This window comes from Hyla sarda, chromosome 5 (genome assembly GCF_029499605.1).
Source record: "Hyla sarda isolate aHylSar1 chromosome 5, aHylSar1.hap1, whole genome shotgun sequence".
Lineage (NCBI taxonomy): Eukaryota > Metazoa > Chordata > Amphibia > Anura > Hylidae > Hyla > Hyla sarda.
The window spans coordinates 351,008,100-351,080,188 of NC_079193.1; positions in this window are offsets into that span (position 1 = coordinate 351,008,100).

Below are 72,089 nucleotides of genomic sequence, written 5' to 3' on the forward strand. Positions count from 1 at the left end.
GGATTTTTCCTCCAGGTATGAGCCCTGAGCTCACAGCTGTCAATCAAGGAAGAGTGTCCATGACAAGGGTGATGATGCATGGACACAGCAGGACTAGTATGTGACCAAGCAGGCAGGGGGGGGGGGGCAGTTGTTTGTCTGGCTTTTTCAGTATGAAATACTAAAAATTTTCTAATGAAAGCAATTGCAAAACCTATTGGTTATACATGCTTTACAACATATCAAAAGTTTTAGTATCTGACAGTGCCCATTTAAGACTGTACAATCTATTGGTGCATATATACAGTATTTCTAATTCTAAATATCCAGGAAATTGTATGAGGCCGATGACGGTAATAGTGGAAGAACTGTCAAGATGACATTGTATACTTTATATGCTTTGATTAAACCGACAAATTAAGGAAAATGCTTTGCCAGAGCTTTAGCCATAAAACCTGTCAGAAACCAAAGGAGAGGTGATTGATCAATGGCTCAGATACACCCAGAGGTCTGCCAGAGCCCGGAGATATGACACCAGATAAGATGATGAACCAGACGCTCAGTTTATTCCTTTTCATTTTATGTTATCAGGGTGTTGTGTAATTTCACTTATCTGCCTACAAAGAGTGGTGTAAACTGAAAACGTCATAAGTCTTGTCTCTAAGGGTGCATTCACACCATGTTTTGGGGATGTGGCAGTCGGCTCCGGTGGGAGGATTTAAAAAACAGCTGCTGCTGTACCCCTGCCAGGCCCATGCCACACCCCAGCTAAACCTGCATGTGGTGGTGTTGGTGGAAATACCTGATCACTTCGTGAAGCCAAGGCACTGTTATCCTATACACGGTCCGAGGTTGGAGACAGCTTTACCTGGGCCAGACACGGGGAGTAAATGAGCACACTGATGTCAGGTTAAGGATAACTGTCTTTACTGAGCTGGGTGCAGATGGTGATATGCAAACAGCTGGCCTTGGTGTGAGAATGCAGTGTAATCCCTTCGGAGCCCTGTTGGCTTGCTGAGACATGTGGTGCTTTCATCGAACAGAATTATACTGACTTGCCTGGTTGCTAGGATCCTGCGAAGGTACTGAAGACTGTTCGGCTGAGGCATGAATTTCCTCATTGCGAATAATACTTGCAGGATGACCAGTTGAGAGATTAGATTTGAAGAAGGTCTCTCCTCAGAGCACACGACACCCAGCAACCTGAGCCAAGCAGTTGCTAAGGAGCCACTTGGCTAGAAACTAATTCCTCCCCTGCACCTCACTATACAGGGGAGATTTTGGGGTTCTTATTGGTAGGCAGGGTCACATGGATTCACATGGATGCTCACAATTAAAGGCACAGTAACAAGAAAACATATGTACATACAAAATTAATTTATAAAAAATATATTATCTAGCATTATAACTCTTACATAATCATTGTTACAACAAAACTCTGGTGGGTCCAACACCCTGTGCGGCCAAGCTGCACGAGACAGTCCAAAGCCATGGGACAGCCATTGGTGCTAGAATACCACATTCAGAATGGAGAGAGGTGAGTAAGCCACTGCCAGATTCCTTTGGTGGCAGCTTCTCTCACTTCAGAACAAAAGAAATGGGCATAGTGAAATCCAAAAGATGTAACTGAAGAGTTGGAAGGCCACTATAGTCACTTAGTCCTGGGGAAGACTGGAGTAAGATAAAAATGCCAGAGACTGGGGGTCTTTGAGGCAATATCCACCCTAACAGTGTTCATGGTAGAATAAGGTGACCCCGCTCCGGGACACCATATGAATGTTTATGGGGAGGACTGGAATAATAACTGGGCTGAGTAGCACATTGACATATTGGGTCCAGCACCAGGAAGTGGAGCACAGCAGACATAGAAATAACAACTGCATAAGAGCTTAGTATAGTTTTTTTTTGTGTGTGTGTGTGGGGGGGGGGGGGGGGGTTAAAGGAAGTCTGGCCATGTTTAAAAAAACTAAACTTTTTGCCAGATAAGCCCTTTAAAAGGGACAGTGTTCAACTCTCCACTTATCTGCTCAAAAGTTGTAACTTTGCAACCATGTGACAAAGTGACTTGGATTTGCACATGAACTTTAAATGGGCACTGTCAAATACAAAAACTTTTGATATGTTGTAAAGCATGTATAACCAATAGGTTTTGCAATTCCTTTCATTAGAACATTTTCAGTGTTTCATTCTGAAAAAGCTAGTCAAACAACTGCCCCCCCTGCCTGCTTGGACACATACTAGTCCTGCTGTGTCCATGCATCATCACCTATGTCATGGACACACTTCCTTGATTGACAGCTGTGAGCGCAGGGCTCAGAGCTGGAGGAAAAATCCTTCCACTGTCAGCTTGTGTCCCGCTACTGTCAGTGAGGACAAGCTGGGAGTTGTAGTTTTGCTAATGCTAGGGGAGATGTGAGCAGACAGCATAGTGAGGGAGGGGGCGGAGACCTGCATAGTGAGGCCACGCCCCCTCCTTTTGAGAGGAATTCAGATTAGTGATCTGAATTAAAAGTGTAATAAAAAAAATAAATAAAGTTGCTAGACACCTAAAAATTAGATGTACATGGTCAGGATTAAGTACTGAATGATAGATTTAAAAAAAAAAAGTTTTTTTTGGATCTGACGGGTACACTTTAAGTAAAGGTCCACAATGTTTGTAAGAGACTTTCCGGAGAGACTGCTTTGTTAGCAAGCCTATACTACAACACCTGTTCTCCTTTTGGGTCCCATAAATATAGCACTGGTTCTTTAAAGGGGTACTCCTCTGCCCCAGCATTCTGAACATTTTGTTCCGAACGCTGGGTGTGGGGGTTGTGACGTCACCGCCACCACACCCCCTCAATGCAAGTCTATGGGAGGAGGCGTGATGGCCGACAGCCCCTGACGCCCGCACCCAGCATTTTAAATGAATGTTGGGTGCTGCACAGAGATTGGCAGGATCCCCATGATCAGACACCTTATCCTCTGTCCTTTGGAGGGCGGAGTACCCCTTTATCTGTTATCCAAACCTGTAATCCCCTTTAGATTATATCTGTTATGTGAGCTTGTATATTGACTTGTTTTCACACTTATTTGTTTGTTTTATATTCCACCATGGTATGGGTCTTGATCCATTGCTTCTCTTGGTTAGCCCCTATGCCGGGTGTGTGTAATATTTCTGTTTATTCCTGTTATAACCTAAATCTGTATCCAGACCAGTATGTTGATATGTTTGTGTTTTTTGTACTTCTCTTTGGTATAGGTTTTGATTCATTGCTTCTCTTGCTTTGCCCCTATTATTGAGTCTGGTGTTGTTTCTGTATCTAGTCTTTGTTATCCTGTATCTGTGGATAATGGGCTGTATAGTGTCCTGGCTTCAGTAAACCTGTTCACCATCTTCATTCTTGCCATTATATTTTATCCTGGATCCCTGTCTGTTTGTTCTAGCTTGTTAACCCTTTGTATCCTGACCTGTTTCTCCAACCTCTGTACAGTTTTGTTTATTGTTTTGACTTGACGCTCCTGCACTTTATTCCAGCGGACTGTCTCCCAATCCTAGGACCAAATGAGCCTGGAAATGACAAACACCTAAGCAATCTGCACCATACATTCACTGCCAATCACTCATTTACTTTAGAAGAGTTATCTCCTGAAAACTCTTGGATTTTTCTACTAATAACTACACAACATGTTTTCTTTTTGGATCCTCCACTTACTTTATCTTACAAATCACTTGCTCCATTTGACACTCTGGCATTTAAGATAATGAAGAGCTAAAATCCCTACAGTAAAGTTTGAAACAATGGATTTGTCTGTCTGCCCACCCGATAGCCTGAAACCATTTCAAACTGCAATAACCATGCTACGAAATGAGCTTTTAAGTCATGTCTCCTCAGTGAGAATAACTTTTATGTCCGCACATAAAAAATACACTTCTCTCTGAATACTTCCTGTAGAGGTAAAGATTAATGGGAATTAAACATGGTCATTCTGTGAAAGGATAATGTTAACCAATCAAGAGGGGAATCACTGCGGTAACAATATGGAAAATCCAAATTAACACAGAAGGCCGAACGTGTCCTGAATTTCTGCTGTATTTTGAGACAGACGTGGCAAAAACTTTTGCTTAAAGTAAACTTACGCTGGTCTGCCCCAGCAACATTTTTCCATTCATCAACGCTTGGTGGCTTAAGGGGGTCCAACTCCTAAGAGCGAATAGACCAGCAGTATGAATTTAGAAGTGCTTTTTGCAGCTCCACGACCCCATCAGTGTCTGTCCAGGCTCAGCAGTGCATCCAGACATATTACCGTTCTCGAACTGCTATACCTACTTGCTCTCTGGAGGCGGGCCTGCCGGCTGGATTTAAATATTCATAAGCATTGGTCACGTGCCTCTAGAGCGCAAGTCAGCGCTGAAAGAGAGGGACCTTCGGAGGATCGGGGCTCCGGACTGCAGGTAGGTATAGCAGTCTGAGACCCCATATCGGTATTCCGTTCACCCGCACTATAATCTGGTGTATCTGGTTATAGTGCGGGTGAACGGACGACCGTTTTCCTGTAAACACAGAATATCCCATAGACACAGAAACAGCTTCACTAGGATGCTAATGTCATGTTCCTGAGCAGTAACATCTTCGCTACTTGAACTCTGTTAACTTCTGTTAACATCTTCGCTACTTGAACTGGGTTAACAGTCAGTAAGTCACATGTTCTCTGCAGTCAATCAGTTTCCTTGTTGCCACCCTACCCCTGTGGGATGGGGAAGAAATCCTTACAGGCAGTGTTGAGTCTGGGTCTGGCTCCTGCTTCCCTCTCCTCTTGTATTTCCTCACCCTATTCTCATGGATAAAATGAGGACAGGCCCTAAATAACACTGTGGCGGCCACTGGGTGTTATTAGGACGTACCTTGTTTACTTTGTGACACCAGGGCACCATTCATCCGAACCATAGTCCGAAGGTGGGAAGCAGTCTTCCTGGGCCAGACACAATGGGTCAATAAACACACCAACGTAAGGTTACCGTTAACTGCCTTTACTGAACTTGTGAAGTTGGTATAACACAAACAGCTGGGCTTAGTGTGAGAGTGCAGCTTACCCCTTGCGAGCCTTGTTGCCATTCTGAGACTTGTGGTGTTTTTCACCGGACGGAATTGTAGGTTTGGTGGTTCTAGTAGCAAGGGTCCTTCCAAGCCACTGTAACTGATTCTGCAGGGGCATGCAGTCCACCCGCGAGTGACACTTGTAGGATGACCGGTAGTAAACCGAGGTAGGCCTCTGCTTAGGACACACGACTCAGCACACCTAAGCTAGGCTGTTGCTCATGAGTCTGGATGGTACTTTACTGAACAATATCCAGCACTAGACTAACTAACTCCTCCCCTGTACCTCACTAAACAGAGGGGACTTTTGGGGTCTCATTGGCTCACATGGTCATGTGGGGTATGGGGCACAGTAATACATTAAACTTACATACATAGAAAAATAATCAAATTCATTTAAGAAAAATATGTCCTTTTATATTACACTATACACATCATTTATAATACTAAGGAACTCCAGTGAGCCCAACACGCTGTGCTGCCAGGCTGCCCGAGTCACTCCTCAAACACGGGACAGCCACTTGTGCTGATGCAGACCAAGCTGAAGTCCTCTCTGTCGGATCCCGCTGCTGAAATAGTACCACGACTCAAGGGACGTTTAAGGGACAAATAGCAAAGCTGATGAGCCCTATAGATTTTGGATGAAGGTACGGGTTATCCTCGTACTAGTATCTGGGGTCTCTTTGTCGGATGCTGTGCAGTCGGTGGCGTCTTGACCATACTTAAGAAAATGTATATTAGGGAGAGGAACTTTTTTTTGTTGCCACGGACTGCCCCCGTAAGGATCTCTGCAGTGCGCACTTAAATTGGAACCCCACCAGATAGAACCAAGTCTGAAGTCTAAAGTTACCAGTAATCATTAATATGTCAGTCAAGTCAAAAACCAGTCTTAAGTCTTCAGTCAGTCTCAGTCTCAACTTCCGCATAAGACAAGTCAAGTCAGCATCGAAGTCAGTCTCAAGTCTAAAGTAAAGTAACAAGCGTACTACACCTCCCACAACTGCCTTAAAAGGGGTACTCCACCTCCAAAGGATAGGGGATAAGATGGGGTCACAGATCTCTGCACAACACCTGGCATTCTGAACAAATGCTGGGTTGCTGTGGCAGTGGTTGTGACATCACACCACGCCCCCTCCATGCATGTCTATGGGAGGGGGCGTGACAGCCATCACGCCCCCTCCCATAGAAGTGCATGGAGGAGGTGTGGCGTGACATCACGACCACTGCCTCCAAAACCCAGTGTTCGTTCAGAACCGTGGGTGCTGAGCAGAGATCACAGGGGATCCAGTGGCGGGACCCATGAGATCAGACATCTTATCCCCTATCCTTTGGATAAGGGATAAGACGTCTAGCGGCGGAGTACCCCTTTAAAGTCTGCAACAGTGGCTGCTCACCAAGCTCACCTGCTCCTATGTTACTTTTACCTCATGCTTGTACCAAGTGATTTGTCTATTGTATGTTACAGATCTGCAACCAGTTTAGTAAAGTTTAAGCGGATATCCAAAGTCTTGGCATTTGAGGATTTATTCTTCCGCCTCCCTGATACAGATGATGGCTTCATTGCAGTCATGGTAAGTGAAGTTCACACAGTACTACAACTACCAGCATCACTGGAGGCCCAAACCACCACCACTCTCCTGATGTAATGAACAAAATCACTGTCAGCCTAATATCCCACACAAAGGGAATGTTCATATTCAACCTCTGCTCAAATACAACTTTGGCGCCTCACTACACTAAGATTCCTTTTGCTAATGCAAGATGAGAAGGGTGGAACTGCCTCTTATGGATGGCATTAAGAAGAGATTGGCCGGGGACTTGATTTTGGGTGCAAGCACTGGATCTAGAAGAAAACACATGGATGCCCCTTACAGGGAGCTGACAAACCTCTAGGATCGTCATGCATTCTTACAGGCAGGAATAGGAGCATAGAAAATCTCTCCAACTCTGGACAGTTCCTGACACGGACAGAGGTGGCAGCAAAGAGCACATTGGTCAGACTGGAAAGTACTACACAACCTCTTTTGGAGCATACAGCTGTTGATAAGTACTGGAAGGATTAAGATTTTGAAATTTTGAAGTAATTTACAAATCTGTATAGCATTTTGCCACTAGTTGATTTGAATTTGTTTTCCCTCTGAAGCCCCCCTTTAAAGGGGTATTCCAGGGTTAACTAACTTTTAACTATCCTTCACATGAATAATTATGCTAGTTTTCCATTTACTTGCTATACCGCTCTGCCGTGGATCGTTTTCTTTTTCTTCATTATATGGTCCCCCCAGGTCCAGCGTTTCTTTTCAGGTCCTGATGACGTTCGTCTCACAATCTTTTGCAGCTCGAGGTGGCAGCTGGTATACGGGGGGGCTTGGCTATTTCTTGTATTTCTTCACAAGCCAGCCTTGATAACGTTTGGGGTCCGTCTGTACGTCCTGATGTGTCGGCGTTCCCTATGCAGATTGCTGAGTTCACGGGTCGCTGGCATGTCAGGACGTACAGATGGACCCCATATGTCATCAGGACCTGAAAGGAAACGCTAGACCTGGGGGGACCATATAGTGAAGAAAAAGAAGATGATGCACGGCAGAGCGGTATAGCAAGAAAATGTAAAACTAGAATAATTATTCCTAATGGGCAGGATAGTTAAAAGTTAGTTAACCCTGGAATACCCCTTTAAGTTTAACTGGACTTTGACTATTAAATATCACGCCTCTGTTCATCATGAATTTCTACAACATGTCAGTCTTATATTAGCAGGAAGCCATACTGTAAGAAGATCAGCACCATCAAACGCTTCTGGCACCGGCAAATACGGGAAAATGACAAAATACGTCAAAGTGATCAATGCATGAGAAGGAATGAAAGTGTTCCGAGCCAGTAACAAGAGCCGCACTGGATGGGAGAAGCCAGATCCATATTTATTAAAATTAGAGGCGTTTTTTGTTGAGTCGATTTGGTAAATTTCTAAAGTGAATTTTTTTTTGCTGTCACTTTTCTACTGACGACCTCTGCGAGCTGACAGCGTCGCCGCTTTATATTGTTGATGTTACGTGATTAATTATTATAACTTTCCCGGAATTGGGGAAAAGATGTGATTGATTAGGTCACCGGGATAACAAATGTAATTAGTGCTCTACTACTCTGTAAGAAATAGGATGATGAAGGTAAATGTACCGGCGCATTTATCAAATACCAGAATATACAACAGAAACATAAAGAGGGCATATAGCAGGATGTTAAAGTGGAATATAAAACAAATATTTCCCTGATGTATACAGAGCTGTACACAGAGATAGGCTACGGCTGTGATTTGGCTCTGTACTGTGCCTTTTATGGTGGACTATTAAAGGGGTACTCCGCTGCTCAGCGTTTGGAGCAAACTGTTCCGAACGCTGGAGCTGGCGCTGGGAGCTCGTGATATCATAGCCCCGCCCCCTCATGCTGTCACGCCACGCCCCCTCAATGCAAGTCTATGGGAGGAGGCATGACAGCTGTATTTGTCCTTCTGTAGTTTCCCATAGCAGTAACAATTCTGCTACTTAAACTCTGTTCGGGTGGTTAGAGTCTCTCTTAAGCAAAGCAAAATGACGGCTCTCCTCGGCTGAATGCTTACACCTGCGCCTGGATTAGCCGGCAGTGTTCCCGGTTCAAGCAATGCAGAAAGAAGAGATTTCCAGGGCAGGATAAATGCAACAGGTTCTTTATTACAGATCACATAGAATGCACAGGTAACACCAACGCGTTTCGGGTCAAGCTGGACCCTTAGTCATGACTAAGGGTCCAGCTTGACCCGAAACGCGTTGGTGTTACCTGTGCATTCCATGTGATCCGTAATAAAGAACCTGTTGCATTTATCCTGCCCTGGAAATCTCTTCTTTCTCTAGAGTCTCTCTTAAGGTTCCTGTCTCTATTTTAGGTCTGAGTCTGATATAACATGTATTTTATTTCACAATGTATTCAGTAGTGTTGAGCGGCATAGGCCATATTGAAATTTGCGATATTTTGCGAATATATGAACGAATATTCGTCATATATTCGCTAAATTCACATATTCGTAATATTCGCATTTTATTTTCGCATATGCGAAAATTCTCATATGTGAAAATTTGCATATGCAAAAATTAGCATAAACAAAAATCCGCATATGCGAAAATTTGCATATGCGAAAATTCGTACGCCAGTCTCACACAGTAGTATTAGAGCCTTCTTTACACCACACAAGCTGGAAGCAGAGAGGAATGATCACTGTGATGTGTACTATGAAAAAAAAAATATATATATATATATATATATACGAATATATACGAATATATAGTGCTATAATCGTGAATTTGCGAATATGCGATATTTGCGAATTCGCGAATATGCGATATTCGTGAATAAAATTCGCATTGCGAATGTTCGCGAGCAACACTAGTGTTCAGTATCTTGTCATTTAAAATTTTGTGCAAGGGTTAACTGTTTACAATTGTAAGAGTTGGTGGATAGTCACATGTCCCTTGTTGCTACCCTACCACTTCGGGATGTGGAAGAATATCTTAATTGTAAGGTAGTTAGGAGTTCCCTGCAGCCAATCAGAGAGACCCAACCTGTTTCCGTCCTGTCTACCTGAGAAAGGGAAGATTTTCCTAACGGTAAGTTAGTGTGGCCTCTGGCCAGGGAAGGAGGTAACCCATATATTGTACCCTCATACCGTTGACGGGGATAGAAACAGTCACCTGTTCTAGACTTAGCCGATGCTCTCTGTCGGATCCCGATGCTGAGATAGTACTACAACTCAAGAGGCGCTTATGTGACAAATAACATAGCTGACAGGCCCTTTAGCTTTTGGATGAAGGTATGGCTATCTTTGGGGCCATATCTATCCCTGTGACAGACTAGCGTCTGAGGTCCCTCTGTCAGATGCTCTCAAGAGAGTGGCATCTTGACTATACCCTATGAAACATAAATGAGGGAGAGGGGCTTTTCTTATTGCCACGGACTGCCCACGTGAAGATCTCGGCAGTAAGCACTTAACCGGTTGCAGTAAGGACGAGCCGGCTCGTCCCGAGACGGCAAGCAGTGTATGGCGCGGGCCGCAGCCAGCTATTAACCCTTTAGATCGCCACTGTCAAAGTTGACAGCGTCATCTAAAGGGACCTTTAAACCATCCCTGGTGGTCCAGTGGGGTGGATCACCCCCCTGCAGCGCGATCGCGAAGGGGCGATCCCCTGTGGAGGTAGCCGGATAGCTTACCTCTGCTCCTATGCTGGTCCCGGCTCTGTGATTGATAGAACCTGGCTGAACCAGGCTTTATCAATCAAGCGTTGAACAAAAAGTAAAAAAAAAAAAAAAAGATTAATTCCTTCCATATTAAAAGTTTGAATCACCGCCCTTTTCCCAAATTCCATATAAAAATATGTAAACGTAATAAAAATAAACATATGCGGCATCGCCACGAGCATAAATGTCCAAAATATAAAAATATAACGTTAATTAAACCGCACGGTCAATTGTTGTACACGTAAAAAAATTCAAGGGTTTGGATTTTTAGGGTTTGCATACCCTAAAAAAATTTATTAAAAAAAATGAAAATAAACGATCAAAAAATGGTACTGATAAAAACTTCAGATCACGGCGCAAAAAATTTGCCCTGAAACAACCCCATATATATGGAAAATTAAAAAAAAGTTATAGGGGTCAGAAGATGACAATTTTACACATACTAATTTTGATGCATGGAGTTATAATTTTTTTTAGGTAGTAAAATAAAATAAAACCTATATAAATTAGGTATCATTGTAACCGTATGGACCTGCAGAATACAGATATGGAGGGAGATTTATCAGAACCTGTCCAGAGGAGAAGTTGTCCAGTTGCCCATAGCAACTAATCAGATTGCCTCTTTCATTTTTCAAAGGCCTCTTTAAAAATGAAAGAAGAGATCTGATTGGTTGCTATGGGCAACTCAGCAACTTTTCCTCTGGACAGGTTTTGATAAATCTCCCCCATGGTGTCATTTTTACTGAAAAGTGCATTGCATAGAATCGGAATCCCCCAAAAGTTACAAAAGGGCATTTTTTTAATCCAATTTTGCCCCACAAATATTTTTTTTTCTGGTTTTGCCATAAATTTTGTGGTGAAATGATTGATGTAATTATAAAGTATGACCTCATATGGGTCTGTAGCATTACAACCACCATCATCACTGCAGTTCCTTTCCACTGTCACACTCCTGGCGTCGTGAACAAAACTACCGCCAGCCTAATATTCCATTCATAGTGACTGTTCAACATCCATCTCGGCTCCTATTCAATGGCTCCTATGTCACCACAGCTTTGGCATAATTACAATTCAGATATAGAAAACAACATCAAAATCTCCCAAGGAGGATTGTTTGTTCTAACAATGATGCCTAAGAGTGTCCACAAATTGCTATACAACGCCCCTAGTAGCCTACGTTGTCCATAGTATCCGCCACTTAGTGTACAAAAAGGAAAAGAGCCAACTCTCTAGAACAGAGGTCAATTCAACCCAGTCCTCAAGGCCAACAGTCCAGGATCTGTATTATTTCCTGTTCTATTCCAATGGACTAACTGGAAAACGTGGAATGTTTATAGCCCTTAAAGGGGTACTCCATCCACAGATATCGCATCCTCTATTCAAAGGATAGGGGATAAGATGTCTGATGGTGGGTGTCCCGCTGCTTGGACCCCCTGCGATCTCCATGCAGCACCCGGCACTCTAAACAGTATGTTTAGAACGTCGGGTTTGGGCGGCTGGAGACGTTACGTCACGCCATACATTTCTATGGGAGGGGACGTGACACAATGTCTGTGGGCAGAGTACCCCTTTAAGGACTGGGTAGGTCGCTTTCAAGAAAGTCAATGCTGAATCTGCTTTAGAGCCCTGAAACATGACTAGGAGTTATCAGCTCAACCGTAATCTCATCCAAAAGGAAGAGGACCTATCTGTAGACAACTATTTCAGAGTTTGTGTCCTTCATCAGCACAAAGCAAAGTGCAGCTTGGTTGCCAGAGAGGCCTTTGATGTGGGTCTCACGATGTGTCTTCTTGGAGCACAGGAAGTCTCATTGGCCAGGCAATGCTCCTTGGGAATAAGTAGTTCTGCTCCACAGGTATAGTGCCCCACTAATGTAAGGCCTGAGGCTTTTAGAGTCAGAATCATGACCCACACTGGCATGATGACAAGGAAATGGCATAATATGGACATATTTTAGCCAGTGCGCTTGGGCAGTAAATGGTTTTATGTTACTATGTTTTCCTATAAGTAGCTTTAGGGATCTACTATCAAAGCATTTCATATCTTGCCTAACAGTGTCTTTTTTTATGCAGTACAGACCCCAAACACCAGAACCCAGGTGCGACCCCCACCTCTCCACCCTGGTCCATACTTATATATCAGTTTTTAGCTTAAAGGGGTATTCCGGGCAAAAACATTTTATCCCCTATCCAAAGGATAGGGAATAAGATGTCTGATCGTGGGGGGCCCACTGCTGAGACCCCCCGCGATCTCACGCATTCTATGCGGGTGCTGAATCTCCAGTTTCGGAAACCTCCGGGTTTCTGGGACTGGGGACGTGACGTGACGCCACGCCCCCTCCATTCATGTCTATGGGAGGGGGCGTGATGACCGTCATGCCCCCTCCCATAGACATGAATGGAGGGGGCGTGGTGTGACGTCATGTCCCCAGTCCCGGAAACCCGGAGGTTTCTGAAACTGGAGATTCAGCACCCGCATAGAGGCCTTCATTTACTATTGCAAACCTGACATGTTTTGTCGGGATGTGCGCCACAAATTCTGTCTGCACCAGAATTTGCGCCAGAATTGAAAAAACCCCAACTAACTCTCCATTTTGCTTGGAAAACCCCAAAAGGGGCGTGGCCGTCTGAAAAATGGGGTGTGGTCACCAAAAACGGTCGTGTTCCTGACATTTTCACAAAATCCCAACATATTTACTAAGGTTTCCACAGAAAATTTGGTGGATTTGAGCTGAGGAAAACCAGACAGATCAGAGCATGTGTAAAAAAAGCAAAATATAGAGAAAAGTGAAAAATGTAAGGAAACCTTAGTAAATACCGTGGAAAATAAATTGTAGGGAATTAAAACCCACAAAGAAACCTACACAACACTCTTAGTAAATAAGGACCAGAATGCGGGTGCTGCAAAGAGATCGCAGGGGGTCTCAGCAGCGGGTCCCCCCACGATCAGACATCTTATCCCCTATCCTTTGGGTAGAGGATTAAATGTTTTTGCCCGGAATACCCCTTTAATTGCCTAATATACCCTATAAACTGGCTGAAAAGGAAGGAATGTCCGGCACCAGGTATGCTCTAAAAGATCACTTTTTATTCATGCCATAGCAAGGAAACAGACATCACAGGACTGTAGTAAGCTGACGCGTTTCGCTCTCTCTTGAGCTTAAACGTAGACTAAATTTAACAGTCAAACACGCAGTTAAAATAGAGACTCAATGGTCACATGATAAAATATACCTGACATAGGTAGCAATTGTAAAAACCCGGCATGGATATCATCTGTTAGTATTACAAAATGGACTGGATCCCTCCACTATTGCGTTTTTTACTCGCTTACTGGGTGATTACCCTATGAGTGTGAATGGACTCTAAACATTGTGTGCAAAGACAGGCAGGTGTATACATACAACTACATGCACATAATAGATTACGATATGTTGATATCGTACATGCACAGGTCAATAATAGAATAGAATAATCAACCTCATTATCTATACTTATAGCTCGGAGACCTGCGTGCATGTATCTACTAAAAGATGATATACATGCTATAAATTAATAGATATACATGACTTGAAAATAATTCAATGCACAATTTACTCAGTTTTAATTTACATCTATATCCATTACATGTAAATACCGTAACTCTCAGTAACTGCACTCTAATAGGTATCTAAACACACTAGGCGGAATCACCCTCCTGACACTCGTACCAAAAGACTCATTAATCTACAAAAATAAGGGGCTACAATAATAAGGGGCTACAACGCTAGGGGCATCCGAGGAGGTGTGGAACGCTAGACTATATTCCTATGTGCAGGTCATAATTAAATCTAAGCGTTTTCTCACATCTCCTCCTCTGATGCCTATTTTAACCCTTTCTATACCAGACACCCGCAGGGAATCCAACTCCCCCCCGTGCACATCCCGAAAGTGGCGTGATAACATAGAGATGCCCACTCCTTCACTCCTGCTATCAGAGATATGTCTCCTGATTCTTGTTTTAAGGGTATTGGTAGTGCACCCTACATATTGTATGTTACACTTGGTGCATGTGGCCACATAAACTAACATAGTGGTGTTACAGTTAATGTATTCACGTAGTTGGTATGATTTTTTAGTTACACAAGACATTATTTCTTTGGAATGGTGCATATATTTACATGTAATACATCGATTGTGACCACAACCCCAATTTCCTACAATATCAAGCCAGTTGCGATGTTATCACGCCACTTTCGGGATGTGATGTGATGCGGGGGAGTTGGATTCCCTGCGGGTGTCTGGTATAGAAAGGGTTAAAATAGGCATCAGAGGAGGAGATGTGAGAAAACGCCTCCTTTACAGAGAGACATACTGGATATTTCTTTTGGATACCAGATACCCGCGGGGAATGAATAAACGCTTAGATTTAATTATGACCTGCACATAGGAATATAGTCTAGCGTTCCACACCTCCTCGGATGCCCCTAGCGTTGTAGCCCCTTATTATTGTAGCCCCTTATTTTTGTAGATTAATGAGTCTTTTGGTACGAGTGTCAGGAGGGTGATTCCGCCTAGTGTGTTTAGATACCTATTAGAGTGCAGTTACTGAGAGTTACGGTATTTACATGTAATGGATATAGATGTAAATTAAAACTGAGTAAATATTTGCATTGAATTATTTTCAAGTCATGTATATCTATTAATTTATAGCATGTATATCATCTTTTAGTAGATACATGCACGCAGGTCTCCGAGCTATAAGTATAGATAATGAGGTTGATTATTCTATTCTATTATTGACCTGTGCATGTACGATATCAACATATCGTAATCTATTATGTGCATGTAGTTGTATGTATATACCTGCCTGTCTTTGCACACAATGTTTAGAGTCCATTCACACTCATAGGGTAATCACCCAGTAAGCGAGTAAAAAACGCAATAGTGGAGGGATCCAGTCCATTTTGTAATACTAACAGATGATATCCATGCCGGGTTTTTACAATTGCTACCTATGTCAGGCATTTTATCATGTGACCATTGAGTCTCTATTTTAACTGCATGTTTGACTGTTAAATTTAGTCTACGTTTAAGCTCAAGAGAGAGCGAAACGCGTCAGCTTACTACAGTCCTGTGATGTCTGTTTCCTTGCTATGGCATGAATAAAAAGTGATCTTTTAGAGCATACCTGGTGCCGGACAATCCTTCCTTTTCATACACTGTTGAAGCCGGGGCGGGACCGGCGGGTCCGTGGCAGCACAGGTGTGTTGGGGATCTGCCTCCGGAGGTGAGCGGACACTACTGCATTTGGACTATAAACTGGCTACAATGGTAATAAATAGAACATGTAAGGGCATATAGAGCCCAGTATGTTAGTAGTCTCTTGGAGGACATGACCACTGGAAGATGTCAAAAGATTATGTAAAGCAGAACGGTAGTGTCAGTGCCATCGACTAAATATCTAATTTTTTATGGAAGTGAATGAGTTATCACCCAACCGCCCTCGACTAGCGGCTTGTAAAATAGCCCAATACATGCAGGGAAATGGATTGGTTACAGCTTCGCTGAGCGTTAATTTGCCAATTGCTGACATCAGATTAAAGCCGTAAATTTTGGTGTCACCCGGTCTATGACACTGACGACAGGAAGGCTTCTCCGGTAAAACCTGGACGGGGAGCTGTTACGCCGTGCTCAGGGTGTCATAAACAAGTACAATGGTCATCCAGTTAGGTATGTCGAAAAATTGATGATGGACAGATTTTTTTTTTTCTTAAAGCATACTGGTCAAATTAACTCTTTAGAGTGGAGACAAGGTGGTTTTAGTGCTCTCTTCACCCATCTTGGGGAGCGGTCACCCAGTCACTGAGCATGCTTCCTATGCATATATGATTGCTTTCTTCTCTCTCCATGCCCCTATTCACACCTCCATATTTGCAATTCTAGTATTTGTTGCTTCCATAGTCACATGTATACACGACTTGGGTAAGTATTAAAGGTAGAGGCATAACTACACTGAGGTAACAGCAGTCATGTGACAAGCCACTGACTAGACGCTAGACATACAAATGCCTCCTCTAATGGTTTCCATCCATTAATTTCCATCAATTTGTGTGAGACAAAAACTGTCTGTTTTTTTTCATAGCAGCCAATCACAGCTCAGCTTTTATATCTCTTGCACTCACAGTTATTCATCCTACAACACCATCTGTTTAATCCCAGCACAGCTGCATCTATATGTTTCTTTGCTTTAACTGGGTCATGTGATCACCAGCCTGACCCAGAGAAAATCACACTGTTTTATGTGGAAATGGAAGTGGCCTGCCCTGGATCAGCTGACTTCCTGTGAAGGATGACATCATCACCTATTAGATCTCTTCTGGCTGCTCACAAACCCCTCCAATCTCAGTTGTATCTGTATACTCTATAGTTCTATCTGTATCTCTATAGCTCTATCAGTATCTCTATGGGATCAGGATATATATTTGTTATACACCTCCCCTCCAGCTCTTTCTGTATCTGCTCTCTTTATGGGATCAGTATATATAGTAGTTATACACCTCCCCTCCAGCTCTATCTATATACTACTGCTGCTATCTCCATGGAATCAGGATATATAGTGATTACACACCTCCCCTCCAGCTCTATCTGTATACTGCTGCTGCTATCTTTATTGGATCAGGATATATAGTAGTTATATACCTCCCCTCCAGCTCTATCTGTATACTGCTACTGCTATATCTATGGGATCAGGATATATAGTAATTATACCCCTCCCCTCCAGCTCTATCTATATACTACTGCTGCTATCTCCATGGAATCAGGATATATAGTAATTATACACCTCCTCTCCAGCTCTATCTATATACTGCTGCTGCTATCTCTATAGAATCAGGATATATAGTAATTATACACCTCCCTTCTAGCTCTATCTATATACTGTTGCTGCTATCTCTATAGGATTAGGATATATAGTAATACACCTCCTCTCCATCTCTATCTATATACTGCTGCTGCTATCTCTATGGGAGCAGAATATATAGTAATTATACACCTCCTCTCCAGTTCTATCTATATACTGCTGCTGCTATCTCTATGGGATCAGGATATATAGTAATTATACACCTCCCCTCCAGCTCTATCTATGTACTGCAGCTGCTATTTCTATGGGATCAGGATATATAGTAATTATATACCTCCCCTCCAACTCTAGCTATATACTGCTGCTGCTATCTTTATGGGATCATTATACATAGCAGTTATACACCTCCCCTCCAGCTCTATCTGTATACTGCCACTGCTATCTCTATGGAATCAGGAAATATAGTGATTACACACCTCCCCTCTGTATAATCCTGCTGCTATCTTTATGGGATCAGGATATATCTGTATACTGCCACTGCTATCTCTATGGAATCAGGAAATATAGTGATTACACACCTCCCCTCTGTATAATCCTGCTGCTATCTTTATGGGATCAGGATATATAGTAGTTAGACACCTCCCCTCCAGCTCTAACTGTATACTGCTGCTACTATATCTATGGGATCAGGATATATCTAGTAATTATACACCTCCCCTCCAACTCTTTCTGTATACTGCTGCTGCTATCTCTATGGAATCAGGATATATAGTAATTATACACCTCCCCTCCAGCTCTTGCTGTATACTGCTGCTATCTCTATAGGATCAGAATATAAAGTAATTATACACCTCCCCTGAGGCTGTGTTCATACTTTGAGTGAAATCACAGCTTTATTTACTGTTATTGCACAAATTGTAGCAAAGATTCTTAATTTATAAGATAAAGCATCAACACTGCCCATAATGTGAACTGATCCGAACACCACTTATGGGTTTCAGTAATTTGGGCTGCGGGAGTCTAGCCAGGTCATTAGATCACCAGGTGCAGTGATGGGAATCCCTCCCCTCTCTTTGCAAAGCCAGAGAATCCATGGAAAATGTAGGCAGCATGAAGAAATCATTTAAGTAACAATAGGAATCAGTATGGCTGAAAAATCATGCCTGCCACATCAGCTTAAATAGAAAAGCACAAGGCATACTAAAGGACCTCTAAATTATTCTCCAACAATACCCTATGTTGCACTATATTTGTAAAAATAAAATAGGTTGCTATGGGCAAATCCGACAGTTTTTGTGTCAGACAGATTCATAAATCTGGGCCAATGTGCAGGAAAGAAAAGGCGAGCAAAATAGATGACCTGATCGGCAACCTTTACCCCAGAGTCACTTATAATGACTTATAAAAACAGCAATTAATCATGTAGGAAAGGGGCTGTCTAGTAGCCACTGGAGGGGTTATCCAAGAAGAATGGAATACATTTTTTATTATTGTGTGGTGGCGGGATGTGTGGTGCAGGGCAGATGTTGTTACCCTAAGGACAGATGGCATTAACCCCTTGTATTCGTGATGCCAGGGTGTGGTTTAGCCTGTAACCACCCAAAGGTATACCGCTGGATCCTGGGCTAGGCACGGGGGCAATAAAGATACTGATGACAAGTTACGGACAACAGTAGCTTTACTGAGGGTAGACAGTTGGTAAAGTCTATACAGTTCAGCCAGGGCCCAAGGAGGTGACCAGTGACGCAGAGACCTTAAGGGTTTGCTGGGACTTGTAGTAGGACTGGACAATTTGGTGCAGACCATGCTGACGTGACAGATGACAGGGACTGACTTGACTCATAAAGTTGACATGTTTTTATTTTTGAAGATATTAGAGGGCTACAAAGTTTAGCAGCAATTTTCCAATTTTTCACGAAAATTTCAAAATCGGAATTTTTCAGGAATCAGTTCAGTTTTAACCCCTTCAGGACACAGGGCGTACAGGTATGCGCTGACATCTTGGTACTTAAGGACACAGGCCGTACCTGTACACCCTGGACGTTTTAGATTACCGGTGGTGAACGGAACGGGATGCCTGCTGAAATCATTCAGCAGGCACCCCGTGCAAACCCCTAGGGGGGTCCTGAGATTTTGATCAGCGATTTGCTGCGATTCCCCGTCAATCGGGTCCCCGGTGACCCGGAAAAAAAGGGTGACAGGTGCCATCCGAGACGGCACCTATCCCCCATTAGCAGCAGGTGCCACCACTGGTGCCACCTCATGATCATCCTGATTCGTCGGCCGTTAACAGCCGACGAATCAGAACTCCTGCTGTGGGGGTGTCCCTGACAGCACCCACTCTGCCCCTATTCCAGAGGGCGAGAGCGGGTGCCGGGAGTCCTCACCTGTTGCGGGTGCCCCTGATCCCCGGCATCAGCGGCGGGATCGGGGCCCCAGGAGCGGAGTCAGCGGCGGCAACGGAAGACAGGAGGACAGAGCGCAGCATCAGGAGGTAAGGCTGTGCACAAAAGGGCATGCTGGGAGTTGTTGTTATGCAACAGCACAAGGCACAACTACAACTCCCAGCATGCCCTTTGGTAGTTTGTGCAGGCTGGGGGTTGTAGCTATGCAACAGCTGGAGGCACATTTTTTCTATGAAAAAGTGTGCCTCCAGCTGTTGCATAACTACAACCCCCAGCATTCATGGACAGCCAAAGGGCATGCTGGGAGTTGTAGTAGTGTGCCTCCAGCTGTTGCAAAACTACAAGTCCCAACATGCCCTTCGGCTGTCAGTGCATGCTGAGAGTTGTAGTTATGCAACAGCTGAAGGCACACTGGTTGCGATACACAGAGTGTTTGTTACCTAACTCAGTATTTCGCAACCAGTGTGCCTCCAGCTGTTGCAAAACTACAACTCCCAGCATGCACTGATAGACTATATATGCTGGGAGTTGTAGTTTTGCAACAGCTTGAGGCACACTGGTAGCGAAACACTGAAGTAACAAACTTAGTGTTTTGCAACTTGTGTGCCTCCAGCTGTTGCATAACTACAACCCCCAGCATGCATGGACAGCCAAAGGGCATGCTGGGAGTTGTAGTAGTGTGCCTCCAGCTGTTTCAGAACTACAAGTCCCAGTATGCCCTTAGGCTGTCAGTGCATGTTGAGAGTTGTAGATTTAGCAACAGCTGAAGGCACACTGGTTGCTAAACACAAAGTTTGTCACCTAACTCAGTGTTACGCAACCAGTGTGCCTCCAGCTGTGGCATAACTACAACCCCCAGCATGCACGGACAGCCAAAGGGAATGCTGGGGTACATTCACACTGTTTACAGTGAGTTTCGAACTTTCCGCTGCAGCTCAAACTTCCAGCGGGAAACTCACTGTAAGCCTCCGCCGTGTGAATGTACCTTAAAAACACTACACTACACCTACATAAAGTAAAAAGTAAAACACTACATAAACATATACCCCTACACAGTTAATCCCCCCCCCCCCCCCCCGCCAGTAAAAATTCAAACCGTATCGTACGGCATTGTTTCCAAAACGGAGCCTCCAGCTGTTGCAAAACAACAGCTCTCAGTATTGCCGGACAGCCATTGACTGTCCAGGCATGCTGGGAGTATTGCAACAGCTGGAGGCACGCTGTTTGGAAAACACTACCGTAGGGTATTTATGGTATCGGAGGAAAGTGTAATGCTTGCATCCGGGTCCGTCACTATGCAAATGCCTAATTTACACCTCAAATGCGCATGGCGCTCTTTCACTTCGGAGCCCTGTCGTATTTCAAGGCAACAGTTTAGGGCCACATATGGGGTATTTCTGTACTCAGGAGAAATTGCGCTACAAATTTTGGGGGGGCTTTATCTCCTTTTACCCCTTAAAAAGTTAAGGTTGGGGTCACGCCAGCATGTTATTTTAAAATGTTTTTATTTTTTACACTAACATGCTGGTGTTGCCCCATACTTTTCATTTTCACAAGAGGTAAAAGGAAAAAAAAGACCCCCAAAATTTGTAACGCAATTTCTCCTGAGTACGGAAATACCCCATATGTGGATGTAAAATGCTCTGCGGGCGCACAACAGTACTCAGGAGTGAGAGTGCACTATGTACATTTGAGGCCTAAATTGGTGATTTGCACAGGGGTGGCTGATTTTAAAGCGGTTCTGACATAAAAGCAATTAAATAAATACCCACGTGTGACCCCATTTTGGAAATGACACCCCTCATGGAACGTAATAAGGGGTATAGTGAGCCTTAACACCCCACAGGTGTTTGACAAATTTTTGTTCAAGTTGTATGGGAAAATGAAGAAAAACATTTTTTTCACTAAAATGCTGGTGTAACCCTACATTTTTCATTTTCACAAGGAAAAATAGGAAAAAGGAGTATGGAAATACCCCATGTGCGAATCTAAAGTGCTCTGCAGGTGCCCTACAATGCTCAGAAGAGGAGGCGCACCATTGTGCTTTTGGAGAGAGAATTTGTCCAGAATTGAAGGCCATGTATGTTTACAAAGCCCCCATGGTGCCAGAACAGTGGATGCCCCCCCCCCCCCCCCCAATACACACACATACATGTGGCCCCATTTGAGGTATTTTCTTACTTGAGAGAAGTTGGGTTACAAATGTTGGGGGTCTTTTTCAAATTTTTCTTCCAGTTTTTCAAAAACTGGGTCTACAAGAACCTGCTATTCCTGTGAAACACCTAAAGGGTTAACAAACTTTCTGAATGTCATTTTGAAAACTTTGAGGGGTGCAGTTTTTATATTCGGGTCATTTATGGGGTATTTTTAATATGAAGGCTCCTCAAATCCACTTCAAACTGAACTGGTCCCTGAAAAATTCAGATTTTGAAAATGTTGTGAAAAATTGGAAAATTGCTGCTGTACTTTGAAGCCCTCTGATGTCTTCCAAAAGTAAAAACATGTCAACTTTATGATTCAAACATAAAGTTGACATATTGTATATGCGAATCAATGTATATCGTATTTATCGGGGTACACCACGCACCGGCCTATAACACGCACCCTCATTTTACCAAGGATATTTGGGTAAAAAAAGTTTTTTACCCAAATATCCTTGGTAAAATGAGGGTGCGTGTGTGTGCGTGTGTATACCCCGATACACTGTTTCTTACCCCGCAGAAGCCCCCAGGAAAGGCAGGGGGAGAGAGGCCGTCGCTGCCCGCTTCTCTCCCCTTGCCTTTCCTGGGGTCTAGAGCCCTGCTGCCACCGCTTCTCTCCCCCTGGCTATTGGCGCCGCTGCCCCTTCTCTCCCCCTGGCTATTGGCGCTGCTGCCCCTTCTCTCCCCCTGTCTATCGGTGTCGCTGCCCCATTGCCGGCGCCGATAGCCAGGGGGAGAGAAGGGGCAGAGGCACCCATTGCCGGCGCCGCTGCCCCGTTGCCTCCCCCATCCCCGGTTGTATAATTACCTGTTACCGAGGTCGGGTCCGCGCTGCTTCAGGCCTCCGGTGTGCGTCCCCTGCGTCGTTGCTATGCGATGCGAGACGCAATGACGAGTGACGTCACTCGTCATTGCACCGTGCAGCGCTTAGCAATGACGCAGGGGACGCACACAGGAGATCTGAAGCAGCGCGGACCCGACCTCGGTAACAGGTAATTATACAATGGGATGGGGGAGGCAACGGGGCAGCGGCACCGGCAATGGGTGCCGCTGCCCCTTCTCTCCCCCTGGCTATCGGTGCCGCTGCCCCATTGCCGGCCAACAGACAGGGGGATAGAAGGGGCAGCGGCGCCGATAGCAGGGGGAGAGAAGCGGCGGCAGCAGGGACCCCAGGACAGGCAAAGAAGCCGGCAGCGGTGGCGGTCTCTGCACCTGAAAAAGCCGCTGCAGTTCATTGATTTAAAGCGCCCGCTTTAAATCATTGAACTGCAGCGGCTTATCGGCGTATAACACGCAGGTAGACTTTAGGCTAAAAATTTTAGCCTAAAAAATGCGTGTTATACGCCGATAAATACAGTAATTTATTTGGTATGTCTATTTTCCTTACAAGCAGAGAGCTTCAAAGATAGAGAACTGCTAAATTTTCAAATTTTTCATGAAAGGGATACTCCGGTGGGGGGGGGGGGGGGGAATTATGAACTTGTGCCAGATTTGTAAATTACTTCTATTAAAAAATCTTAATCCTTCCAGTACTTATTAGCATCTGTATAATACAGAGGAAAATATTTTCTTTTTGGATTTCTTTTCTGTCTGTCCGCAGTGCTCTCTGCTGACACAGCTGCTTATACGTACTTGAAGGATTAAGATTTTATAATACGGTTGGAGTAATTTACAAATCTGTTTAACTTTCTGGCACTAGTTGACTTCTTATGTGATTGAAAAAATGGCCACTAGGAGGCTCTGTTCTGTTCCATGATGCAAGTCAAACAGTTAGTTTGGTCTCCACTTGGACTTGCAGAAGTCCAAACTAAGAAAGTGCCTGCGGGGCATGGTGAGGCCCAGCTCTCGCAGGCTTCAGTGACATTGCGCCTGCTGGGGAACGCCCACTTTCTCCTGCTGGGAGTTCATACAATGTAAGCAAGGGGAGAGGTATGATACACAGCTTTTTAGAGCTCAGAAAGGGCAGGAGGCTTGTAAGGAGTAGTTAGAGAATATAATCTGAGTTAGTTTAGAAAATATGGTTTGATGACAGGTAATCTTGAGTCATGAGGGACCCCATTATGAAAACTGCACCCCTCAAACTATTCAAAAAGACATTCAGAAAGTTTTTAACGCTTTAGGCTAAGTTTCCACTTTTTTTTTTCTATCAGTTTTTGGAAAACTGCCACTGCAGTTTTTGAGCCGTCGTCAGAAGTGGATCCATAAGGGAGGAGAAGTGTAAGTCCTTCCTTTATCTGTCCTATTCCTTTTGAATACATTTCTGGCTTTGGCTCAAAAACTGCAGCGACAGTTTTCCAAAAACTGCCAGAAAAAAGACCACGTGGAAACTTAGCCTGAGGAGTTTCACAGGAATAGCAGCAAAGTGGGGGAGAAAATTCTAAATCTTCATTTATTTACACTAACACTGACATGTAAAAGGAGAAAAAGCCACCAAAATGTGTAAGCTAATTTCTCTCGAGTAAGGAAATACCTCATATACGGGTGTAAAGTGCTCTGCAAGCACACTACAGGGCTCTGAAGGGAAGAAGCAACAATGGGATTTTGGAGAACGAATTTTGTTGAAAGGGTTTTCGGGGGGATTTTGCATTTAGGAAGCCCCCATGGTGTCAGAACAGCAAAAAAATAAATTAAATAAACATATTGCACACTATTTGAGAAAATACACCCCTTAATAGCTGGTCTGTACACTCTTTAAAAAAAAAAAAAGGTGTAAACCAAAAAGTTGCATAAAATAGCCTGAGGTGCAGTGCTGCGCCAAAATAGAGACAAATCTACACACAAAAACAGCTCTAAAGACTATGATAAATGCCCCCATATATTCCTGCTTGCGTACTGGTATTATTGGTAATATTGGTCTCAGTACAGTGGTCCCTCAACATACGATGGTAATCCGTTCCAAATGGACCATCGTTTGTTGACACCATCGTATGTTGAGGGATCCGTGCAATGTAAAGTATAGGACAGTGGTCTACAACCTGCGGACCTCCAGATGTTGCAAAACTACAACACTCAGCATGCCCGGACAGCCAACGGCTGTCCGTGCATGCTGGGAGTTGTAGTTTTGCAACATCTGGAGGTCTGCAGGTTGAAGACCACTGGTATTGGAGGTTATACTCATGTGTCCCCGCCGCTCCGGACCGTCACCGCTGCCCTGGATGTCGTCTTCCATCGCTGTCGCTGCGTCCCCCGAGGTGTCCCCGACGCTCCGGCAAGGCCTCTTCTTCCCCGTCATCCTCGCTCTCTGTCGCCGCCATCGCGTCGCTACGCACGCCGCTCCTATCAGATGATGGGACGGCGTGCGCAGCGACGTGATGACGTCAATGGAGAGCGCCGACGATGCAGAAGATCCCGAATAGGACGCGCCGGAGCCCCGAGGACAGGTAAGTGATCGTCAGCGGACCACACAGGGCACCGTAAACGGCTATCCGGTGGCAGCTGAAGCAGTCAGCGCTGCCGGATAACCGTTTATGCGATGGCCCCGACATACAAAAGCATCGTATGTTGAGAGGCCATCGTATGTTGAAATGATCGTATGTCGGGGCCATCGTAGGTCGGGGGGGTCACTGTATACTGGATTTTGGTCAGCAACAGTATGATGGTCATATTTGTTCCTTGTATACTTATTGGTATTATCTCTTGCATAGAATTTTGTTAGTGTTACACGTATATGTATTTTTATTTAATATATTCTGTTCAAAATTTGCTATGGGGCCCACGGGACTAGTTAGTCCCCTTATCCTATCTGCCCCATCACTGGGGCGGGGCAAAGGCGGGAAGCCAAAGAGGCGGCAAAATTAGATTTTGCCTAAGGTAGCAGAAATCCTTGCACCAGCCCTGGTACTACAGCATTTGCTAAGCCGGCTACTCTGGTAGAAATGTATACAGCTCGGACTGGCCATTGCCTCAGATCTCTGCTCTCATACACATATATACAGTAGATATATATATATATATATATATATATATATACATATATATATATATAATGCAATGACCTTGTGTTCTGACCTAGCACATCCTGCACATCATAAAATTTACCAAAGTAATGAAAATGAGTAGGCAACGCGGGGATAATAAATGGTGCGCACTGAGTGCTGGGGAGCTGAGTAATGCTGCACGCCTTGATTTCCTTTTATTATATTACTAACTACATGCAGAGTATTTATCTTTGTTTTTGACAACCAAGATTCTAATAACCACAATTCCGGGAAGCAATTTATTACTAATTCATTGCACTGCCGCAGTATCTCACAAGTATGATCCAATCTCTGGGGCATATCAGTCTTACAGTCTACATGAAAGATATTTAATAGAAGTCTCCAATGTTTCATAGTGTCCCTTAGTCCTATGGAGATGACCCCTCCACATTCTGACCTCTCGTCCCAGGTGTCTTTATTCTCTGAACATCTGAACCAGCATTATCATCACACATAGTAACTCTACAAAGAACATTAAAGGACCGAGGGAATAGTAAGACGGCGCCGCATCCATCTTATCCCTGCACAGCAGGTGAACGGGCAGTAGGAAAATCCATGTTACTTGTACAATACTGTTTAATAGTCTACATCAGTGGTCTTCAACCTGAGGACCTCCAGATGTTGCAAAACTACAACTCCCAGCATGCCCGGACAGCCGTTGGCTGTCCGGGCATGCTGGGAATTGTAGTTTTGCAACATCTGGAGGTCCGCAGGTTGAAGAACACTGGTCTACATGGTTTAACTCTATCCATCTATCTGTCTGTCTATCTATCCATCTCACATCTGTCAATCAATCTATCTATCTTCTATCTATCTATCTATCTCATATCTATCTATCTATCTCACATTTATCTATCTATCTCATATATATATATATATATATATATATATATCCATCTCACATCTATCTATCTATCTCATATCTATCTATCTCATATCTATCTATCTATCTCATATCTATCTATTTATCTCATATATATCTATCTATCTCATATATATCTATCTCATATCTATCTCATATCTATCTATCTCATATCTATCTATCTCATCTCTATCTATCTCATATCTATCTATCTATCTATCTCATATCTATCTCATATCTATCTATCTATCTATCTCATATATATCTATCTATCTCATATCTATCTATTTCATCTCTATCTATCTCATATCTATCTATCTATCTCATATCTATCTATCTCCTATCTATCTATCTATCTATCTCATATCTATCTATCTCATATCTATCTATCTCATATCTATCTATCTCCCATCTATCTATCTATCTATCTATCTATCTATCTATCATCTATCTATCTCATATCTATCTATATATCTCATATTTATCTATCTCATATTTATCTATCTCATATCTATCTCATATCTATCTATCTCATATTTATCTATCTATCTCATATCTATCTCATATCTATCTATCTATATTCCCAAACAAATTCCAAAGGAACAGCACACAGCGGTGAAGGAGCCCGGTCAAGGCAATTCACAGATCCGAAGTAAACCGCGGCACTTAATGGATAAGGTGCAGAAAGTTGTGATTTATTCCATACTAATACAAAGCAAGTGACGTTTCAGCTGCTATGTTCCCTTTCTCAAGCGCTTGAGAAAGGCTGCATGGCAGCTGAAACGTCGCTTGCTTTGTATTAGTATGGAATAAATCACAACTTTCTGCACCTTATCCATTGAGTGCCGCAGTTTACTTTGGATGTATCTATCTATCTATCTATCCCATACCTATCTATCTATCTCATATCTATCTATCTATGCCATATCTATCTATTATCTATCTATCTATCTATCTATCCCATATCTATCTATCTATCTCATATCTATCTATCTTTATCTTTATCACATCTATCTATCTATCTTTATCACATCTATCTATCTATCTATCTATCTATTTATCTATCTTTATCACATCTATCTATCTATCTTATCTGTGGTGTCCCAGCACCAAAGGCTATCCTGTGGCTTCGGCCTGCTTCGGGCAGACCTGCAGCACAGGTGTTTGGCCTACTGAAAGACTTGTTGTGTTAATCATATCCAGCACTTTGTTAAGAGTTAATATATTTTTATACCTATGCTGTTATGTTATTTTTATATGTGTTATTTAAATGTGTTATGGTACCTTTAACCCCTTAAGGACACATGACGTACTGGAACGTCATGTGTCCGCTCCCGATCTATAACGCGGGGCCACGGCAACGGCAGAGACCCGTGGCTAATAGTGCGTGGCATTGATCGCGGTGCCGTGCGCTATTAACCCTTTAGACGCGGCGTTCAAAGTTGAACGCCGCGTTTAAAGAAGTGAAAGCATGCCGGTTAGCTCAGTGGGCTGTTCGGGATAGTCGCGGTGAAATCGCGGCATCCTGAACAGCTTACAGGACAGCTGGAGGGTCCCTACCTGCCTCCTCGCTGTCCGATCGCCGAATGACTACTCAGTGCCTGAGATCCAGGCATGAGCAGTCAAGTGGCAGAATCATCGATCACTGGTTTCCTATGAGAAACCAGTGATCAATGTAAAAGATCAATGTGTGCAGTGTTATAGGTCCCTATGGGAGCTATAACACTGCAAAAAAAAGTGAAAAAAAAAGTGAATAAAGATCATTTAACCCCTTCCCTATTAAAAGTTTGAATCACCGCCCTTTTCCCATAAAAAAAAAACAGTGTATATAAAAATAAAAATAAATATATATGGTATCGCCGCGTGCGGAAATGTCCGAATTATAAAAAATATATCGTTAATTAAACCGCACGGTCAATGGCGTACGCGCAAAAAAATTCCAAAGTCCAAAATAGTGCATTTTTGGTCATTTTTTATATCATGAATAAGTCCTATCATTGCAAAAATGGTCCGTTAAAAACTTCAGATCACGGCGCAAAAAATGAGCCCTCATACCGCCCAGTACGTGGAAAAATAAAAAAGTTATAGGGGTCAGAAATGACAATTTTAAACATATTCATTTTCCTGCATGAAGTTATAATTTTTTCCAGAAGTACAACAAAATCAAACCTATATAAGTAGGGGATCATTTTAATTGTATGGACCTACAGAATAATGATAAGGTGTCATTTTTACCGAAAAATGTACTACGTAGAAACGGAAGCCCCCAAAAGTTACAAAATGGTTCTTTTTTTTTCAATTTTGTCTCACAATGATTTTTTTTCCGTTTCACCGTAGATTTTTGGGCAAAATGACTGATGTCATTACAAAGTAGAATTGGTGGCGCAAAAAATAAGCCATCACTTGGATTTTTAGGTGCAAAATTGAAAGAGTTATGATTTTTTAAAGGCAAGGAGCAAAAAACGGAAACCCCCCCGGTCCTTAAGGGGTTAAGCAGGGGAACAGTGTAACCACATGTGACCCTGCCTGCCAATGGGAACCATTAAATTCTAGTCAATATAATGTAGTGGGGGAGGAGTTGCCAGACTGTAAGTTAGTTCACTGCAGAGCAAGTGTGGTAAAGGTGTAAGGTGTGTTGTGTGCTCTAAGGGAAGGCCCAGATCAATCCTACTTCATCCAGTGATTCTTCAAGGATCGCCCGCACGGTGGAAGTTCATGCCCTGGTGGAGAAAGCTACAGGACCTTGACAGAACCCTAGCTACCAGGATCAATCATCTATTCTCTCAAGTCAGTATCAATTTATTGGGTGAAAGAACCACAAGTCCCAGCAAGAAAACAGGACTCCCAAGGGGTTACACTACATCCTCTCACTCTGAACTAGACTGTCTGTGTATTACCATCTGCACCAGCTCAGTAAAGACAGTTATCAGTAACCTGATGTGGGTGTGTTCATTTACTCCCCATGTCTGGCCCAGGAGAAGCTGTCTCCAACCTCGGACCGTGTATAGGCTAACGGTGCCCTGGCGTCACAAAGTGATAAAGTGATAAGGTATTTCCCATCACCACCCGTGGTACCACATTCTCTATCTATCTATATGTATAATATGTATCTATATATATATCTATCTATCATCTATCTGTATCTCATATCTATCTATCTCATATCTATCTATCTAAACAGCAACAATTGGTCAACACATCCTAATACACAACTATTGTATGAAATAAGTATACAGGTGGACACTGCTGCGGCTGAACTACAAATACAAACAAGTGGATGACAGCAGCCACTGCTAGCACAAAGCTACATGTGAAATATAACATATTTTACTTTACAATACTGCTATGGTAAAAAATAGAGGTTCTTAGCCTACCATTTGGCCAAACACTGTGTACCATCCCACCACGATAAGTTGACTTCATTTGGGACGGACCACATATTACATAGAAGCAAATAAAAAGTACAGGTCATGGCGCTAATAATGAGCCCTCATACAACCCGTATACGGAAAAATGAGAAACTTATAGGTTGTCATAATAGAATGGGCTAAAACATACAAAAAATTTTTTTGCATTTTAGATTTTTTCAAACGCACAATAATAGAAAAGCATATAACATGGGTATCATTTTAATCATATGGACTCACAGAATAAAGAAAACGTCATTTTTACTGTAAAGAGTACAGCGTGAAAACAAAACCTTCCAAAATTTGCAATATTCCAGTTTTCTTTTCAATTTTCCCACTCAAATAATATTTTTTTGATTGTGCCATACAATTTATGGTAAAATGGTTGATGTCATTATGAAGGACAATTGGTTGTGCAAAGAACAAGCCCTTACATGGGTCTGTGGATGAAAATATAAAAGTGTTATGATTTTTGGAAGGCGAGGAGGAAAAAATGAAAATGCAAAAACAAAATTGGCTGTGTACTTAACCTCTTCAGGACACAGGGCGTATGGATACGCCCTGCATTCCGAGTCCTTAAGGACCGAGGGCGTATCCATACGCCCGTGGGAAATCCGGTCCCCGCCGCTAGCCGGTTGGGGACCGGAGCCGGATGCCTGCTGAAATCATTCAGCAGGCACCCTGGCACATCGCCCAGGGGGGTCCTGAGACCCCCCCCCATGTCGGCAAGTGGAGAAAATCGCATGTCAATTCAGACATGCGATTTTCTCCAATTTCGGGCTGATCGGGTCTCTGGTGACCCGATCACCCGGAAAATAGGGCTGATCGGAGTTGTCAGCAACAGCCCCGATCAGCCTAAAGGATTGGAGGGGGTCGCAGAGCTGCGATCTCCTCCTATCCCCTGCCATTACTCAGAACGGAGTTCGGACCAATGGCAGCGCAGGACAGGGGATTGCCATGGCAACCCCCCGTTCTGCCCGCCCCTGGATGTCGAGGGGCTCTGGGAAGAAGATGGAGGCCGTACCTGCAGGAGAAGATGCCTGGGGACCTGGGATCTTCGCTGGAGCCTGCTGGATCCTGCTGGATCCTAATCAGGTAGGGAATCGACAGTGGGGGGGGGGGGGGGGGGGAATTGAAAGTGAAAGTAAATCGATCTTTACTGTGGCAACCACTAGGGGGGCCAAACTGCAACTCCCAGCATGCCCAGACCTCTGGGCATGCTGGGAGTTTTAGTTTTGCAACATCTGGAGGGTCACAGTTTGGAGACCACTGTTACAGTGGTGCCCAAACAGTAGCCCTCCAGATGTTGCCAAACTACAACTCTCAGCATGCCTTGACTGCCCAGGCATGCTGGGAGTTGTAGTTCTGTAACATCTGTCCCTTAAGATTTAGCAATTTTCATGACATTTTTGAAAATTGCTGCTCTACTTTGAAGCCCTCTAATTTTTTCAAAAAGCAAAAATGTGTCCATTTTATGATGCCAACATAAAGTGGACATATTGTATATGTGAATAAAAAGAAAATTTCTTTGGAATATCCATTTTCTTTACAAGTAGAGAGCTTCAAAGTTAGAAAAATGCAAAATTTTCAAAATTTTCATGAAATTTTGAGATTTTTCACCAAAAAAGGATGCAATTAACGCCGAAAATTTACCACCAAAATAAAGTAGAATATGTCACGAAAAAACAATCTCAGAATCAGAATATTCAGTAAAAGCGTTTTCGCGTTATTAATTCGCAATTATGACCACCTCTGCTGTCCATTTTAGGAACTGTCCAGAGCAGCATATGTTTGCTATGGGGATTTTCTCCTGTTCTGGACAGTTCCTAAAATGGACAGCAGAGGTCAGCAGAGAGCACTGTGGTCATGACATCAGAGAAATCTAAAAAGTAAAGCATTTCCTCTGTAGTATACAGTCCCTAAAAAGTACTGGAAGGATTAAGATTTTTTAATAGAAGTAATTTACAAATCTGATTAACTTTCTTGCACCAGTTGATTTAAAAAAAAAATAATTCCACGGGAGTACCCCTTTAAGAAGCTACAGGCTACATTCAGACACACTAGCGGCTCAGACCGGACAGTCAGCGAAGATCCTTGTGAATCATTTCTCAGCTGTGTTGTTTTTACAGTAAACTCCAGGGGACGGTTATCCTAATAGGTCCCAAAAGGAAGAAGAAAGCTGCAGACATTTATATGATAACATCTGCTGAGGCAATGATAACAACCAGTAAAACTCATTTTTCAAGTCATTGTGCTTTGTGACTTCTCTGTTTGGGTTTGTTCCCTTATTTTTTGTCATGTAAGAGGACGACATGCATCACAGAGCAACATACAGTATTTACCCATATGGAACATTACTTGAATCTAATAGGCATTTGCTAACAAGGAGCCCGCTGGATAGAGTTACTTTAATTGTAGAAGCAGATGAAGAATGAACAATGAAAACCTCTCGTACATACATCACATTCATGGCTATGGACTGGAAGGGCGTGTTAGTGATTCCTGACATTTTCGAAAACCATTTTCGAAAAACTTAACTCTAAATGGTGCATGAAAAAAGATACGGCAGGTGATCTACGGAGGACAATAAATTTGTAATTTACATGGTCAAAGTAGAAAGCATTTTGGCTCAGAAAATAAATGTTATTAAAAAAAAACATTGTTGTAATATCTCAAAACAGGTAAAAAAAACCTGGGTACTGGATGAACACTTATGTCTTTCTTTAAGTATAATATATGATGCTTTTTAATACGTATTATTTGTGTTTTGTTTCCCAGATAGCAGTCACTGCAAGGTACAACAAGGGTAAATGTCCCACATCACACATGTACTGCTGAGTTTATATAAGAGTTGTGGTTTACCGGTACAGAACACATTACTCTGCCTGTCCTCTCAGGTAGATGTTGCCTCAGGTGTCTGTTTCAGCCCAGAGCTCCAGAAAACTTGTTATTTAATATATTGTTCTATGTTTTATATCAATGTATGCAGCTTATTCTGTAAAATGTACTGTGCCTTTAATGAAAAGTTTGGAGAGTAGTCACGTGATCACTGTGGTCAATCAGAGTCCAGCCATAAGCCCCCTGGTCTGGCTAGATGCGGAGGAGCTAGTTAGCTGTTGATGTGAGGAGTCAGTCAGTGTGAGTCCAGTTAGCACAACATCCCCACACCTCTAATGGGGACAGGTTTCGTTTGGAGGGTGAGGAGTTAAGGAGAGGAGTTCTAAATCTGGTCCTGAGTCCTGGAGTCTGAGGAGAAGTCAAGTGTCAAGCAGCTACACCAAACCACCAACATCCACAGTCCAGGTTAAGTCTAGTCTAGTTGCAGAGAAAATTCGCCATAGACCCGAAAGGGCCCTGTAATGCAAGTCAAGGAACAAGAGTAGAAAGCCTTGGCAGCTCCGGTCCAAAAGTCAAAGTTCTGGCAGTAAGCAATTCCATGGATGTAGCGTGGAGTACCCCAAGTCAATGTTAGTTGTCTCCAAAGTCCAGTCAAGTCAGTTAGGTCATCCCAGCTGCCCCATAATTACAAGACCCAGAGAGCCCAGTGACATCCAATGCAACTTTACCCCAAGTTATTGCACTACTAAAGTTTGCTGTTATAATTGAATGGACTGTAACCTCTGCCGGCAAGAACTTTCAGTAAAAGTGGTTTCTGTAACCCTGAACCTGTGGTCTTGCCTCAGCGTTTGGACCAGGAAGCTGTGGAGTGTTAGCACTACCCTGGCGTCAAAAACTCTATTCCAATTACTATACCCTGTTACTACACTACAACATGCCACCCAGTTAGCCCACCACAGGGTCATTTAGTGTTTTTCCACAGGAAAGAGAGATAGGGGTTAGGTCCTCTTTAAAGGCCAAAGCACCTGTCAGGTACATGTATGTTAGGGCCTATAAAAGCCCTGATCATCTGTCCTGAGTTGAGAATGAAGATTAGTTAAGACTTGAGAGAGATCAAGTCTGTCAACTAGCCTATTCCATGCTGACAGGTGTCCACTACAATCAAAGGAGCATACCGGAGAATTTTCAAGGGCCTGATTGCACACAGAGAAAACCAGATGTTGCATGCCTCAAGGTCCTGGTCCAGTTGAGCAGACCGATTACATGTCGAGGGATACACATCTGGATGAGCTAGCAGGAACGTGCCTCAGCAGGGCCAAGTCAAGTTGGTGTGGGATCCTGGGCTTAAGTTACCTCAGCTACACCCCTGAGAAAACCCTGATTTAGTGAGTACAATATTGGAGTTGCACTAGAAAGTCCCCAAAAGTCATAATCACATTTCCATAGTCAAGGTACAAGTTAGGCTATCCCTTTAGGAGCCTACATGAAGTCCAAGCATAGACCGACCTGACACTGAGTTGTTTACTGCTTTGTGCCATCTGAAGTAACTACAAATAAAATTGTATTGCACCTTGTATTCTCCTCATTTCCCTGCATCTGGTTATCTGCACTTACAAACATCAAGGGCATCATGACTGACATCACCAGTACATAGTACCCTGGGACGCACCGCGAGGATCCCGCCATATTAAGTGCAGCCCTCCATTGGTAGAATCTGTGTGCATCTGGGAGGGTATATATGGGACTGTCAACACACTTGTAGCACCATTGACATCTGAGTAGTACTACAAATCCCAAAATACAACCCCCTGGGTCGCCATATTGTGATATATTTTTGTATCAATTCCTTACAGCAAGATCTCTGCTTGTGCTTGCTCACAGTCAATATGGACTTTCGTTGTTTATTTCCAGCAGCTAAAATTCTGTTGTGGTCATGGAATAGATCCAAATGGGAATTGCTGTAATAACCATTCTGGGACTATAACATGGCCTTACTGTATGTATCCATCATATCACCAGGACAGATTTTTATTCACTGAAAGTTAAAGGAAAAAGGTCATCCTGTTCACCCACACTAAACCCAATACAGTGAGTAATAGTGTGGGCGAACAGGAGACCGATGAGGGGTCACTGGCTAAAATACGTACCTTGGGTCCGGAGCTATGTCCCACCAAAGATCCGCTTCTATATTCTCTTAATTGTGTGCTGGAGGCGGGCCCGCCAGGCCAATTTGAATATTCATTGTCGCTGGTCACGTAAGGGCTCAGTCGGCACATGCACTCACATGACCAGCAAATCCACATCACTACGATGTGAAGTCATAGACAACGAAATAGTAAAATTGAGCCGGTGGGCCCGCCTTCAGCGCAAATTTCAGAGAAGATAGAAGCCAATCTTCAGATGGGCATATCTCCAGAACAAAGGTACGTTTTGCGGTCAGTGACCCCTCATCGGTCTCCTGTTCACCTACACTATACCCCTGTGAATTGGGTTTAGTGTGGGTGAACAGGGGGACTGTTTTCCTTTAAACATATCTCTTCGCAGTCTTTCAAATGGAGCCTTCATTGCTGACTTCCAATGATTGTAATCTATCTTGGACATTTGATGGACGCAAAGGTGGATGCATTATTACAAGACACGGCTCTAAAAGCTGTACCGTGTCTCCACCCAGATATACATCTACCGTATATACTCGAGTATAAGCCGAGTTCTTCAGCACGATTTTTCTTGCTGAAAACGATCCCCTCGGCTTATACTCGAGTGAACTCTCCGCCTGTCAATCACTTCATCAGTGGACTTCAACCTGCAGACCTCCAGATGTTGCAAAACTACAACTCCCAGTTTTGAAACATCTGGTGTTCCGCAGGTTGAAGACCACTGCGGCCTTTGTCATCATCCAGACCCCCCCTTTAGTTTTCTACTCACCTTCCCTCGGTGGGAAGGAAGGGTGAGCTGGTCCGGGCCATCTATGCTGCAGATGTTTCAAAACTACAAATCCCAGCATGCCTGGACAGCCGATGGCTGAAGACCACTGAGGGGATTGACAGGCGGTGATGATGAAGGGGGAGGGGATGATGACAGGGTGATGATGAAGGGGGGGATGATGAAAGGGTGATGATGAAGGGGGTGATATTGACAGGGTGATAATGACGGGGGTGTTAATGACTGGGGTCTGGATGATGACAGGGGGGGATGATGACAGGGGGGATGATGACAGGGGGGATGATGACAGGGGGGGATGATGACAGGGGGGGATGATGACAGGGGGGGATGATGACAGGGTGATGATGAAGGGGGGGAGATGATGACAGGGTGATGATGACGGGGGGATGATGTCAGGGTGATGATGACGGGGGTGTTAATGACTGGGGTCTGGATGATGACAGGGGGGATGATGACGGGGGTCTGGATGATGACATGGGGGGATAATGTATTTCCCACCTTAGGCTTATAGTCGAGTCAATAACTTTTCCTGGGTTTTTGGGGTGAAATTAGGGGCCTCGGCATATATTCGGGACGGCTTATACTCGAGTATATACTATATGTGTCCATCACATCACCAGGATAGATTTTATCAACCAAGCAATGAAAATTCCAAATAAATGAGAGCAAGAATATATGGTGCTTACGTTCAAGAACTGAAACAGAGAATAGAATGCCCCAGGTGGGTGCTTGTTGTAAGGGGTTGTCACTGATGATCCCTTTAAGATGTGATTGTATTATATGAAATAGTATTTAATTGCATGAAAAAACAGTGGAGGATCATATTCAATGTGTATTACCTATAGAGCAAATTGTAGGCGAATGCCTTATGTGGTTACTGGAGGTCAGTAGCAGAAGAAGCCCCAGATGCCCCTGGTAAGTGTTTGTCTATGTTTATATTTGAAAAGTAGCCTACATTGGGGATATACTTCAACATCAGGCCGGTTTAAGATAGCAACAGCACCACGAAAGATGAAATTCTCTGAAGGTGTTTATTCACAAATGTTTCGGCTGACAAATAGTTTTAAATTAAAGGGGCACAGGTTTCTGCAGTAAAATGAGTAGTGGATGCATGGAATATCCTTCCTGCAGAAGTGGTTGCTGCAAATACAGTAAAGTAATTTAAGCTTGCATGGGATAGACATAAGGCTATCCTTCATATAAGATAGGGATAGGTATAAGTCTACCTTCATATAAGATAGGGATAGGTATAAATCTATCCTTCATATAAGACAGGGATAGGTATAAGGATATTCTTCATATAAGACAGGGATAGGCATAAGGCTATCCTTCATATAAGATAGGGATAGTATAAGGCTATCCTTCATATAAGATAGGGATAGGTATAAGGATATTCTTCATTTAAGACACGGATAGGCATAAGGCTATCCTTCATATAAGACAAGGATAGGTATAAGGATATTCTTCATATAAGACAGGGATAGGCATACGGCTATCCTTCATATAAGATAGGGATGGGTATAAGGCTTTCCTTCATATAGGATAGGGATAGGTATAAGGCTATGCTTCATATAAGATAGAGATAGGTATAAGGCTATTCTTCATATAAGATAGGGATAGGTATAAGGCTATCCTTCATATAAGATAGGGATAGGTATAAGGCTATCCTTCATATAAGATAGGGATAGGTATAAGGCTATCCTTCATATAAGATAGAGATAGGTATAAGGCTATCCTTCATATAAGATAGGGATAGGTATAAGGCTATGCTTCATATAAGATAGAGATAGGTATAAGGCTATCCTTCATATAAGATAGAGATAGGTATAAGGCTATCCTTCATATAAGATAGGGATAGGTATAAGGCTATTCTTCATATAAGCAGGGATAGGCTTAAGTTTATCCTCCATATAAGATAGGTATAAGGCTATCCTTCATATAAGTTAGGGAAAGGTATAAGGCTATCCTTCATATAAGATAGAGATAGGTATAAGGCCATACTTCATATAAGATAGGGATAGACAGACCAAACATTCCACCCCCCTGGAATAATCTGTGATTATTTTAATAATTACAAATAAATCTAATACTCTATAGTTTGCTCAGTTCTACAGTCAGTGCTTGGTGCCTGAAGTTTAGGGACAGTGTTCAATTCCTCCCAGGTAAAAGAAAAATAGTTATCTGCTGGATTTCTTGTATTGGCCTATACATACCAAATATTCCCATGTGATGTATGTGGACTATCCAATAAATCTGTAAAACCTCCAAAATTATAACAGGAAAACTGATGATTATTTTAAATATTTTATTATTACTAATAAAAACTCTAACATCTTACACAGGTAAAAAAAATAATTCCAAAACATTATGCAGCATAAGAAAAATAAAAAATAAAAAAAGTGCCAGTAAGGGAAATAAAATCTGTTTTGTATGCTTAGAAATGATCCGTACAAGGGACATAATATGCAGCCTGATGTGGAAAAATTTACATTCCTATAATCCATGCTTTAGACAGACTCTCTGACATACAAAAGTGAAATTACGGAGCTGTTTATAGCTGAATAAGGATGTTGGAACGGCGCATAATTGAACTTGAATTTCATACTTACATAATTACTAAGGATGAAAGTAAATTGCCAGTCAATCTACAATTTTTCACTACAAATATTTATTGAACCTGCCAGCGCTCTGTCTTTCAGAGTGACCTGATGTTCAAAAGCCTTTCCTCTAAAAGGGATAAATCCGACACAGCTTGAGACTGATCTATTGCCGAGCAGTGATATTTATAAAAGAAAAAGGCACAATGCCATAAATGGCCCTATGTGATATAGGCATAACGCACATTCACAGCTGCCCCGTGCCCATGGACCATAGCTCCCTCTCCCTCTTCTGTTGACCTGTGGCTGTAAGGACATGTGGAGAACTATGGCCATAGTAATCAAATAAATGATCATTTTAATAATTTCACTCTTTTTTTCAAAATGTTGCAAAAACATACCAGTCATAAATTAAAGTGTACCTGTCCTCAAGAAAAACTTTTTATATAATGTAGATAATACCATTATATTTATATTTGTAATATACATTGGTTAATTAATGTGTATATTTTTGGGTGAAAAAAATGCTGTCCCTGCACCTATTGCCTGTGTGTCTCTATGAGAAGTCCAAATACAGGAATTTACAGCAGGAAAAGCAGGGCTCTGTGCAGGCTTCTGACTTGTCAATCATCCTGCTGTGTGAGCTTGGGGGCATGTAATAGAGCCTTAATGCACAGAGCCCTGCTTATCCTGAATGTACAGAGCCCCGCTTGTCCTCAATGTACAGAGTCCTGCTTGTCCTCAGTGTACAGAGCCCTGCTTGTCCTCAGTGTACAGAGCCCTGCTTGTCTTCAGTGCACAGAGCCCTGCTTGTCCTCAGTGTACAGAGCCCTGCTTTTCCTCAGTGTACAGAGCACTGCTTGTCTTCAGTGTACAGAGCCCTGCTTGTCTTCAGTGCACAGAGCCCTGCTTGTCCTCAGTGTACAGAGTCCACCTTGTCCTCAGTGCACAGAGCCCTGCTTGTCCTTAGTGTATGGAGCCCTGCTTGTCCTCACTGTACGGAGCCCTGCTTGTCCTCAGTGTACAGAGCCCTGCTTGTCCTCAGTGTACAGAGCCCTGCTTGTCCTCAGTGCATAGAGCCCTGATTGTCCTCAGTATACGGAGCCCTGCATGTCCTCAATGTACAGAGGCCCGCTTTTTCTCAGTGTACAGAGCCCTGCTTGTTCTCAGTGTACAGAGCCCTGCTTGTCCTCAGTGTACAGAGCCCTGCTTGTCCTCAGTGTACAGAGCCCTGCTTGTCCTCAGTGTACAGAGCCCTGCTTGTCCTCAGTGTATAGAGCCCTGCTTGTCCTCAGTGCATAGAGCCCTGCTTGTCCTCAGTGTACGGAGCCCTGCATGTCCTCAATGTACAGAGGCCCGCTTTTTCTCAGTGTACAGAGCCCTGCTTGTTCTCAATGTACAGAGCCCTGCTTGTCCTCAGTGTACAGAACCCTGTTTATCCTCAGTGTACAGAGCCCTGCTTGTCCTCAGTGTACAGAGCCCTGCTTGTCCTCAGTGTATGGAGCCCTGCTTGTCCTCAGTGTACAGAGCCTTGCTTGTCCTCAGTGTACAGAGCCCTGCTTGTCCTCAGTGTACAGAGCTCTGCTTGTCCTCAGTGTACAGAGCCCTGCTTGTCCTCAGTGTACAGAGCCCTGCTTGTCCTCAGTGTACAGAACCCTGCTTGTCCACCCTTACTTCCTGTATTTGGACTCCTCATAGAGACACGCATGCAGTAGCTGCAGGGACAAAACTATACATATTTTTTAACCAATGTATATTACAAATATACATATAATGGTATTATCTACATTATATAAAATGTTTTTGTTGACGACAGGTGTGTGCCAGGAAAATCTGACAAACCCGACATTGTACTGTTAAAAGCAGAAAAAGGGGCGTGGGTCTGTCGCAAAGGGGGTGTGGTTGGCACAAAATGGGGGGTGAATTCACAACACGACCTATTTACTATTGAATTCACAGAAAATACTGTGGATAAATGGCTGGAAGTTTCCACCTAGAAAAAGCTGGTCAGAAAACTTTCCCCATAGTAAATACGGAGGAATCCTGCAAGTCTGAAACAACATTTCCCACTAGTAAAAACCCCAAACTCTTAGTAAATGAGGCCCAATATGGTCACACGTAGGTGGATGTTTGACCATCTCACCTATATGAACCTGTTGGACATCCCAAAATAAAACCATGGGTGTCCATATAGAGGGCAACCTCCACTCTCCTGGAGAGGCGTTTCACAAAACGTGTGTTTGTGAAGCGCCTCCCGAGGAGAGTGGAGGTTGTACTGCATTTGTGTTGTCAGGTACTTTTATTGGGAAAAAATGTTCATGCAACTATTTTGTAATTGTTTTTCATTTTATTAAATGGTATTCCCCTATCCATAGTATAGGGGATAACAAGCTGATCAGTAGGGTTCTGACTGCTTGTATCCCCACAAACCCTGAGACTGGGAACAAAATCGTCTCCGGAATGAATAGAATGTAACCTGTCGCTATCATCAGTGCTTAACTCAGATGTTTGGTGGCCCCATAGAGAATGTATGTGGTAGACTTGGGGAATAAAGCCTTGTGGGGGTGTAGGGTAGTTGGGGTGTTCCTGTTCAGTATTATAAAGGGTGCTGTTAGTGTTAACCCTTGTCACTCGTGACGCCAGGGTGAGGGTTAAAACTCTGTAGTGATGCTGGGCCTATCGCCACCCTTCCCAAGAGCGATAAGTGATTGTAAAATAAATGGATTGTCCACAGCAGTGCTGAACTTAAAACTTACAGGAACTTTACTGATGATTTTCTGTACATGAAGTATCAGCAACAGTCCAGATAACAGAGTCTCTATCGACAGCACAGCAGTGACTGACAGTTGCTTAGGACCGGAAAGTTCTCTTTAGATTAGGAGGATTAGATTTGCATAGATCCTCTGGATTTAGGGGTTGGATTAGGTCCAGAGATCTTGTGGAGATAGCGGGAAATTGTAAGAACTATTTGTCTCTAGCGTAGGCTTAGGCCACAAGTCTTTGGCCTAGTAATTGTCTTGTCAGCTGCGGAGGTCCTACCTCGTCCAGAATCAGCAACCCAAGAGAAATGATGCTGCTTGCTTGGCAGCGCAGGAACAAGAGAGCGACAAAATGGCGCAGCTCCCTTTTATGGGCAGGGGCTGGCCGTTTTGGATTGGTCCAATCAGCTGTCACTCACTGTTACAATGGATTGTGGGTGATCACATACATGTCCAAAACCACCAAAGGTCCTTTAGCAAAAACCATAGAGTTCTATAACCCGGTCACATGACCCGCAGGTCCTGCGACGCAAACAAGGTAAGAATATTAAATATACATCTTTACATTTATATTTACATTAATTATAGCTAACTGAGGGGTGACGAGGGGTTAACTAAGGAAAAGGACCCCCATTATTCCTAGGGACTCTGACTTTGGGGACCTCACCACAAGGTAACGTATGTAATATGGTACCGGGACACCACAAACCCCCTTACTTAAAACAAGTCGACCCAGACGCCTGTCCCCTAAGCAGAGGGACTAGGACAGGATTGCTAACTAAAATACACATCCTGACAAAAATCTGAGTAAACATTAAACACCTTTAAATCCTCTTGATACTCTGACTAGCATTTTGACTAGACAATTATGAAGCTTACTAGACATTAGGAAGCTATCTAGACATTATGAAGCTATCTAGACATAATGAAGCTTACTATACATTTTGAAGCTTGCTAGACATTGATGAAGCTATCTAACCTTTAACCCCTTAAGGACGGAGCCCATTTTCACCTCTAGGACGAAGCCCTTTTTTGCAAATCTGACCACTGTCAATTTAAACATTAATAACTCTGGAATGCTTTTAGTTATCATTCTGATTCTGAGATTGTTTTTTCGTGACATATTCTACTTTTACATAGTGGTAAATTTTTGTGGTATCTTGCATCCTTTCTTGGTGAAAAATCCCAAAATTTGATGAAAAAATTAAAAAATTAGCATTTTTCTAACTTTGAAGCTCTCTGCTTGTAAGGAAAATGGATATTCCCAAAAAAAAATTTTGGGATTCACATATACAATATGTCTACTTTATGTTTGCATCATAAAATTGACGAGTTTTTACTTTTGGAAGACACCAGAGGGCTTCAAAGTTCAGCAGCAATTTTCCAATTTTTCACAAAATTTTCAAACTCGCAATTTTTCAGGGACCAGTTCAGGTTTGAAGTAGATTTGAAGGGTCTTCATATAAGAAATACCCCATAAATGACCCCATTATAAAAACTGCACCCCCCAAAGTATTCAAAATGACTTTCAGTAAATGTTTTAACCCTTTAGGTGTTTCACAGGAAAAGCAGCAAAGTGAAGGAGAAAGTTCTAAATCTTCATTTTTTACACTCGCGTGTTCTTGTAGACCCAATTTTTGAATTTTTACAAGGGGTAAAGGAGAAAATGTATACTTATATTTGTAGCCCAATTTCTCTCGAGTAAGCACATACCTCATATGTCTATGTAAAGTGTTCGGCGGGCGCAGTAGAGGGCTCAGAAGCGAAGGAGCAACAAGGGGATTTTAGAGAGTACGTTTTTCTGAAATGGTTTTAGGGGGGCATGTCACCTTTAGGAAGCCCCTATGGTGCCAGAACAGCAAAAAAAAACACATGGCATACCATTTTGGAAACTAGACCCCTTGAGGAACATAACAAGGAATAAAGTGAGCCTTAATACCCCACAGGTGCTTCACGACTTTTGCATATGAAAAAAAAAAATAAAACATTTCACTAAAATGTTGGTTTTCCCCCAAATTTCACATTTTTTAAATGGTTAATACCAGAAAAGACCCCCCAAAATTTGTAACCCCATCTCTTCTGAGTATGGAGGTACCCCATAAGTGGACTTGAAGTGCACTGCGGACGAACTACAATGCTCAGAAGAGAAGGAGTCATATTTGGCTTTTTGAGAGCAAATTTTGCTCGGGGGGCATGTTGCATTTAGGAAGCCCCTATGGTGCCAGAACAGCAAAAAATAAACACATGACATACCATTTATGAAACTAGACCCCTTGAGGAACGTAACAAGGGATAAAGTGAGCCTTAATACCCCACAGGTGTTTCACGACTTTTGCATATGTAAAAAAAAAAAAAAAAATTTCACTAAAATGTGGGTTTCCCCCCAAATTTCACATTTTTGCAAGGGTTAATAGCAGAAAATACCCCCCAAAATTTGTAACCCCATCTCTTCTGAGTATGGAGGTACCCCATAAGTGGACCTGAAGTGCACTACGGGCGAACTACAATGCTCAGAAGGGAAGGCGTCATATTTGGCTTTTTGAGAGCAAATTTTGCTCGGGGGGCATGTCGCATTTAGGAAGCCCCTATGGTGCCAGAACAGCAAAATAACCCCCACGTGGCATAACATTTTGGAAACTAGACCCCTCACAGAATGTAATGAGGGGTACAGTGAGCATTTACTCCCACTGGTGTCTGACAGATCTTTGGAACAGTGGGCTGTGCAAAATTTTTAATTTTCACGGTCCACTGTTCCAAAGATCCGTCAGACACCTGTGGGGTGTAAATTCTCACTGCACCCCTTATTACAATCCGTGAGGGGTGTAGTTTTCAAAATGGGGTCACATGTGGGTGTGTTTTTTTTTTTTGCGTTTGTCAGAACCGCTGTAACAATCAGCCACCTCTGTGCAAATCACCTCAAATGTACATGGCGCACTCTCCCTTCTGGGCCTTGTTGTGCGCCCCCAGAGCACTTTGCGCCCACATATGGGGTATCTCCGTACTCGGGAGAAATTGTGTTACAAATTTTGGGGGGCGTTTTTCCCTTTTACCTCTTGTGAAAATGAAAAGTATAGGGCAACACCAGCATGTTAGTGTAAAATTTTTTATCTTTTTTACACTAACATGCTGGTGTAGACACCAACTGTTCCTTTTCATAAGGGATAAAAGGAGAAAAAGCCCCCCAAAATTTGTTAGGCAATTTCTTCCGAGTACGGCGATACCCCATATGTGACCCTATTCTGTTGCCTTGAAATACGACAGGGCTCCAAAGTGAGAGAGCGCCATGCGCATTTGAGGCCTGAATTAGGGACTTGCATAGGGGTGGACATAGGGGTATTCTATGCCAGTGATGCCCAAACAGGGTGCCTCCAGCTGTTGCTAAACTCCCAGGATGCTTGGACAGTCAATTGCTGTCCAGAAATGCTGGGAGTTTTTGTTTTGCAACAGCTGGAGGCTCCATCTTAGAAACACTGCCATACAATACGTTTTTCATTTTTATTGGAGAAGGGGGGTGGGGGGGCAGTGTACGTGTGTATATGTAGTGTTTTACTCTTTATTTTATGTTAGTGTAGTGTAGTGTTTTTAGGTTACATTCACACTGGCGGCAGATTACACTGAGTCTCCCGCTAGGAGTTTGAGCTGCGGCGGAAAATTTGCCGCAGCTCAAATTTGCAGCGGGGAACTCACTGTAATCTGCCGCCAGTGTGAATGTAGCCTGTACATTCACACGGGAGGGGGGTCAAAACTACAACTCCCAGAATGCACTGACAGACCATGCATGCTGGGAGTTGTAGTTTTGCAACAGCTGGAGGCACACTGGCAGGAAAACCTTGAGTTAGGTTCTATGACCTAACTCAGTATTTTCCAACCAGTGTGCCTCCAGCTGTTGCAAAACTGCAACTCCCAGCATGTACTGATTGCGGAAGGGCATGCTGGGAGATGAAGTTATGCAATGGCTGGAGGCACGCAAGTACAACTCCCAGCATGCCAAGACAGCCTTATGCTGTTCCTGAATGCTGGGAGTTGTAGTTTTGCAAGATTTAGAGGGGTTCAAGTTGTAAATCACTGTCCAGTGGTCTCAAAACTGTGGCCCTCCAGATGTTGCAAAACTACAACTCTCAGCATGCCCAGACAGCAAACTGCTGTCTGTGCATGCTGAGAGTTGTAGTTTTGCAACATCTGGAGGGCTACAGTTTGAGACCACTTAGTGATCTACAACCTGAACCCCTCTAAATATTGCAAAACTACAAGTCCCAGCATGCCCACACAGCAAACAGCTGTCTGGGCATGCTGGGAGTTGTAGTTTTGCAACATCTGGAGGGCCACGGTTTAGAGACCACTGTAAACTGTGGCCCTCCGGATGTTGCTAGGCAACAACTCACCTAGCAGGACCCGGAAGCCGCCGCCGCCGCAGGTGGGGGATCCCCGCATGGAGGATCGCAATCCGGGATCCAGGTAGGGACCTTCGTCGCCGACCCTCCCTGGACGGTTCCCCCGTTTTGCCCGGACACCGATAGGTGGGCAAAGCGGGGGAACCGAACTTTAACCCCCCCTCCCCCGGTCTGCTATCGGTCGGTCGCTCGGCCGACCAATAGCAGGGATAGGAGGGGTGGCAACCCTGCCACCAAACTCCTATGCCTTTAGGGGGATCGAGGGTGTCTCGGACACCTACGATCCCTCTTATTTTCCGGATCACCGGGTCACCAGTGACCCGTATGACCCGGAATCGCGCAGATCGCAGGTCTGAATTGACCTGTGATTTGCGCGCATCGCGGTCATGGGGGGGTCTCAGGACCCCCCTCGGCGATGTGCCGGGATGCCTGCTGTTAGATAACAGCAGTCATCCCGGTCCGATCACCGCTACCGGCGACGCGGCGCTCCCGGAACCCCGCGACGTACATGTACGTCGCCGCGCGCCAAGTGACACTTCGCGGCGCCGTACATGTACGTCGCTCGTCGTGAAGGGGTTAATTTCTAGCTCCTTGGACATTTTTATAGCTCTCTATACATAGGCTAACTAGACATTAGTACAGCTCTCTATACCTAGGCTAACTAGATATTAGTACAGCTCTCTATACCTTTAATTTCAAGCTGACTAAACATTTTTGAAATCTCACCACATTTATTTTTGTTTTGCCACGATGAGTCACCTGTTAGTACACAAAAAGGGTATATTGGCTTGCCCGAGGCTCTCTACCAATAAGATTAGCTACTAGGGTCTATCAGCTACATGCTACTTACCCCTAGAACACAACAGTATAACCTTACCAAGGTTACCTTTAGAAATACGTGTTTAATTTTTAAGCTTGCAAGAGCACCTACTGTCCAGGTAGAGCATCTCACACACGTAATAAAGAGAAGAAAGATTAGTTTACCTAACAGTGGCAGGAATTGAATATCAATAGGCTACAATTCCTAAGTGTTTCTTGAATTTGAGATATATTTTTGTTTTTGTGTATGTACTGAAGAAGACTGAGGTAGTACATTTAAGTGAGCTATTTAGTATACTGAAAAGATAGAGGTAGTACATTTATGTGAGCTACTTGAGGTACTATGTGTGCAAGTACTGCTTAATAGTTAGTCTTGATACCTTAAGGGTAGTTATGTTTGATGAAAGGTGCTAGCGATTGGCGACTGGAATGCTACTCGGGAGAGTCACCTATTTAGCAACTACTAAAACACCTTTTTAGTATTTTTATACATTTGTATGTACATGTATACCAGAATTATTTACGTTTTTGTTTTTAGAGTACACGTGCATCTAGCGGACATTTTTTGTTGTACCACACTTACTGACTTTTTATGTACACAGACACAAAGCTATCTTTTCTGTGTACAAGAACCATATACATTTTTACTATACAAGCTTACATATTTATTAACTCTCCAACAAGGTTCAGGCGCGTACAATTGATAAGTGCAATTTTTGCAAGAAAGTCTCATAAATATAGAGGTATATACACAAACTGACGTGTAAGGATCTGCAGTCCACCTACACTAGGAGTCTATGTTTCACGGCTGCCAAAAATCAACCGGACACAAAACTTACGAATCTCCTACTGTCTAGGAGTCTCTTGACCTGATGGTCAGGCACAAAGCTTAAAGGGGTATTCCAGACAAAAACTTTTTTATATATATATCAACTGGCTCCGGAAAGTTAAACAGATTTGTAAATTACTTCTATTAAAAAATCTTAATCCTTCCAATAGTTATTAGCTTCTGAAGTTTTCTGTCTAACTGCTCAATGATGATGTCACGTCACGGGAGCTGTGCATGATGGGAGAATATCCCCATAGGAGCTGGACAGCTCCCGGGACGTGAGTCATCAGAAAGCAGTTAGACAGAAAACAGCAACTCAACTTCAGAAGCTAATAACTATTGTAAGGATTAAGATTTTTTAATAGAAGTAATTTACAAATCTGTTTAACTTTCCGGAGCCAGTTGATATACAAAAAAAGTTTTTGCCTGGAATACCCCTTTAATGGTTACGCTGCTGAACTTGGAACTGGAACAGTCTTAGCATAGTCCTGTTAGGCACAGTTTCTTGAACTTGGTTAATGAAAAACAAAAGTGGTTAGCACAGAAAAGCAATAGACACTACTTTACAGTACTTCAGAAAATATTCCTCCGAAATCTTCTTGTGCCTCTTGTAGTTCCTCTATACCTCCCAACATCTGGAGCAGGCAAGGAGTTAATGTAACTCTCCCACACCACATTAGTGAGAGTAGAATGGGTAACAGTAGGATTCAAAGTGACCAGAGGTTTACTGGTCAGGATCAAGGTTGGTGCGTAAGGTTTTAGCCCCACCTCCATGCCAGGAGTGGGCCAGAGCACTTTCGTTGGTACCCTGGAAGCAGGCAAACTCTCCACGTCGGAAGAGGGCCTTGGAACATACGTTGGTACCTGTGCAGGAGGCAAACTCTCATTGTTCCAAGAGGGCCTAGGTACGTACGTTGGTACCTCTGGTACAGACAAACTCTCATTGCTCCGAGAGGGTCTAGGTACGGTCTTTGGTGCACGCAATTTGGGCCAACTTTCTTGGTCTTGAGCAGGACTTGACACTTTGCTGTATGAAGAAGATGACTGATGCTGTAGAGGCTCCTCCTCTTTGAGCACAGTGATGGAGGCATCAGGAGCAGACCATTTCGGCCTCAAGTTGAAGGGATCCGATTCCCACTCTGTAGATGGAAAGTATTTGAAGGGAAGCTGTGTTGGGGCCATTGGTCTTGTGACCGCTGCAGCCCATTCTCCATGCAGGCTCTGGACGGGGGTGTACTCCACTATCTCGCCCACCTCCAGAGAGTAGAACTTTTTGTGAAGATATGGCCTCTGTACTGCTCGCCGGTTTACGAGGATGGTTTGCCTTCTGTGGTAATCTAGGAGTGTCCCATAACCTCTGACCTTGTCGAACTTGGCCACAGTTGCTCTTCGCCGTTCTAAAGGCTCCTCCCCTTCTCGGAGGTGATCCCACTTGCGGATGTAGAGTGCTTCCATTTCTTTAGTAATCTCCTAAATGCACATGCTTTGGGGCGTACAGTTCTCTGTGTCGGGCCTTTCATTTGTCCATCAACTCAGCCAGCCGGCTTCCTGATGGGCCCTTTCGGTTGGAATTGATGGGAGTGGCTTCCCAGGTATAGGTTGTAGAACCGCGTGCATATACTCGATGAGTCCCGGCTCGTCCCCAAAAATCCACTGGGGCAAATTTGGTGAGCACGGTCGTGCACTTGGCAATCTAGATAGGGGAATTTCAGCTTCAGGGCTGGAGGAGGAAGAAAAGGCCAACTCTGGCGGGGTACTCACTGCAGACTCCTCCGATGGGATCGCGGCCCAAGAGCCCCAAGTTCTGTGGTGAGGGGACAATCTCACTGGTGATGCACCTCCAGGTGTCCCTGCGCTCTCCGCTGGAGGTGTGTCCGGCCAGTCATCGTCGTCATCAGGCAGTGGGTGAAGATTGCAGGCCCCCTCTTCGTCCAGTGACAACCGCTGCAGACGGTTGGTATCTTCTTGTAATAGTTGCGCTGCAACTGCCACCACTTTCCGCTTTTCCAGCACCATTTTGCTGTTCTCACCATGTGGAATGCTGCTCTCCTCCATGTCTGTACTCTCCGGCTCCTTGTGCAGACTGAAGAGGTCGCTGTGCATGGTGTCTTTTATATTGGCGGCCGGCAGGAAGGACGTCATCGGTGCAGCCCCGACTTCCTGTCCTCCCAGAAACGACTCCTCTGTTTCCAAGTTCCCTTTCGGCTGCGATACAGCAACTTGATTGCCACGCCCAGGGGCGGGACGTGGCGCAGAGCGGGCTTTTTTCGTGCGCTTCTCTAGTAGCAGGTTAACTCTTCCTGTGCCGACCAGAGGATCATAGCATGTATTCATTTCGCAGTTTACACATTCTTGCTGCGCATACATTTTCGCCTCCCCCCTTACTTTTCGCGTGGCCCCCTTGCAACTTGCACCACACACACCGCTCTCGTACGCAATAATGCGGTTTACAGCACATGAATAAAGTCCGTTATATTGGGGGGAGTACAGTTTCACTAGTGGCAACAGCAACAGGCACACACCCGAATCCTGTTTGTGACGCCAAAAAGGCTTTGTGGTAGACTTGGGGAATAAAGCCTTGTGGGGGTGTAGGGTAGTTGGGGTGTTGCTGTTCAGTATTATAAAGGGAGCTGTTAACCCTTGTCACTCTGTTTAACTCAGGGTGAGGGTTAAAACTCTGTAGTGATGCTGGGCCTATCGCCACCCTTCCCAAGAGCGATAGGTGAGTGTTAAATAAATGGATTGTCCACAGCAGTGCTGAACTTAAAACTTGCAGGAACTTTACTGAAGATTTTCTGTACATGAAGTATCAGCAACAGTCCAGATAACAGAGTCTCTATCGACAGCACAGCAGTGACTGACAGTTGCTTAGGACCGGAAAGTTCTCTTTAGATTAGGAGGATTAGATTTGCATAGATCCGCTGGATTTAGGGGTTGGGTTAGATCCAGAGATCTTGTGGAGATAGCGGGAAATTGTAAGAACTATCCGTCTCTAACGTAGGCTTAGGCCGCAAGGCTTTGGCCTAGTAATTGTCTTGTAAGCTGCGGAGGTCCTACCTTGTCCAGAATCAGCAACCCAAGAGCAATGATGCTGCTTGCTTGGCAGCGCAGGAACAAGAGAGCGACAAAATTGCGCAGCTCCCTTATATGGGCAGGGGCTGGCCGTTTTGGATTGGTCCAATAAGCTGTCACTCACCGTTACAATGGATTGTGGGTGATCACATGTCCAAAACCACCAAAGGTCCTTTAGCAAAGACCATAGAGTTCTATAACCCGGTCACATGACCCGCAGGTCCTGCGACGCAAACAAGGTAAGAATATTAAATATACATCTTTACATTTATATTTACATTAATTATAGCTAACTGAGGGGTAACGAGGGGTTAACTAAGGAAGAGGACCCCCACTATTCCTAGGGACTCTGACTTTGAGGACCTCACCACAAGGTAACGTATGTAATATGTAATACGGTACCGGGACACCACATGTATATGGAATGGACGCAATTCTTTCTAAGGACAATTTTGTTTCCATTCTCGGAATAGGTGGTGGCCCCAGTACAACACTTTTTTTTGTTGGTAGGGCACATTATTATGTCATAGCCTAGTCCACCAATGGATTTTATATTAGGACAATCGAATTCTTGCAAAGACAACTATGGGTAGAATAATTATTAGGTGGACTTCAGTGGAATTGGCTAGAAATACTAGAAAATGTCACTATTTGATGCTTACTAAAAATTTGAGACTAAAATGTTACTCATTCCCTATCTGTAAAACCTTAAAGGGGTATTACGGGGTAAACTAACTTTAAACTATCCTGCTCATTATGAAAAGTTATGCTAGCAATACATTTACTTACTGTGCGGCTCTGCCGCGAATTGTCCACTTTTTATCTTTATAAGGTGTCCCCAGGTTCAGAATTCCGTGGAGGTCTTGATGATGTTTGTGTTCAGGTTAGTCCGCGATCCTTTGCGCAGGGACGCAGTGAAGACTGGCACAATGGGATGTACAGATGGACCGCACACGTGATCCAGGACTGGCTTGTCAGGAAAGACAAAAAAATAGCCAAGCCCCCTGACAGCCCCCCTGCTAGTTTGAGAGTGCAAAGGATCACTGACTAGCCTGCAGACAAATGTCATCAAGACCTCCACGGAATGCTGAACCTGTGGACACCTTATAAAGATAAAAAGGGGATGATCCGCGGCAGAGCCGTACAGCAAGTAAATGTATTGCTAACATCAGGGATGTGGAAATCCTATCGCCCGACGCCCGGGACAAGTAGTTTTGGGCGCCGGGCAGGTGAATTTTTTAATAGATTTAGCCCTGTATCGGGCTAGCAGGGACAGACCGACTTCCCCTTTATTTTTCTTTAATGCCTGTGTGAGGCGCAGGAGCCGATGCAAGTCTGCGCCTCACACCGATGCTCAGGGTGTATGGAGGGGGCGGCGGTGTGAGATGAGATTTCTGAACCCATCTCACCTCACAGTGGCCCCCAGCTGATTTCAGTAGCAGGGGGCCGCTGCTCAGAGCCCCCCCAGCCGGTGTGAGGGGATCTCACCTCACCGCTCCTCCCCTCCGCTCTCCGAAGTTTGCTGAAGCTAGAGCGGGGAAGAGCGAGGGCAGAGCCAGAGGACGGTCTGCAGGAGATGATTAAGCCACGCCCCCTCATCCCCCTCCCGGAGGATGGAGAGCGCAGCTCTGAATACCAGAAGACCGGGGGAGAATGAGGACGTACACAGGTCCTCCCCTCCCCCGCTCTGTACACACAGGGCCTCGCTTATCACAGGGAGGTTTCAAGTTTTCACAGGGGAAAACACAGAGCGGGGGGGGGGGGGAGGGGACGTGTGTGAGGAGACATACTGAACTGCACTGCACAGGCTGGGGATTTCACCTCACACCGGCATGTATGTATGTATATGTATGTAATATATAATTAGGGGGTGTATCAGCGGCAGGTGTATGTATGATGTGTGCATATGTATGGTGTATGTGTCATGTGTATATATGATGTGTGTATGTTGTCTGTATGATGTGTCTATGTGTGATGTGTGTATGTAATGTATGATATAGGGGGCAGCAGCCCGGTGTATGTATATGTGTAAGTATGATGTGTCTGTGTGATGTGTGTATGTAATGTATGATATAGGGGGCAGTGGCAGGGGTATATATGATGTGTGTATGGTGTATGTGTGATGTATGTATGTAATGTATGATATAGGGGGCAGGAGCCCGGTGTATGTGTATGTATGATGTGTGTATGGTGCATGTGTGATGTGTGCATGTAATGTATGATGTGGGGGGGCAGCAGCAGGTGTATGTATGATGTGTGCATATGTATGGTGTATATGTATGGTGTGAGTGTATGTGTGATGTGTATATATGATGTGTGTATGTGTGATGTGTATATATGATGTGTGTATGTGTGATGTGTGTATGTAATGTATGATATAGGGGGCAGTGGGAGGGGTATATATGATGTGTGATGTGTGTATGTAATGTATGATATAGGGGGCAGTGGCAGGGGTATATATGATGTGTGTATGGTGTATGTGTGATGTGTGTATGTAATGTATGATGTGGGGGGGGAAGCAGCGGCAGGTGTATGTATGATGTGTCTATGTATGATGTATGTATGTAATGTATAATATAGGGGCAGTGGCCCGCTGTATGTATATGTGTATGTATGATATGTGTATGCATGTATGTTTTGTACAGGGGAGGACTGACAAGTGCTGCTGCCAGTTGTGCTATCTAATTTTTTTTATTTATTTTCAGTGGCTTCTGGCCACCCGCAGTAAATTGCACCACCAGAATCCCGCCCCTTCATACTCGCCCGCCGACCAAGAGCCCCACGGATGCATGTTGCATGTTGCACCATAACCTAAGCTGTAGAACTATAAAGTGTAACATGCTGGGAGTTGTAGTTTTGGTTCAGGTCAGCTGCAGAGCCATAGGCTGCATCAGGGCATGCTGGGTGTTGTAGTTACTAACTGCAATTCCCTGTATTCCTTGACACATCCTATGGCTCTGCAGCTGACACGGACTAAAACTACAACTCCCAGCATGTTACACAATAACCTTAACTGTAATACTATACAGTGCAACATGCTGCAACACCCACACAACCATAGGCTGCATCAGGGCATGCTGGGTGTTGTAGTTATCTACTAATTAAATGCAACATAATGACACATAAATTAGAGTAAATAAAATGCACCACACAAACTGGAGAAGCAGACCCCCCCCCCCCCCCCCCCCAGTAACACAGCGGCGTTCAGTGTTTTCCAAGCAAAAGACTCCATATATAAGTCCCTATGAAGACTGAAAAATAGTGATTAAAATATTTTAAAAAGTGCGTATATATGTGAATAAGCCCCTTTCCTAATAAAAGTTCTGATAATAAATGGTTCCAATAAAAACTACAGATCACGGCACATAAGATTACCCTCATACATCCCTGTATAGGGAAAGATTGGGGTTATAGGGGTCAGATGGGGGGGGCTTGCCTCGGGTGTAAAAGGAGCTAGCTACAGCTCTCACGCCACTAATAGCCTGGCATGCTGCGATCATCGTGGCCGCTATTAAACCATTAGATCAACGCTGTATAAGTTGACAACAGTGTCTAATATCTTATATCCATCCCTGGTGGTCTAGTGGGGGGATCAGACTATTTTGGTTGAAATTATTTTATCTACCAGGACAAGTGGATTTTCTTGAGGGACAAGTAGATTGTGTTCCGCTTTAGTCCCTTGGACAAGTAGTTTTTTTTTTAAATTTCCACACCCCTGGCTAACATAACTTGTCATAATGGGCAGGATAGTTTAAAGTTAGTTTACCCCAGAATACCCCTTTAACCCCTTAAGGACGCAGGACGTAAATGTACGTCCTGGTGCAGTGGTACTTAACGCACCAGGACATACATTTACGTTCTGTGCATAACCGCGGGCATCGGAGCGATGCCCGTGTCATGCGCGGCTGATCCCGTCTGCTGATCGCAGCCAGGGACCCGCCGGCAATGGCCAACGCCCGCGATCTCGCGGGCGTCCGCCATTAACCCCTCAGGTGCCGGGATTAATACAGATCCCGGCATCTGCGGCAGTGCGCGATTTGAATGAATGATCGGATCGCCCGAAAGCGTTAAAAACATTTTTTATAGACATATTTGGTATCGCCGCGTGCGTAAATGTCCGAACTATTAAAATAAAATGTTAATGATCCCGTACGGTTAACGGCGTGAACGGAAAAAAAAAAAGTCCAAAATTCCTACTTTTTTAATACATTTTATTAAAAAAAATTATAAAAAATTTATTAAAAGTTTTTTATATGCAAATGTGCTATCAAAAAAAGTACAGATCATGGCGCAAAAAAATGAGCCCCCATACCGCCGCTTATACGGAAAAATAAAAAAGTTCTAGGTCATCAAAATAAAGGGATTATAAACGTACTAATTTGGTTAAAAAGTTTGTGATTTTTTTTAAGCGCAACAATAATATAAAAGTATGTAATAATGGGTATCATTTTAATCGTATTGACCCTCAGAATAAAGAACACATATCATTTTTACCATAAATTGTACGGCGTGAAAACGAAACCTTCCAAAATTAGCAAAATTGCATTTTTCGTTTTAATTTCCCCACAAAAATAGTGCTTTTTGGTTGCGCCATACATTTTATGATATAATGAGTTATGTCATTACAAAGGAAAACTGGTTTCGCAAAAAACAAGCCCTCATACTAGTCTGTGGATGAAAATATAAAAGAGTTATGATTTTTAGAAGGCGAGGAGGAAAAAATGAAAACGTAAAAATTAAATTGTCCTTAAGGCCAAAATGGGCTGAGTCCTTAAGGGGTTAAAGAAGCCGTATGGTATGTAATGTAACCTGGAACGTAAAACCTGGTTCTTCACCAAAGCTGATGTTGAATAGCAATTTAATGCATGTCATAAGTTCCTCCCCCATCTTTGTTCCTTCCCAAACAAGAGATCCCACATCATGTATATTCCCACCTGGGTTGAGACTGCTTTAAATTTTCCAAAATTTCCACAAGCCTATTCATGCCGCACCCTACATCAACCCCGGTGCATCTTAGCAAGCCCATGGTGGTGGTATGTGGTTCTTGCTAGTTATTGCTCATAGCAAACCACCCATGATCAGCATTTGGGTAAGGAGAAGGGGTGAAGCCGGGAAGTGATCTCCGCGATGCTATATGTTCGGTGGATTTGGTAGAAATTCTGGAGTCATCGATATTGTAGATACAACTTTATTACGTTCATTACATTATTACGTGGTGTGAACGTAATAAAGTTGTATCTACAATACCGATGACTCCAGAATTTCTACCGACTCCACCGAACATATAGCAGCGCGGAGACCACTTCCCGGCTTCACCCCTTCTCCTTACCCTGATTCTATGCCAATGCTTTCGGTATGGGAAGCCACAGCAGCTTGATCTATCGTGATACGCCTTTGTAAGTGTTGTGCCTGAATTAGCACAACCTCTCCAGGTGAGCACGTTTCCTTTCTCTAAGAATCTCCATTCAATATAGGTGATCCCGCACAAGGAAGCGCTTTTTGTCTATTTGTCTTCAGGATCAGCATTTGCATCTGTCCATCCAGATAGGAACCCCAAGTCATGACTTCATTCCCAGTAACCATAAGTCATATACTGTACGTTGCTCACTTAAATTATCTTTATTGATAATATGGTGGCATTGGGCAATGTATATGCTGTTGGTTGGGCCCAAGAGTAAATTCTTCCTACTTCCTTAAGATGTCTCAGACAACGATTATGTTGGATGTACTGACCCTTCTCATTCATCTGGACTATACCACTAACAATCTTTTCTGCATCATCATCATACCAGGAATGTGACTTATATTTAGTATTCTTCAGCTCTTAGTATTTAGGTTAATATGGACTGGCATGTGATATCCTGATCTCATTACTGGGTTCTAGAACATTCTGTGTTTATTCCTGGATGAATGTTGAGTAACAACATGAAGCATCCCATAAGACTTAACTAGAGCAGGACGTTCCCTTGGATCCTCAAGTCTACGAAAAATAAATCTTATTTCCAAGTCCTAAGTCGAATAGCAAAGAACCACAAAGTGCTTTATGTTCTATTGTCGAAAAGACTTAAGTGAAGAACTGGGCAACACACCTGTTGCGTGTACAGACCTAATAGGATTTACACTGTCCATGTAAATAGATTTCTGAATAAATATTCGAATGTAACATTTACTCATGAATTTTTATAGCCTTCACAATATTTCACATGCTGAAACAGCAGTTTGAGGATTTATAGAGCTGAGAAATTTGGTCACCTAGTCAACCAGCAGCATGCAAGTTACACACGTTTCTTACATACCTATTGGATTTGCACACAAGGGAAAGGCATTCTTGCACTGCAGTCTTGGGATGAGGTTCTCTGGGCCCAGAAGGTGCCCACCTTCTAGAACATGTGCATGCTCCAGCTAAGAGACCAGTCCAGGACACTATTCAGGCTTAAAGGGGTACTCCACTGCCCCAGCGTTCAGAACATTTAGTTTCAAAGGTTGGGTGCAGGCTGCGGGGTCGTGACATCTCGGCCACGCCCCCTCAATGCAAGTCTAAAGGAGGGGGCATGGTGGGCACCACGCCCCCTCCCATTTTTAAATGCTGGGGCAGCGGTGTACCCAGGGGTCAAGTCCGGGGGGGGGAAAAAGTGTGGGAATGCACCCAAGATTTCCAGTAAAGTTGTGGTCCTGCAGCACTCCTGCTTATGGGAACAGTGTTCCTGCTGTGGAAAAAGTGCAGGAACTCAGTTCCCACACGTTCCTGCAGGACTTGAGCCCTGGGTGTACCCCTTTAATGCTCCATAGCTACAAACTCTAACTGAAGTAAGCTTCAAGCCAGGCCTAGTGCAGTGTGGCTTTTAGATCACAAACCTTCAGATCAGCACCCCGCTATTAAGAACTGCTGTACTGTTGAGACAAATAGAAGTTACTATTATCAAGTAACTTCTACAAAAACAGTCTGCCTCAGGGAGAAGGAGCTGCAAACAAAGGCTAGAGTATAGAACGACCATCTTATGGTAACCTAGGACAGGACATACACCCTGGGCAACTCTGCTCAATTCATAACAAAGCATGCCTACACTTTTGTCCAAGGACTGTGCCTCCATTTTAAAAGATTTCTTCAAGCTACCAATTAAGTGAACTGTAGTTATTGCAAGTTAAACCTGAGTCCATTTTTTTTGCACATAACCATCAAGCGCACCCCAAAAACAATCAGCCAGGACACATACTCATGGGGGGGGGGCGATTTATCAAAACCTATTCTATTATAGGGCTGATTTTGCTTTTCAGGAAGGTTTGGTTTTATTTCCCCAAGCTTTCCATGACCCATTGGTCAATACCCTCCCCCATTAATTTGCTGACAATGCAGCTTCTATCTTATAGAAAAGGGACCAACCAGGACAGGCCCCTTCTTTTCATAGGCCCTATGGTAGCCGCATGGGCTACCGCTATGGTACATACACCCTTGTCTCTGGGCTGCCACATAACCATCTAACAACACGCATGCTGCTAAAGAGCTAGCATAAAATTCTACATTTTTGGGGGTCTCCAGTCACTACATAGGCAGCTGAAGACTACAAAACAGCTGTACAATATAGAAAGAAAAATGTTAAATAAAACAAAGTCGGCCAAAAAGTGCATCCCAACTCTACCAGCATAACAAAATACTAAACATCTACATTTACAGTGAAAGATAACACATCCAGAATAACAAAGTTAACACAAAACCTGTATTGTGATATAATGATTGGTGCGCAGTGCGGGGGGGGGCACATTACAAACTCAACATCTCCCTCTGTTTACCGTTGGCTTTTGTGCTCTTATCCGAGCTTCTCCTCTGAATTCATATTTGTTGATACATTTAGAATGTACAGGTCTAAGTACATAATAACATCTCGTGTAAGAGGTGACCTTCATTCTGTTACAACCAGCGCTGCCTTTATTACAGTTAGCAAGAACCTCCCTGAAAACAACAAGATGTATTTTGTGAACCGTGACCGGATCCTTTGTTCCGAACCGGCAATAATTATTTTTTTCTTATTTCATTCCTACAAAAGCAGCTGGAGAAAAGGATCCTGGGAGCTCTTAAAAGTATTATATAAAAATGCGAACAAAAGAGGCCGTAATAATGTCAGCGATTATATTCCCGTAATTACCCTAATGGCTGATACACAATCATTGTAAGGAGCCATCAGCCTTATTTTCCCTCTTAATCTTCCTGCTGCCTTCCATGATGTTGATCATGTATTTTGCATACACAGTGATGGCAATAGTATAAAAATGTACAATAAATTCCAGGCGGTGCAGTCAGGTCAGTCGCGATTGACAGGACTTTAGTGCTAAGCTCTCCATAACAAGTTTAAATAAAAAAGGAAAAAAATCCCTCAATCAAAAGATTAATGCAATAAAAACCTTAGTGAAAACTGTAAAAAACTAATGAAAAATAGATTTGTGTTCTATTATGTTACATGTAGCTCTGGCTTTGGAATTGAATGAGCGCACAGGTCACTGCTTCCTACATAACCCACACACTCTTCCTCTACCGCCGTCATTTCCATGATCTTATTGACTACAAGTTATTCTAACATTTCCTGCTTCATGATACTGTCTCTGTTACACACGGCCCTGTTTTCATCATCTCAATTACAAGACGACAGATCATTGTCAGTGATATAATGGAGACTTTGTATCAATTCAGATGACCACACACAACAATGTCTACCTCCTCCATGGGCACATTTGGTGATGCTGGGGGTTTCCTCTAAGCAGTTTAGGTAAGAAAATAAAATAAACTATACATTATGTCACCAGTAGAAGAGCTCCTTACATTTACATTTATAACCCCTATGCTGTATGCTTCCCCCTAGAGGAACCTGAAGGAATCACTTACCTTCCAATGTAAAATAACATAAGTTTCTTTTTTTTTTTTTTTTGGGTGAAAAGTGTATTATAGTTTATGCTATTTTTTAATTAAACACTTTCAATAAAGTGCATTAAACTTTCCCCTGCCCCACAGTCTTTGATTAAACTTTCCCCTGCCCCACAGTCTTCTATCCAAACAGGAAGAGATCTATCAAACAAGGCTGGTGGGTCAGGAGAAGCCGTCAGGCACTGCCCCAATGATTCTTGGTTCAGGTGGCATGAACATGATAGTAGGTGCCCTTTAAATCACCACCTCATCTATTAGGTAAACCAGGAAGTGTTGCTCAACGTGGAGGACCTATCATGTTTCTGCATTCAATAGACAGACCATTGATTTAAAATGAAATGGTGTAATGCTTCATTTTTCCTGTGATGGCGCTGCAGGGAATTAACCATTTACAGCAGGTTAGAGAAAATCCCTGTAATCAGGTTACAATCAGGGAACCCTTCTGACGAAAAGGATTTGTCCAAAGTGGACATCCTAGTCAATGTGTGAGGCAGTGGTCTACCCTATTACGCCGAGCGCTCCGGGTCCCTGCTCCTCCCCGGAGCGCTCGCGGCGTCTCTCTCTGCAGCGCCCTGGTCAGACCCGCTGACCGGGAGCGCTGCACTGACATTGCCGGCGGGGATGCGATTCGCATAGCGGGACGTGCCCGCTCGTGAATCGCATCCCAAGTCACTTACCCGTCCCGGTCCCCAGCTGTCATGTTCTGGCACGCGCGGCTCCGCTCTCTAGGGCGCGCGCGCGCCAGCTCTCTAAGATTTAAAGGGCCAGTGCACCAATGATTGGTGCCTGGCCCAATCTGCCTAATTAGCTTCCACCTGCTCCCTGTCTATATTACCTCACTTCCCCTGCACTTCCTTGCCGGATCTTGTTGCCTTGTGCCAGTGAAAGCGTTTAGTGTTGTCCAAAGCCTGTGTTCCAGATCTTCTGCTATCCACATTGACTACGAACCTTGCCGCCTGCCCCGACCTTCTGCTACGTCTGACCTTGCCTCTGTCTAGTCCTTCTGTCCCACGCCTTCTCAGTAGTCAGCGAGGTTGAGCCGTTGCCGGTGGATATGACCTGGTTGCTACCGCCGCAGCAAGACCATCCCGCTTTGCGGCGGGCTCTAGTGAAAACCAGTAGCAACTTAGAACCGGTCCACCGACACGGTCCACGCCAATCCCTTGCTGACACAGAGGATCCAAATCCAGCCTGCCGAATCGTAACATGCCCATTGTAGATCTGAGTTTTAAAATTAAAACAAAAAGACTGAAGGGATCAGCTTCGAGTCTGGGGTGGTGCAGGGGTTTTCTTTTCTTTTATATTAATGTGACTGACAATGAGCTATTTTTGTATCTCGGTAATGATAAATGCCATTTGTAGATATGAAAGGCTCTCCGCAGAATTGTTTGATCTCCAACATAGTCGTTTCCTACGGTTGCAATGAAGTTCCTCGCTATTTTTAGAATAATTTTGCATAAATTGTAGGGAGGTTTTAATCACGACAAACAATCTCAAAAGATTTCTCATTAGCTCAAGTTGATTCCCAGCATGTCCAGACTCCCTAGAAATTGTAAAATATGAGGATACGCTATAAGAAATTACCGTAAAAGAAATCATCACTTATAGGAAATAGCCCAGGAATTTGCTTCTTTTTTTAAGTAAAAAAAAAAAAGTACAAAGCAGCTTTCGCAATTTTTAGGCTTCATAAATTTTATTTTGTTTAACAAATATTGCATAAATTATAATATAACTAAATGAATAAAAAAAAAATGTAAGACCTTGCCAAGGGTGTAACTATAGTTGTACCATCTGCTATGGTAGTGTTTCTCAAGTGCGGTCCTCAAGTACCCCAGGTCATGTTTTCAGGATTTACATGACTGATGCAGTGACCATAGTTATATCACCTGTGAAAGACTAAGGAAATCCTTAAAACATGACCTCTTGGGGGTACTTGTGGACTGCGCTTGAGAAACACTGTGCTATGGGGTCCAAAGATCGCGTGGTCACTCTGGAGCAGGAGCTGCATACTTTTTTGTGGGGAATAACAAGTTGGTGTGGATCGGTGTACAATGTGGGTTTTATCATATAGGGCGATGTTTTTCATACTTTTGTTTTTGCTATTTTGGCCACTTTGGACATTAGTTGCTGGGGGACTAATCTTGCTGTGGAGGTTCTATAAATACTAATTACACCCCTGGAACTTTTTGCATACACAAACATTTCATGGTTCCATGAAGAAGGAGACTGACCATAAAAGAGCATTAGAACAGAGCCTGAGGGCTAATGTCCAGAAGTATCCATGGTTCCTTAGGGCTCAATCTCATTCCCATTGGGTGCCACTCATTAAGTCCATTGTAACAAGTTTAGTGTGTGAACAATTTTTTTCCTCGGTAAACTACCAGATCCCTGAGAGACCTCATTCAAGTCAATGGGATAAGTCAGAACCCAGTGATGATCCGGTGGTGTAATTTGTGCTCTGACCCGTTTTAGGGGCATTCGCCGCTAAAAAAAAGTGCACAGACCCAGTACGGGACAGAGTATAATGGCACTGTAAGACTAGCCTTAGTGAGTTACATCATTCCTTGACTTTTAATGTGTTTTCCGATCACACATAGGGATGACTGTTCACTAGGATTTGCCTTTACTTCTGACTGTTGTTTGTCAGACGACTGCTGGGATCTCCACTGATCCTGAAAATGAAGAGGCTGAAGTGAATGGGTCAGTCCTACAGAGAAAAAAAGCTTTGAAGGGGCCAGCAAGTCTAGTATTGTGGTCCCATGTCCACTGTGCAATATGTTATCACCATCAAGGCCTCAAGGGTGTGCAATTTGTTCATCTGTCACTACAGAACGGGGCGTCTCAAGCCCTGATGGCTGGGTGTGTCAGTGGAAGATGCCAACTACCCATATACTGGCCTTGATCACTATCCTTGCTCGATCACCCCTTCGGACCTAAAGGACAACTATGAGCCCACCTGGTCACTTGTGGTGGAGAAAGGGCCATTCTTACCCGCCAGATTAGGAAAGTTTAGGGGCTTTTTAATGTCCTCAAAATTTTTATTACAAATAGCTTTTAGCTTGAAGTTTGGGAGCATATTTTCCTCACTATAAAGATTCATATTAGAAGCTGCAAAATCCATTTCACATGTTAAATTCTAGTTTTTTACTGAGCTGTCAACATAGCTTAAGAGCCAACATTGATTTAATTTACTTCAATTTAATTTACCTCAAAGATACTTCACCCGTCTACTGGCAACACATCTCATATACAGCCGTAAATTACTGTATGTTATTTACTAAACCGGGAGGAAAGGGAAATAGTCTAAGGAGGAAAATATTCTATGGATCCAGCAGCTGGACAGACATCTGTTATAGGCTGGGATCATTAATATTCATATTCTTTTTTTAAGTTATTGAGTTGTGGAATACTCAGCATTCCTAAATTCTGGGAAAAAAGAAAAGGTACGCTCCTAGTGGAACAGTTTGATTTCTGGGGTGCAGTGTGCCGTGTATTGCATCTTACCATATGGTGTTGTGCTGAGAGCACAACAGCTTAGTAGACATGTAGACTCGCTCGGAGCTTGTGGATCCCAACTGGTTTCTGCCATAGCGTCCTTGATTGTGACCTCCAGGTGACGGTGACATAAGGATAAAAGCAAAAAGGATGAAAAATGGGCGTTCTGGATGGCGCCTTCCTCAACGACAAACTTGCCAAAGTTTCATAAACAAAATTGCAATTTATTGGTTAAAAATGCAACCTCAGAAGTTTTAAACCTGGACCGGGTTCTTCGTCAGGCAGTAGGTGTTACATACATAAAACGCCCAATTTAAATGTACAGACATTCAAATGCTGCTGAGTCACCGGGTCACACAGAGGACATAAATAAAACATAATACACTATTGGTAAAAATAGCACAAAATAAGTTAAAAACTTTATATATAGAAAGACAGATTGGAATAAAGTTGCTTAGTCCACCTTTTTCGCAGCGCTGGTGATCCCTAGTAGGGAGCCCTCTTTATTGCGCATAGTTGTAGTATAGTTATCCGGAGTAGGTTCACTTCCATAGAGATACTAACTAACACAAGCTAGAGGGCACTGCTGTGGAGAAAGAACAATTGTGTCACCATGTACTGTGGAGGCTAGCGATCTGTCACTGTAACAACGCAGAGTTCTGATGCCTGTGGGTCCGGAGGTGCTGGGAACCAAGAAACCCAAAGTCACTCAATAGCATACATAAGAAGACAAAAAGGTACCCGCACTCACCACGAGGAAACAGCAGACCACCTTCTATGGCATCTAGAACAGATCCGACTTCAGGGTGACAGCAGGGCGCTCAGAGTAGAGGCGACTGCCGGCAAGGTTTCGCTCAAATCGCGCTTCTTACGGCCTCGTACGAGGCCGGAAGAAGCGCAATCTGCACAGATAACATCCGGAGAGCTCCCACTCTCAAGAATCTTTTGGCCCCAAGCCAAATCTGGCAGCATGAACAAAGGAACAAAAAAGATCACTTACCTCTGGGAAGCTTCAAATGTGGACTGAAACGGTGCAAAAACGGTGGAAATTAAACATAATGTCAACAAGATCATGTCATATGCAACAAAAGAGAAATTTCCACTGAAACATAGGCTTACCTGTCAGTCGTCATATGTCATTTATGTCATAGACTGTAACTGTGGTCTCCAGTATATAGGGAAGACTATCCAACCACTGCACTGTAGAATCAAGAGGCACTGACAAAATATTAAGAAAAAGTTTCTGCTCCATGGACTATCGAGACACTGTTCCCCAACCCATCCTACTGACATAGATCCTATCAGAGTCACCCCAATTGATCATATCACAGAAAACATCTCCAACCGTTTTAAACTACTAAAAAAGCGTGAGGTTTACTGGATGTTCAAGCTCAATACAGTCTTCCCCCGAGGCCTCAATGAAATTGTAGAGACTATCATCTAAACAGTGAAATGAATCTCTATATGCCGGCCATCTTCTACATCTGCTTTTCATTGTTACATGCCTACTACTCACCTCTATGTCTGAACAAGGATGGCCCTATGACCACCTATTCCATTTCATGTTCAAATATGCCAACCATATCCTCCTGATATGGCCTACACAATATAAATGGTTCTTATAACACTATACTATGTTCCTTAGAATAATCGATATACACGCCAGCCTAAAAATAAAAGTACATACATGCTTTTTGATCATGAGCATATAAAATACTAATGACATCGAAATAGTGGAGTCACTCTTCCTTAAATACCGTAACATTCTACAACTGTGCGATACATAACCTCACTACACAATAGTAAAAATTTACCCTGTTACATCATAACACTATGGAATATCCACACATATGTATTTACCATTTACTCTACTCCACGATCACCCTGAAAACTGCTCCGTCATAATATAATAAGAAACGACTTATCCTAATTATTCATATCAATGCCGAATAATATAAACAATTACAATGTTCTGTCAGCATAAAGGTTTTCTGATATTGACCCCTCACCGTAGAGAATCAAGCCAGCTGCAGAAACAACATGCGCTTCTAAGTGGGCTCCATTATAGGGGTCTCCAGCGTTGCAAAATATTTGCAGAGCTCCTATAGGATAAATATTGTGAGAAATGATATACTCCGACACTGATCTCCCCCGTATCTAACTCACCCCGGGTTCATACTAATCCAAACTGACACTATTGACACTAAGTATCATATAGATAGATACACTGTGAGGTCCCGGTACGGGATATGCATCCCACAGTCCTATCAGCTTAAGTCCCGGCACGTCCCCAGGGCTCGCCTGCACTGTACCCCCATAATGTAATTAGTTATACATTACATTGAATGTAAAAGACCTTTGATATGGTCACATGGTTAATAGCCACATGATAATGGTTGTCACATGTTAAAGTCACATGTTTTGTTGCCCAGAGAGCACCAGGTGACCAGATGACCCGCAGCTAGCCTATGGGCTCCTTGCACAGCCCCCCTTTTATAAGGAAGGGAGGAGCTGCCATCTTCCTCTTTTGCTCTTCTACTGCACTTTCTGCTGAGGTTAAGTCCAGTCCAGATGTATTAAAGCCAGTGTCCAGCACATCTGGAGGCCTGAAGCCTAAATTACAGCCACAAGTCAGTAAGTCAAGTCATCTCTGTCTGCTATCACTATCTTCAGTCAAGTCAAGTCAGCTATAGTCAGGGAGGCTGTTCTAAAGTCTGTCAAAATCCCTACAAGTCCGAGCAAGCTGCGAGGTCCCCTGTGTTACTGTCTCTTTGGGATCCTGGCCTAGATGTAAAGACTGTATCATCTGTCTACCTCAGTAAAGCTATGTTTAAACCTGACCTGGCCTTGGACTCTTATTTGCCCTGCCTAACTAGGACTAACGGTGCTATCGTTCAGGTGGTTCTTGGTTAAAATCTCGCCCTGGCATCACGAACATTTAGGGGTTAACACCATCTGCCCAATCCACCTCTCATCACACCCCCTGGTGCACCACAACACCATGTCCACTAAATACGGTTTCTCTAAGCCTGTGTACTACATCTGCTGAGACTTGGGCTGCTAAATAAGGGTCTCCAGCACTACTAAGCTTGAGATTAATTTCATTCTTAAGATAAAACAATATGCTATACAATGAACAATCTTATGCCGGTCTTCCATATAGGTAACCCACCTCGGAATATGCAAACCGGGCGTCAATCTCCATCAGAGCGAGCTCACCTCCAGAAACCATGGGGAGATGTTATGCAATACCAGTGGCTCCCCGATGGGGGTGTGCAACACTATAAATAACACAAAAAATACAGATAACTATCGATCTACCCCGGATAACTATAGTGCAACTATGTGCAATAAAGAGGGCTCCCTACTAGGGATCTCCAGCGCTGCGAAAAAGGTGGACTAAGCAACTTTATTCCAATCTATCTTTCTATATATAATGGTTTTAACTTATTTTGTGCTATTTTTATTAATAGTGTATTATGTTTTATGTTTTATTTATGTCCTCCGTGTGACCCGGTAGCATTTGAATGTCTGTACATTTAAGTTGGCACGTTTTATGTATGTAACACCTACTGCCTGACGAAGAACCCAGTCCGGGTTTGAAACTTCTGAAGTTGCATTTTTAACCAATAAATTGCCATTTTGTTTCTCAAACTTTGCCAAGTTTGTCATTGAGGAAGGCGCCATCCAGAACGTCCATTTTTTATCCTTTTTGCTTGAATGACACATTAATTATATAGAACCCTACAGCCTTTCTACTAGGCCCCTAAATCCACATTCATGGGTTATCAGACTACACAGAAATGAAAATGTTTGTTTGTTTTTTTAATCAGAAATTTTTACAAAAGTTTTTTTTATTTTTAATCAGAAATGTTTATTAAAGTTTTGCTTTTAACAAACAAAACAAAAAGAAACGTACAAACAAAAGCCCATTCCCCCCACGCCCCTCCCCACAAAACCAATCCCCTACTGTTCTGGTTCTAGGGTTATAATCCTGTCTGCATCTCCACTTATTGTGGCAAATCATGATGACTACACCAATTGTGGTTTTTACACCATGTGCTTTCTTTGTTAGAGTCCCCAAAATGGCCACCAACTATATGAAACGGAAGCAGGAAGTACAGACAAAATTTTAGGGCCTAAATATGTTTGTAAACACCCAGAAACACTGATTAAGTTTTGTACAACTATGAAATAATTGTACAAGGTATTTTGGCAGAAATGTCTTGTACCAGCAGTGTAATCCACCAAATTAACAATCACTCGGTAACCAGCAAGGTTGATAACATTTAATAAAACATTAACCCCGGGGTTTTTCCATTTTTGCATTTTCGTTTTTTCCTCCTTACCTTTAACCCCTTAAGGACTCAGCCCATTTTGGCCTTAAGGACTCAGACAATTTAATTTTTACGTTTTCATTTTTTCCTCCTCGCCTTCTAAAAATCATAACTCTTTTATATTTTCATCCACAGACTAGTATGAGGGCTTGTTTTTTGCGCGACCAGTTGTCCTTTGTAATGACATCACTCATTATATCATAAAATGTATGGCGCAACCAAAAAACACTATTTTTGTGGGGAAATTAAAACGAAAAACGCAATTTTGCTAATTTTGAAAGGTTTTGTTTTCACGCCGTACAATTTATGGTAAAAATGACGTGTGTTCCTTATTCTGAGGGTCAATACGATTAAAATGATACCCATTATTATATACTTTTATATTATTGTTGCGCTTAAAAAAAATCACAAACTTTTTAACCAAATTAGTACGTTTATAATCCCTTTATTTTGATGACCTCTAACTTTTTTATTTTTCCGTATAAGTGGCGGTATGGGGGCTCATTTTTTGCGCCATGATCTTTACTTTTTTTTGATACCACATTTGCATATAAAAAACTTTTAATAAATTTTTTATAAAAAAAATTTTAATAAAATGTATTAAAAAAGTAGGAATTTTGGACTTTTTTTATTTTTTTTCGTTCACGCCGTTCACCGTACAGGATCATTAACATTTTATTTTAATAGTTCGGACATTTACGCACGCGGCGATACCAAATATGTCTATAAAAAATGTTTTTTACGCTTTTTGGGGGTAAAATAGGAAAAAACGGACGTTTTACTTTTTTATTGGGGGAGGGGATTTTTCACTTTTTTTTTACTTTTACTTTTACATTTTTTTACATTTTTTTTTACACTTGAATAGTCCCCATAGGGGACTATTCATAGCAATACCATGATTGCTAATACTGATCTGTTCTATGTATAGGACATAGAACAGATCAGTATTATCGGTCATCTCCTGCTCTGGTCTGCTCGATCACAGACCAGAGCAGGAGACGCCGGGAGCCGGACGGAGGAAGGAGAGGGGACCTCCGTGCGGCGTTATGAATGATCGGATCCCCGCAGCAGCGCTGCGGGCGATCCGATCGTTCATTTAAATCGCGAACTGCCGCAGATGCCGGGATCTGTATTGATCCCGGCACCTGAGGGGTTAATGGCGGACGCCCGCGAGATCGCGGGCGTCGGCCATTGCCGGCGGGTCCCTGGCTGCGATCAGCAGCTGGGATCAGCCGCGCATGACATGGGCATCGCTCCGATGCCCGCGGTTATGCTTAGGACGTAAATGTACGTCCTGGTGCGTTAAGTACCACCTCACCAGGACGTACATTTACGTCCTGCGTCCTTAAGGGGTTAAAAAACATAACTTTTAATTTTACACCTAAAAATCCATATGATGGCTTATTTTTTGCACCACCAATTCTACTTTGTAATTATGTCAGTCATTTTACCCAAAAATCTACAGCAAAACGGAAAAAAAAATCATTGTGAGACAAAATAAAAAATAAAAAAACGCCATTTTGTAACTTTTGGGGGCTTGCGTTTCTACACAGTAAATTTTTTGGTAAAAATTAAAAATTACACCTTATCTTTATTCTGTAGGACCATATGATTAAAATGATCCCCTACTTATATAGGTTTGATTTTGTCGGACTTCTGTAAAAAATCATAACTACATGCAGGAAAATGTATACATTTAAAATTGTCATCTTCTGACCCTAACTTTTTTATTTTTCCACGTATGGGGCGGTATGAGGGCTAATTTTTTGTGCCGTGATCTGAAGTGTTTAGCGGTACCATTTTTGCATTGATAGGACTTATTGGACATTTCCACATGCGGCGATACCACATATGTTTATTTTTATTTTTATTAACACAGTTTTTTTTTTTATGGGAAAAGGGGGGTGATTCAAACTTTTCTTAGGGGAGGGGTTAAAAGGTCTTTATTCACTTTTTTTTTTGCAGTGTTATAGCTCCCATAGGGACTTATAACACTGCACACACTGATCTTTTACATTGATCACTGGTTTCTCATAAGAAACCACTGATCGATGATTCTGCCGCTTGACTGCTCATGCCTGGATCTCAGGCACTGAGCAGTCAATCGGCGATCGGACAGCATGAAGGCAGAAAGGGATCCTCCGGCTGTCTTGTAAGCTGTTCGGGATGCCGCGATTTCGCCGCGGCAATCCCGAACAGCTCCCTGAGCTAACTGGCATGGATTTACTTTCACTTTACTTTCTAAAGCGTTAATAGCAGGTGGCACCGTGATCAGTGCTGTGCGCTATTAGCCACGGGTCCCGGCTGTTGTTAAAGGCCTGGCCCGACCCGCTATGACGGCCGTGGCCCCGCGTTATAGAACAGGAGCGGACTCATGACGTACCGGAACGTCATGGGTCCTTAAGGGGTTAATTAGCTAAACCAAATAAGACATATATACAAGCATTAATACAATAGTACATACTCTATGTTTAGCAAACTAGCATGGATCTACCTGAGTGATATAAATATTTAGTGAAGAAATGATACAGCAATATACTTATCCATCCCAGGCTATGGTGTTGAGGAGCAGATGCTCCCCTCTTGCAGGAAGTTCAAAGAGACCAAAAAGAGCCCTTTTCTAAGACTATTATCCCCTAATGCCCCACCTTGTGGCTTAGGCCCCACCTAATTTCCTTACATAAAGCAGAAAAACAGGTTCTTTGGCCACGCCTACTTTGGCTGTGTTTGAAACTAAGCTTTAGACTATGGAGGCACGGCAGTTTTGTGTCGGCGTTCGTGTGGCTTGAGGAAGTGCCCAGTCAGCACAGAACTGCGCCGTTCCACCCGTACCCCCTGCCTCTTGCACCCCCCTTCCCAGAGATAGATTGTGTCATGATCCGCTATATGGAATAAAGTCCACGTGTTTTAGAGCAGTGGTGAGTTGCCGCGTCTTTCCTTCTACTTCGTTTTACTTAACAATATATATCACTCTTCTATTCCACCATGGCCATGTGTTTATAAGGCAGTTGTTAAACAACAACAAGTGCATAAGAAATTATCTACCTGAAGTGTGATGAATAAACTAGAAATACAGTCCTGGAAGTCATGATGATCCCATTGAATCTGAAACATTTGCTGAAAGTCGTTTTCGACCCCCACCATCACCACGTCTGTACAACTTGACTTTTCAGCCATCACACATCAGCCTCAGATCCTTATGATGAATTGGTTCTAACACATTCATTACCTCCATTGTGTCAATGGTGAGTCAACAGATCCTCAATAATCTTTGCAAAATTGGCAACGCTCATTAGGAACTTATCCCAGTGATTTATGAGACCTCCAGCGGAACACGTCCATTATGTGTAGAGATTATTCTCTTCCAATGTCAAGACTTCCATGACAACCTATTGTTTGTTCAGAAGTAGCTTGATTTAGACGAGAATACTGAAGAAAATCTTAAGAAAAATAATGACGCATTTAATCTTCAGGTACAAAGCCACAAAGGAACGCCAATTGCATTTCCTCTCATTGGCTGGGTCTTAGTAAATTGTGCTATAATGTATGTAGGCTGGGCTAATATGTCTGTACAGAAGTGAGCTAGTTACTTTGCTCTCCTTATTGTTATATGCTATAATGGTAAATAGGACTGTGATTTGAAAACTTCAACACAAAAATCATGACTTGATGGGTGCCTAGTAAGAAAGGCCAGGAGAGTGATTGCACCCTTTCCTTATCTCGGAGAGAAGAACATTGCTCCTTTCCCTTGTTTGCTAACATTACATTGCCTGTAGAGAGCAGGAATCTTGGACAAGTTGATACCACCGATGGATAAGAAGAACCTTACCTGAGCTGCTGATCTTTCCACCATGGAGACACCAGGAGACATGTAAACCCTGGCCTTCATGCCTTGAGCTAACTATACTTGCTGTAAGCAGCACTTTCGGTGTATTCCTTCTAAAATTCCCACCCTGGCCTAACAATGCTCTAAAGCAAAGAAAACCAAGACAATAAGGGGTTATCCAGGAATAGAAAAACACAGCTAATTTCTTTCAAAAACCACTCCTGTCTGTCTCCAGGTTTGGTGTGGTTTTACAACTTGGCTCCATTCACTTCAATACAACTGAGCTGCAGTACCACATCAAATTTGGAGACAGACAAGGAGAGGTTTTTGAAAGATAATAGCTCTGTTTTTCTATTCCTGGATAACCCCTTTAATAGGGAACAAGAAATAGGCATTAACAATATCTTTCTCATGTTATGACCCATGGAATTGTCATAAACATTGCAAGTGAATCTCAACCAGGCTTCCATAACTCTCTTGGTTTTCTGGGACAGAGTCAAAAGTTCTGTGCAACACCTTCCCCTTGGCTGTCCCCAAAGATTAACCTGAGCTGTGGCTCCCATGAGTCAGTAGAGGCAATAGATGTGTGCCCTCTTCTTTTCATTGTTCCCAATCTGCCCAAACATATGGTGGTCTTTTCTCACAACCAGACCCTCAAAATTGTTCTGTGCTAGGGTACAGGGCTGATACTTTCACAAAGCTGTCAATTGAGACTCCTGGACTCCAGTGCAAATTTTGCAATGGGACCCCCCCCCCTGCCTACCAGGTGCCATTTATAATACTGGGATCTTCTTATGTGAAAGGAAGATCTCCATGCCCTTAAGGCATCAGGAAGCAAGTAATACAACTGTGCCCCCTATGGTTATAACTAGAGATGAGCGAATAGAAGTTGACAAACCAGAATTCGTTACGAATTTCATGAAAAATTTGATTTGCAATTAATGCGAATATCGCCGCGATTCTATCGCACGAATCGCTTCATTAAACTCCATTTTACAGCGTTCCAGGCTATTGGGGACCTAAGATGGCGGATCCACATGTCAGTACATGGGGCAGGGGATTATGGGAGGGCGGGAAACAGCGGCGGGAATGAAGGATGCCGCCTATCAGTGTTCACTGACCCCTGTGATGTCACAGCCCCTATATAATCGGCGGCCATCTTGCCTCTCTTCATTTCATCTATGCACTCAGATGGAGAGGACGGGACTGCGTGTGTGTGAATAGCTCATACCACAGCGTTACACTGCAACTGCTAGTCACA